The 72,089-nt window shown below is 32.8% G+C and overlaps 1 protein-coding gene and 2 long non-coding RNA genes across 3 annotated transcripts in view; 1 reads left to right on the top strand and 2 right to left on the bottom strand.

The window, feature by feature from the left end:
• Positions 1-15,513: 15,513 nt before the first annotated feature.
• On the bottom strand, positions 15,514-23,863 carry LOC139501716 (uncharacterized). Its single transcript, XR_011658639.1, has 4 exons — positions 23,819-23,863; positions 21,082-21,116; positions 19,991-20,086; positions 15,514-15,872 (listed from the first exon to the last, which is right to left on the bottom strand). It is a non-coding gene; the product is annotated as an uncharacterized lncRNA (long non-coding RNA).
• Positions 23,864-34,594: 10,731 nt separating this feature from the next.
• LOC139500547 (uncharacterized) lies at positions 34,595-44,258 on the bottom strand. Its single transcript, XM_071289297.1, has 4 exons — positions 44,211-44,258; positions 39,967-40,048; positions 38,064-38,251; positions 34,595-35,693 (listed from the first exon to the last, which is right to left on the bottom strand). Exons 1-4 carry the CDS (start codon positions 44,256-44,258, stop codon positions 35,673-35,675), a joined length of 339 nt encoding a protein of 112 aa, XP_071145398.1. The 3' UTR covers positions 34,595-35,672.
• Positions 44,259-62,323: 18,065 nt separating this feature from the next.
• Positions 62,324-72,089, top strand: part of LOC139501709 (uncharacterized) — a 12,906-nt gene continuing 3,140 nt past the window's right edge. Inside the window, exons 1-2 of the long non-coding RNA XR_011658636.1 lie at positions 62,324-62,457; positions 67,352-67,431. This is a non-coding gene — a long non-coding RNA (uncharacterized lncRNA). The remainder of the gene's footprint in view (positions 62,458-67,351; positions 67,432-72,089) is intronic.

Here is a 72,089-nt window from a genome sequence, read left to right as displayed (position 1 = left end):
TATAACGCAGACATAGTCTTAGTCAAGGTAAATATTTACCCACGAATTGTGTAGTGAAGGGCACCATCTATCTTAGGGGACTTAAAATTAAAGGATGGTGTTTGTTGTTATATTGACATGCCATTACCTGCATCCTCATTATAAATGTAAGGAAATGTGTTTCCTTTACGGTTGATAAGACCATCGTAACTAATTTTTTTAAACTAAATGATACATCTTGTCCGTTTATAAATTTTGAAATTATTATGAAACTAAGGTTTCAACTCCCTCAGTCAAAGTTGGCTCTAGATGAATTTGGCTATTTATTTTAGGTATTTTTAACATATAGCTCTTCAACAATTTTCGGTACTTATACATCTTCGGATTTCAAATGTTTGGCTTTGAGCGTTCCTGATGAAGGTAAATCCAGAAAAGCGCTTCGGACGCAATAAATTATTTAACGTGTTGTTTTATATTTTTATGGTATAAAAAAGGGTATTAACAAAAATGTCGAATTTACAAAAAGTCAATAAAAACTATCATATTCAAACGTAAGCCTGTACAACTAAAAACAACTGTCATATTTCCTTTTTGGAACAATCATTTTTCAAGGAAATATATGACTCTATCTGCTTGAGTTTCCACTTGTTGTTTATAGTTTCTCTTTCAGTGGTAACATTGACATAACTTGCAAGCAACACAAACAGAATTGTTAAAGCTGACAATATTTTGTATCCAGCAGCCACAACTACGTAAATAAACATAGCATATAACATAGCTATTAGAAAATTTAAATACAAATACAAATGATTCTAACAAAAACAGTGTAAAAGAGGTGTGAAAGATTCCACAGGGACAGTCAAACTCATTGATCGAAAATTAACTGACAACGCCATGGCTAAAATTGAATAAAACAAGCAAACAAATAATAGTACACGAGACACGTACCCCACCAACAACTTGGTGTGATCTAGGTGCTCCAGAAAGGCACCCGTCGTGTTGCTCATGTTATTACAAATCCGGTAAATAGTCTAATTCGGTAGGTCACATTCATGAAAAGGGTATTTGATTGTAGTAACGACGTAGGGAACACTTCCGATATTATCTGTTAAACTGTTATTCCATAGCGGTTAACCAATTCGTGATGGCGTCCATAAATTATAGAAAAAATAAAAGTGTCGTTATAGTATCAAAAAAATTGAACAAAACACGTTTGATAATATCTTTAGTCCGAAGCGCTTTTCTGGATTTACCTTTATCAGGAACGCTCAAAGCCAAACATTTGAAATTCGAAGATGTATAAGTACCCAAACCGTTGAACTATCAACTTTCCATGTATAGTACAAATCTTGTAAAATATAGATACAAGGTTCAAAAAATCTAAGTAGGACAGTTAAAAACTATCGCGTTCTGGTGGTACCAATTGACCACATGTAGCAAGACCGCCTCAAGCTATTAAGGTGGCTCCTGGGTACAAAAATTTCAGCACAAAATTAAACCTTTATTTTCATTAATCATTACAAGATTTATTTATTAAACTATAAGTTATTACTTTATGGTATAGTACAAAAATCAACCCAAAAAATTGATTCGGTTTGGCCCCAGATGACTTTTTAAATATTTATATCATTAATTACAATACTCATAGAAGAAGACCCTATATCAATACTGAACGAATAACAATGAGATGAAGATCAACGATCAAGAATTGTTGACGTATTTCTAAACTATGTTGAAGTCCTACCTTTAATCACAAAGTGATTAAAAATTCATCTAGAGTTGTCTCTCTTTATCTGTTGTTTTACCGTAATTCACAAATACCAAAATTAACATTATACAGACTTTCTGTATATTATACTCATTTCTGTAGAGGTTCCATCCTCTGTTTTTCATTTATAACTTTTACAACTAATACAAAAACAATCCTTTGAATTAAACATACATTTTATTACACCAACTTGTATTTACATTTTCATGACTAGAATATACATTTTTACTTTGTGGCATTACTTTGGCTACAGAGTATTTTATAATATTTTGTTGAGGCGCCAGGGTGACTACCGATTACCTATACACAATGGCTATCAGCTGACCTATGTTGACATAGTGTCATAAAACCCCGGTAGTTAAACACGGTTACACCACCACCTACCATGGGGAGTGACCGGCGAAAACACTCGTATTACCAATGCTCCAGTTATTAGTGCCCCACCTGTTGGCAGGTGTAGGCCTCCCCTCTATAAGATGAGGTGGAGGAGGTCCCAGAGTTACCCATCTGTAGACCCCACCGTTACCACTAACCACATTTTCCAAACCTGCAAATTGTAGAACTTGTCAGGCCCAGAGCAAGGGCCGAGTGAAATAATCCCCCAATCACTACCAGTCTCCCTGGACCTCCCCATATTCAAATTTGACTCTGCACCTAAGGATAGTAGAAGATAATTAATTTCTTTAAAATGTCTTGTTTTCTTTCAAATTGTTAAAATTGTTAATTATTTAAAACTAGAATTAATTCTGGATGCTTAAATCACAATAGTCCATATGTAAATAACGTGCTCAATGACGGAAATGTCCAAGTCATAGAAAAGCAAGTTTATTCCAAATAATCCTGTATAGGTCCAATACTATGAAGGTCCGGCTTGTATACTGGTAACCATAATATTGTAATCAAATACAGCAAACCAGTGCCTGAAAATATAAAACAAAAACAGCAGCAACTATTCTCATAGGAAGGGCGGGCGGGTTTGGATATTTTAACTTATTTGCGTAACACTTGCTTTCTTGTCGACAGCAAATTAACAAGTGCCCGATACGGGAATTCCAAAATTCTATTCTAGCTGATACGGGAATTCAAAAATTCTGATTCATGCTGCGAGCGCCGCTATGGCCATGCCAAATATGGCATTGAGCTACAGGCTGCAACACCCACGCACCCACACGAATATTTGATTGAATTAAACCAGATTATTGAAAATATAAAATTTTTATAATCTCAATTAAAAAAGCTCAAAATTATATCCCTTTGGTGCAATAATGCCATTTGGGGCATTAAATTTTAAATATCGTTTTTAACTCATCTGTGACCTATTATTTTTATTCTTGTTTTCAAATAAAATGTACATAAACTTAATAATTGTAAAATTTAAGCGATTTCTGTAAGTAGGTTATTTTTTTTTATTTCGATATTACATCTATTTCTCCTATTAGTTCAACACAAAAAAAAAGACATTAATAAAAATGTATGTTTCTTCCAGAGGCAGATTGTGAGCTTAAATGAACGATGACCCCAACTTTTTGTTTCATTTTTCTTTTAAGAATATGATAAAGTTCATTTATAATAAAAATATAGCGAAATCCTATATTAGAAAAAAAAATTGATTTATACCCAGGAGCCCCCTTATGAAGGATTCAATAAATTAAAGTAAAATAACAAAAATTCCAAACCTTTTCATTGGAAACACATGTGATCCTTTACTTTCTAGCGATAGTGTTTCATATCACTCGACTCCGCTGCGAAAAGGAATTATAAAAAGTAAAAACGACAAAAAAACTGAACTCAGAGGAAAGTCCACAATCACATGGCAAAATCAAATGACAAAACACATCAAAAACGAATGGACAAGAACTGTCATATTCCTGACTTGGTACAGGCATCAGTCAGTAAGATCAAAGGAAAATTCGTAAAATAGCGATAACAATAGTCATCAAAGGTATCAGGCATACAACTTGATACCCCAAACGCGAGTGACGCTCAGATCAAAATAGTTAGAAAACTAAACAAGTATTAAGTTGAACAGCATTAGGAACCTAAATTCCAAAAGGTTGTGCCAAATACGGCTTAGGTAATCTATTCCTGGGATACGAATATTAAACTTTCGAATAATTCAAACTTTTGTTCACAGTAAATTTATCAAAATGACCATATAATTGATATGCATGTCAACACCGAAGTGCTGACTACTGTGTTTGTGATACCCTCGGGGACGAAAATCTAATAGCAGTGGCGTTGACCCGGTTGTTATCAAATACAAAAAAAGAAGGTTTGGTGTAATTGTGAATGAGACATGCGACAACTCTTCATATGTGACCAAATGACACAAAAATAACAATTGTAAGTCGCTGTAAGACCTTCAACAATGAACAAAGCACATACCACAAAGTCACCTATATGAGGCCCTAAATGACAAATGTTACACAATTCAAACGAGAAAACTAACGGCCTAGTTTATGTAAAAAAAAAGAATGAACTAGAACAATCATGTTATACAGCAACAAAAAACAACCACTGAATTGAAGATTCCTGACTTGGGACAGAAACATACATACAGAATGCGGTGGGGTTAAACAAGTTAGCAGGATTCCAAGCCTCAACCTCATCTGGGAAATGGTGTAACATTACAACACACACACTGAAACTTTTGACAATGTTTGAATTAAGTAGTGTTATTCTCTGTATTATGGCAAAGTGCGGGGGTGATTATGACCATTGTTTATGGCAAATCAAAATACACCGCTTTGTGGTGTGCCTAACAGGGTTGGAATGTACTTATAAGTTACAGCTGACATATTGTTTTCGGTATCGGATTTGACCTGGAACTTGTTAATTATTGGTAATTTTAGTTATGTGGAAAACAAAAGAGTATGAAAGTGTGTGATTTTTCATCAATACCATAGTTACATTGTCTGCTACATATACTCAGACTTTGTAAAATGTCACCAGGTTGTAGAAAAAGTTGATTTTACAGGGATATGTCAAAGAATGGCTTATCCTTTTTCTAAAAACTTTTACAGAATGTGGAACGCATCTATCCCATCGAACTAGAGATAAAGGATACTACAGATACAGTTAAGTCGGCTTCATATCTTGACTTACATCTAGAAATTGACAATGAGGGTTGGTTGAAAACAAAACTTTACGACAAAAGAGATGATTTCAGCTTTCCAATTGTGAACTTTCAATTTCTAAGTAGCAACATTCCAGCAGCACCTGCATACGGGGTATATATCTCCCAATTGATACGATATTCCCGTGCTTGCATTTACTATCATGATTTTCTTGATAGAGGGTTGCTGCTCCTCACAAGGAAGCTATTAAACCAAGTGTTCCAAATGGTGAAGTTGAAATCATCCCTTCGTAAATTTTACGGACGCCATCACGAGTTGGTTGACCGTTATGGAATAACTGTTTCACAAATAATATCGGATATGTTCTTTACGTCGTAACCACAATCCCCTTCCCTTTCATGAATGTGACCTACCGAATTAGACTTTTTACCTGATTTGTTATCACATAAGCAACACGACGGGTGCCAGGACCTGCTTACCCTTCCGGAGCACCTGAGATCACCCCTAGTTTTTGGTGGGGTTCGTGTTGTTTATTCTTTAGTTTTCTATGTTGTGTCATTTGTACTATTGTGTGTCTGTTTGTCTTTTTCATTTTTAGCCATGGCGTTATCTGTTTGTTTTAGATTTATGAGTTTGACTGTCCCTTTGGTATCTTTCGTCCCTCTTTTACAGGAGTTCCAAGATCCTGTTGATAAGTATCCCGTATCGACTTCACTAGTGGTACTCGATGATCTTGAAGTATAGATTCTTAGTACTGACGTTGTTTATCATCTAACTACCGTGTATTCGGGGTTTTTTTTATGTCTCTATAAATATCACTTTTACTTTTAAGACTGTATTTTTTTTTGTGATATTCAATTGACTAGGCTCTGTATTTATACATCCTTGTGGTATTGTGCTATGGTAAAGTTTTCTATTCTTGTTGTTTTGAATTTGCTGATGTGCTTGTTGTTTTTGTTATTTGAGTTTCTATGTTAAAATGTACATGTAACGCGGTTCTGTAGTTGTGAATCCCGTCGTTCTGTCATTGTGTTATGGTTGATTCTTATTTTATATTTCTTTTCATTTTTTTTAATTTCTAATTTATTTACAATTTTTTTTTCTTATGTGCTTTGTCTGCCTTTTTGAGTGTCTTTTTTACATATTTATTTGCGTTATAGTGGCTGGGATTATAGCACAATGTTGACTGCTGTACCCCAATTTTTAATATTTTTGCTTCGCATCACGCTGAATTAATTACTTATCACATGTGGATTCCAATTAGTTGCACTATGATTAGGTTGAGATACAGCAACTACTATTGGCTTTAATGAGATTAATTATTACAGACTTTTCTTGTTTCAGAATAATAATAATGTAATAATGATAATTACTTATCTAAAGAGGGTTACACAGTTAGCTATAATGCTAATCTTCCCTGAGGCCCTCGTGAAATACATTGACATATAACAAACAATTACAAAATAACAGACACACATACATGAATAATGAAAGAATAAGACATCAAATGCCGTTTATTCATATTTGTTTATTATGCATATATTTCACAAATAAATTCAATATTGAAATATAAATTATAAATACGTATTTCTTTGATCTGTTAATCTGCGTAATGCACGATTTGATTTGCTAAACAATGTTCCTTTACACTTTTTAAAAAAATTACATTATATGTGTTTTATAACTTCTAACAATCTAGGCACCTCCAGAGAGGTACGCATCAAGATCCATGTCTATTTGTAATTTAAAAGATTTGAAAGTGCATGGGTGTATAACGCACACTCTTAAAGGGGGGACGAAAGATACCAGAGGGACAGTCAAACTCATAAATTTAAAATAAATTGAGAACGCCAAGGCTAAAAATTAAAAAGACAAACAGACAAACAATAGTACACATGACACAACATAGAAAACTAAAAATTAAACAACACGAACCCCACCAAAAACTAGGGGTGATCGCAGGTGCTCCAGAAGGGTAAGCAGATCCTGCTCCACATGTGGCACCCGTCGTGTTGCTTATGTGATAACAAATCCGGTAAATAGTCTACTTCGGTAGGTCACATTCATGAAAGGGAAGGGGATTGTAGTTACGACGTAAGGATCATATCTGATATCATTTGTGAAACGGTTATTCCATAACGGTCAACCAACTCGTGATGGCGTCCGTAAAAGTGAATTGCATTTGATACCAATCAATATCTATAAATACAACATTGTCAATACTTAATCAACATCCACATGTATACACAGTATTTTATATCAGGATATAGCGACACAGTCCACAGCTTTGTAGAAGTTTCAAACTTTTTACCTCTTATGTCTGTTTGTTTTCTTTACGTATCGTTGTTAATATACTTGGATTGGTAGTCACTTTTATACAAGTGAGAGTTAAAACAAGCCATAAAACCTAGTTGAATCTACGATTTTCTACATAAAAAAATGCTTGTACCAATTCAGGAATATTACAGTTAATATTAATTTATTTGAAGTGTATGATCTTTTGATTTTGCCATTTGATAAGGGACCTTTCGTATAGTTCGGCGTTCTTTTTTTTGTGATTTCACTTTATAATAGTTGAATTATTTGCTTCGTCGTTTTTTCCTCCTGTCAGGTAACAAATTGGACCTCATAATTTAAGTTATAAGAACTGTAAAAGAGACACGAGGTTATGTTGTCTGTCTGTATTAGGTAGTCCATTGTACAGCAAATCACTCGATTTTGTTATATAACGGTATTTATGACATGGTTCTATAAATGCGTTTTTCTTACATTTATTGTCATATAAATTGGTATTTCACTAGTATGATCCTACATTTGTTTCATTTAAAATACTTAGTTGGTCTTTTAAGATCAAAGTGGATTTTTTTTTAATCTTTCTTCCATGGCAGCTGATTAATGGTAAACGATAATTCTAGATCTGCACCCTTGGCAAATGAGGAAATTGTAAACAGAAACAAGCCCGGAATATACACGCATCAATAAAAAAAGCTTAAAAAAACAAAATATTTCAAGAATATCTTTCTATTTATCTACAATCAATATAGTAAAAGATTGGTTTCGTTTGCACGATGAAAAAATTAAAGATTCAACTCTCTTTTTTTTTTTTTTTTTTAGATTAGTCTGTATTGCTTAAGCACTGAAATTAGAGAACATTCTTGTAGCGTGCACAAAAATCGTTTGCATGTGTTTACACTGCATGCAATTTGTTTAAAACTGAATCCATATATCAAACTCCGTCTATATTATTTGCATATCTGATTTTGAAACTAATATACATGTTAGCTGCTCACTCAAAACGGAAGTGTTGAACCACCAATCAAATGTATCAAGAAACTTATTATTTCGCCAAAACTCGGCCTATTACGTACCTTCATCTAAGGAGAGTAGTGGATTCCCCGAAGATTGCCGATTGGACCCTCGTAGTTCTACCATAATTGACACATCTGGTTATTTGGGAAGCGAGAAGACGCTATCAATGCCATTCTGAGAAACATCTATCTAAAAACGCATTTTTCTTAACCACCTTTATACCCGTTATCTGCAAAAAAATCTACAGAGCCAATTTTGGAACTAGCGAATGGATATTTCATTTTTGTCTCAAATGCCAAAGCTTTTTTGGGGAATTTTTTGTTTTTGATTTTTTTTCGACTCTCGAATTCGTTTCACCTTCAACTGTCATAATCTGAGCACCATGGAAGATTTTTGCATAGATTCAAACTTGAAACGAAGATAAAACAAAGGGGCATTCCAACTAAAAAGCAGAAAATTAAACTGAAAACACTATGGCTAAAACAATTTCAAAATAACGCACAAACAATTTAAATGTATATACATCGTAATCAAGGTTACTTTTCGTGTAGGATGAATATAAAATGTACATCAAAGATACATCTCTTTAATATTCTGTTAACAATGAGCATTTAATATTTCAGTCTGTACGCTCCTAATGCGACATTTCTTCCAGCGATGGTATGAAATTCATACCAAAGGTGTTTTTTTACTTGTCTTATTAGCGATTTAACGTATGCAGGGGCAATGTCCCTTGACAATGTATAACCTGTGACACATTACAAGCACTCTTGCAATTCAGATGCTTGTTAAAAACAGATTATTAATCTGTGAAAGAACCGAATGTATTGAATTTCGGCAGATTTACAAAGTCTAGAGAATCGAATAAACCTCAAAAGGAGCGAGATCAAATTTTTTGACGTATGGTTAATTATTTGTTCTGGTGTTTTAATTCCTTAACTTGTCCGACATGTCTATTGCTTTTATTTTTGTCACTCTATCTCTTGGATAATTGTCTCATTGGAAATTATATCAAATATACTTATTTCATAAGAGAGGGGCGAAAGATACCAGAGGAACAGTCAAACTCATAGATTGAAAATAAACTGACACCACCATGGCTAAAAATAAAAAGACAAACAGACAAATAATAGGAAGGAAGACACAACATAAAAAGCTAAAAACTAAGCAACACGAACCCCACCAATAACTGGGGGAGATCTCAGGTGTTCCGGAAGGGTGAGCATATCCTGCTCCACATGTGGCACCCGTCGTGTTGCTTATGTTATTACAAATCCGGTAAATTTGGTAGTGCAAATCCGTGAAAGGGGAAGGGTATTGATAATCATTTCCTATTGTGCATGCATCTCTCGCCATTCGAAACATAGTATTCTTCAACTTGATAGTTTGCATATCACTTTAATATCTTCAATCAATTTTTCAAACTCTCCGACATAATAAAAAAACATCAATCAGGGCAATACAGAAACAGCTAGTTCATAGTACATTTGTTTTGTCTTTTATCAAATAAATCTTATTCTTATATTTAAATTATAATCGTACCAAGTGGGAGGGTTTGATCAACAAACTAGTGTAACCCCGCCACATTCTGTCAGTATCTGTCTCAAGTCAAGAGCCTGTATATCTGTGGTTGTCGATTGTTCCTGTATATCATATTTGTTTGTCGTTTATTATCTTGTACATGAATCAGGCCGTTAGTTTTCTCGTTTACATTGTTTTATATTTGTCTGTTCGGGTCCCTTTATAGCTGATTATGTGGTATGGGTTTTACTCATTGTTGAAGACCGTATGATGACTATAAGTTGTTAGTTTCTTTTGATCTTGTATGACGAGTTGTCTCATTGATAATGATACCACATCTTCTTTAAACTCGTCTTACATATTTATAAATTCCTTTTAGCCATTATTCTGAATACTTTATCTTAGCTAATTCTGAAAGGAAGAAATCAGACATTCCAGACATTCACACTCTATAATTATCTGCCTTCTAAAGATTGATCAACTCTTATATATTACATAAAACCCGTATCGACGGAAAATAAACAGTAAAACTGCTTCATAATTATAAGTCCCTGCTCAGAAAAAATGACAAATATTTCCGTTTTAAATTGTTATGTAATACCCCAGTCCCACTAGGCCACGATCGCACTACGATCTGCGAAAAAAATGCAAATTTTGATGATCGTAGTACGATCGTGTAGATCGCAGTAAGGTCGTAGCACGGTCGTGGTGAGGTCTTCAAGATCGTGATGAGCGTGGCCAACTTTGAACATGTTCAAAACAATCGTGGTGCGGTCGTGATGAAAACAGGTTGTAGTAGGAGCGTAGTGAGAGCGCACTAAGGTCGTAGAAAGATCGAAAAGGTCGCTGTGCCATCGTAGCGAGAGCGTGATTCTTTTCGGAGAGACTGCGCTACGATCTCACAGCGACGTTAGTACGACCTCACTACGACCATCACGTTCTCAACGCGACCAAACTACGCTTCCACTACGACCATACCACGTTTACACCACGCTTTTCAAGACCACAGTACGATTCTAGCACGCCCTTGCCGTCCTCATCACGCACTTCTTACGACCTCACTACGTTCATACTACGACTTTCATTCTTATTGTCATTTACAGTGGTGGATCCAGAAATTTTCATAAGTGGGGGCCCACTAACTGACCTAAGAGGGGGCCCGCTCCAGTCACACTTCAATGATTCCTTATATAAGCAACCAATTTTTTTTTCACAAAAAGGGGGGTGCACCTGCCCCCCCCCCCCCCCCCCTTAATCCACCTCTGATTTTCACATAAAATATATGAAATCTCTCAAAGTTTTGTTTGTTTGTTTGTAATAAGGACTTCTTGTCCATTTTCCCAACCATGCTGCTCGTTTTTATATAGATTAGACCGTTGGGTTTCCCGTTTGAATGGTTTTACACTAGTTATTTTGGGGCCCTTTATAGTTTGCTGTTCGATGTGAGCCAATGTTCCTTGTTGAAGGCCGTACCTTGACCTAGAATGGTTTATTTTTATAAATTGTTACTTGGACGGAGAGTTGTCTCATTGACTCATACCACATCTTCCTATATATCTACTAAAAATGACACATGTGTGTCATCTCTGCTATCGTTTACTAAAATATCGTCATTTGAGCTTGATGAACCAGCAATAGGTTGTAATTTAGGTTGCTTTGATCGGTCCGTCATCTCTGCTGGATCAGGATTCGTTACTATCAGAACTCCCTTTGTCCTTACATCAACCCCTACCACCACGCCCACGTGTTCTAGTAGATTTTGTTGGCATGACTGTATTGTTTCAGAGAAATCGACGTATTAATCAGAAACAGAAGGAATGGAACTGTTTTGATATGGAACACGATGTTGACGTTTTTGCTGAGAACGTAGTAAGATCGCAGTATAAACGTAGTATAATCTTGGTAAGAACGTGCTATAAGCGCAGTAGAAACGTGGTAAGATCGTGTTGCAATCGGATAACTCGTGGTATGGTCGTACTGAGAACGTGATGAGCGTAGAAAGATCTTGATAAGCGTAGTGAGGTCGCAGAATAAGCGCGGTGATAACGTGGTATAATAGTAGCGGGATCGTTGTAGAAGCGTACTGAGGACGTAGTAGCATCGTGAAAGCAATGGAAATTTACATTTTCATGCCGCTCATACTGCGACCTTACCACGATCTGAATTTATTTTAGATCGCGGTGATCGTGGTGCGATCGTCGTCTAGTGGGACTGGGGCTTAATGCGGGGTTCACACATTGCCGATTATTACTCCCGTTTGAGATCAGACAGCGATACGACACGAAAAGTGAAAAAGTCGGACTAGTATCCTCAATTATCTAGAATGTCCTATTATTGTCTGAACGCAGTCGTTTTAGTTCGTAACAGATTCCTACTGGTCGGGAAGGGTCCGAATAGTTCGGCAAAGCACCCCGACAGTTAGGTGCGTCCCGTAACATTCGGGGAAACTCAGCCGATTTTGTCTAGTCGTATTACAATCGTGCCTATGTCGTGACAGATTCTGCTGTATCGGATCGAATTCCTAACAATGTTCTGTGTATTCGGGACGGTGTCCTGTGGAACGGGAATGATCTGGAGAAATTTGTTCCAACGGATAACTTCCGTCAGCGTCGGTTCACTGTCTTGTCACTATCTGATCTCTGTCGGATTACATTCGGTAGAATCGGGACGCAGTCGTGACAGACTCGGTCGAATTTTACCTGGCGAAAGATAAAAATCGGATTAGAAGCGGATTTAGAACGGGATTATCGGGATAGATTCGCTTGGAAACGGTTGAATATCGACGCTTCCTGAACAATATCTGATTGTTGTCGTGATTAAATTTTTAAAGTTTGAATTTACATCCACGATTCATAGGATCTTGATCAGACTTTTGATAAATTTTAATCGGGAATGGTCCTGTCAAGGACGGCAGTAAAAATCGTGAATGTGTGACCCCAGCTTAAATAAGAACATGATTTTGACCTTTTAATATGTTATTTTAAGCTACAAAATATGATAAAAATGTGTTTTATGCATATTGATACGTCTTACGTTAGTAGAGGCATATTGCAATTGAAACCGGTAGTGAATGTACTGTATTAGCATATGTGCTAAGACGGAGTTTTCTTTTTTGTACTTAATCAAAATGCTAGTCATAAAACCAGGTGTAGCCCATCATATTCTTCGGAAAATGCCTGAACCAAGTCAGGAATATTGCATCTTTTATTTTGCTTGTTAAATTGATTGAAAGTGTTTGATTTTGTAATTGTCGTTATATTTAGAATTGTTGTTTTACTTCTATTGCTAGCTTTGTGATAGTTATGATATAATAAATTAAAAGTTTAATAGATAAACATCGTTTATAATAAAGATTTAGCATATAATCATTTTCAGATTTTACATTGAATTGATGTCAAGAGTTCTGTTATGATACTATGGACATTTACCACAGGGACTTTTTTTAAATAACGCTTATGTAACATTACATCAATGTCTTTTTTTATTTTATTTCAAAATTTAAGTTTGAACATGTTAAACACATGCACATTTTCGTTATTTTTTAGACGGTATTGTTACAACTGACCCTTCCAACTTGGAAAATTCTTCCCATTTTACATCCGTTTTTATAGTGACTTTAGTATTTTAATCAATGTTATTATCTTTAGTTTAATTATCAAATCAGGGATATCGTCATACAAAATGTCTTACATCTTTATGTGATTATTTAACAGATCGCTTGGATGTGTTTCTGTACCTGTTAAGATATCTTATCACAAACAAATAAATATCATATCCTTTTTTTTATTGTTTTGTTGTGTTTAGAACTCGTGAACTAGAAAACATTCATATAAACTTAGTAGTCCTTTTAGTACGATTATATATTTAATGTCCTAAAAAATATAATTTCAGAACTGTCTATATTTATTTTTTCAACTGTTAGAAACAATGTAATTAAATTTGTTCTTAAAGGATTAAAGTATATAGAATACTTTATTCCAATAAGAACAGAATATAACAGGATATAAGGAATGCACATCAATAGGCTTCTGTAAGTTGAAGTCATATGAAACCTCAAATTAAAAAAAAATGTTTTTTTATAACAAAATGGATAGTTGTCAATAACAACCTTATACTTTTTTCTGAGGAAAATTCTTTGATTTTTCCACATTTAGAAGAAGTATACTTAATTGATTGCTTCCAGGACGCAATTTGCCGACATACTTTTCGTATTCGAAGTTACCTTAGCGTGACCCTCCTCGTGAAAATCCGTTTATCACAATACGCATGGATCTGTCACTGAAATAAACTATTATCTGATTGTACATGTTATACAATTGCTCAATATCCATGCTTGTTTGTTGATTGTTTACTATAAGGTGACAATCAGTAAACAACGGCTTCAAAACACGACAATTAATGAGCTGCCGTATTTTCACTTCATACACAGGCAAATTTAATTCACATCAATTTCACGTGAATTTAAATTCATGTGAATCTCACGTTAAATTCACATCAGTTTCACTTCAAACGAGCTTATACGTGAAACTCACGTAAAATCAGTTTTTGTGAGTTTCACGTGAATCTCATGTGAAACTCATGTGAATTTCACATGAAAATCACGTAATTTATTATATATTGATATAAGGTTACACAGCAAAAATTGCATACCCGTTTTTCATGCGTAAAACAGGCGTTTTACGTATGTTATAAAACGTACGTAAAACGCATATTGAGGACCACGCATGTAAAACGCCCGTTTGAAACGTATGAATTACGTATGTTAAACGCACGTAATACGTGTGTGAACGTTAAACGTGCGTTAAAATTGTACGTATAACGCCCGTTTTACGTGTAAACGCACGTTAAACGCCTGTTAATTTCTAACAAATCATGCGTTTTACGTATGTTTTTTTATGTCCTCAACACCCGTTTTACGTGTTTTTTTATGTCCTCAACACCCGTTTTACATATGTTTTTTTGTCCTCCAACACCTGTTTTACGTATGTTTTTTCTTTCTCTGCAACAACTATTTATACATGTTTTTGTAGTCTTCAAAACCTGTTTTACATGGTTTTTTTTTTCCACAGCACCCATAATATGTATGTTCTTGGTTTTTTTTTGCATCTACACCAGTTTAATGAAAGTTTTTTTTTGTATGGGGTAACGCATCATCTGTTTAACATTTTTTGTTGTCCACAACATCCAAAAAATTTCCAAACACATTATATATATGATTTTTTGGAGTTTTTTTTCTGGTTGGTATAAATGGATAAACCATAGATATTTGTCTTTTCTTACGTAAACACTAACAATTTGATTCTTTTACATATCTTCATGTATGTATATATAAAATCAATGAGTATATCCTTGTAGTATTTAGTTGGAAATCAAAATGACAACATTTAAATATGATAGTGTTGTCTGTCCTTTTCAACCTTTGCCTCCCTTCCATAACTGTTTTTGGCAAGGCATACATTTACTGTGCGCTATCTTACAATTAGAATTGAAGCACAATATTTTATGACAGCCTATACAAATGATCTACATCCATGAAAAAACCCTCATAAGAAAGATTATCATTTACCATTTAGAATGGACTATTTGCCTTAAACATGTTAAAGATGTCTTTTGGTCTTTATGCTGGTTTAATTGATGTATACGCAATATCTCCTTTTTTATATTGAAAAGAATTGGTTATACTCAAGCCAATGTGAAGAAGAAAAGGTACATGTATTAAGGATTAGACATCATCTTTTTCTGTTGGTCAATGAATTTTTTTTTCACTACAATTGTGACTTGAATTGATTGTTGGTTCGTTGGTTCTGATAGAATTTGCAAAAAGACCTCAAAATATGATGGTCATATAAACACTACAAATTTGGTTATTTCAATTCTATTTATTTAACAACTGCATTTATTTTGGGACCCGATATTCACAATCATACAAAATGTGTGTACCATAGTTCTTATTTCATTAGCATTATGTGGTATTTAAATGTACTTGTGGTTGACATATATACACTCCAAGTTTACTCTGCCTTGCTCTTGGTCTCACAAAACTGTTTAACTAGTACTGTTAGTATTATTTAAACTGTTCTCCTGTTTACAATATTGTAATTTTTGCACATGAATTCCTTCATTTACTTGAACTTCTCCTTGTAAGATTCCAAGGTCATGATGATATAATCCTGTTGTTCATAATCAACAATCCATCCTTCGAAAGATTTCTTCAGCAGCTGTAATGTAAAAACAAAAGAAAATGTAGTTTGGTGGACCGTGGGAAATCATTTTTTTTTAATGGAATAGCAAAGTATACTTAAACATAATTTTTATTCAAATCCCAGCATGAATATATGTAGATGTTTGTCAGGAATGGAGATATGTCCTTTTTATAAACACAAGTCTGCTTTACTTATCTCAAAACTAAAATGTCTGATATACATGTATCAGTGAATTACTGTAACGCAATACACCAAATTAGCCTATTGCTAATATCATATCTGAGTAACTGACCATTGGTCATTCTTAAAGGCTGTACAGTCTCTTGTGGTGAGTTGTCTCAGTGGCAATCGTACCACATATAATCTAATTTTTATACAAGTTAGAAAACTGTACATTGACTTATCAGTATGTATCATAACTAGAGACTGTGTCGCTCACCTTTGTCTATGTGCATATCATAAATGAAGGACACAGATGGATTCATGACAAAATTGTGTTTTGGTGATGGTGATGTGTTTGTAGATCTACCTATACTGAACATTCTTGCTGCTTACAATTATATCTATCTATAAATTAATGAACTTGACTCAGTAGTTAAAAAAATATTGTGAAAATTAAAAAAAAATGACTATGAAGGGCAATAACTCCTTAAGGGGTCAATTGACCATTTTATTCCTTAACTATGTGTAGGTCTTACTCTACTGTACATTATTGCTGTTTACAGCTTATCTCGATCTATAATAATATTCACGATAATAACCAAAATCTGCAAAATTTCTTAAAATTACCAATTCAGGGGCAGCAACCCAACAACCGGTTGTTCTACTCATCTGAACATTTCAGGGCAGGTAGATCTTTAATTATGCTCTAAATGCTTTGGTTTCAGAGATATAAGTCAAAATCTACATTTTACCCCTATGTTCTATTTTTTAGCCATGGTGGCCATCTTGGTTGGTTGGCTGGGTCACCAGACACATTTTTGAAACTAGATACCCCAATGATGAGTGTGGCCAAGTTTGCTTTAATTTTGCCCAGTAGTTTCAGAGGTTAAGATTTTTGTAAAAGTTATCAACGACGGATGCAAAGTGATGAGAAAAGCTCACTTGGCCAAGGCCAGGTGAGCTAAAAATGAGGTTTAGGTCAAATGAACACTGCAGACACCACCTACACTATGCAATCATTCCTAGCTACATATATAGTTGATAGATTGATTATAGTATCTGGGAAAAAGACATTACCATGAAAACTAACACTAACCAATGAACAAAGAATGAGGTCAAGGTCAGATGACACAGGTACACCTTACAATATTCCATACAATACATATATTTGACCCAATTGTATATAGTACAAATGTAGTAGTATCTGAAAAATAGACCATACCTAAAAAAATTAACATTGTCCTATGAACCATGATAAAGGATGAGGGGCAGATAAAACCTAACAGACAGACATATTCATCCTACAAACATAGTATAAACCATATATTATATACAGATGATCTATTGCTAATGCAGTATTTGAGAAACCAACCAAACCACACATAAAATTAATATTGACAAATTAAATGAACCATAAATATGAGACATGATAGCAGCCAGCACGAAGACAATAGATAAGGAAAAACTGTACAGTTGATAAAAACTAGAGAACCTGTGTCTCGCTCACCTTGGTATATGTACTTATCAAACAAAGGACACTCTACAAAGTTAACGGCTGAAGACAGACCAAGATTCAGATTAATACTGCCGGACAGATATGCAAATCATCTGACACACCAAATATATTTTAATTTATGGAAGTTCCCTACTCAGTTTCAAAATATCAAGCTTTTCTTAATACTAGTACATAGAATGCATATCGATAGGTGATTAATAAAGGAACTAAAAAACAAAAAAAATATATAGGCCAATGTGCTTGTTTTCCAGATATTAGCCATTTAAATTTTGGCAGGAAAATGTTCTCTCTTTCATTTTTTATAGCTTTATCAATGTCAATTTAAGTTCTAAACCAGATGCTCCGCATATATTTTTTTTCACATCCCCCTTTCCCTTTTTCCAAAACTGATCTCAATTCAAATTGCTAATGGAGTTTGCAACAATAACTACTCATTTAAATACATCATAAAATATTAAAATGTAACAAAAGGTGCTTGTTATCACTGAACAATGCTGAATGGTAAAAATTGTTTTAATTTATCAGTTGGTAGTAAAAGTGAATATACATTGTATATTGTATAAAACAATGATTTAAGAAGTTGATTCAACTACTATTCTGGACAAAGAAAGATAATAATCAATAATCAATTGAAAATTTCTATATTTCTTGCTATTGCGCAATACTGTGCAATTGAAAATATTTGCTATTGCACAATACTGTGCAATTGAAGATTTCTTGCTATTGCGCAATACTTTGCAATTGAAAATTTCTTGCTATTGCACAATACTGTGCAATTAAAGATTTCTTGCTATTGCTGAATACTGTGTAATTGAAAATTTCTTGCTATTGCACAATACTTAATGTAATAATTTTGGATCCTGATTTGAACCAACTTGAAAACTGGGCCCATAATCAAAAAATCTAAGTACATGTTTAGATTCAGCATATCAAAAAAGCCCAAGAATTCAATTTTTGTTAAAATCAAACTTAGTTTAATTTTGGACCCTTTGGACTTTAATGTAGACCAATTTGAAAACGGGACTAAGCATTAAAAATCTACATACACAGTTAGATTTGGCATATCAAAGAACTCCAATTATTCAATTTTTTATGAAATCAAACAAAGTTTAATTTTGGACCCCGATTCGGAACAACTTGAAAACTGGGTCAATAATCAAAAATCTAAGTACATTTTAAGATTCAGCATATCAAAGAACCCCAGGGATTCAATTTTTGTTAAATCAAACTTAGTTTAATTTTGGACCCTTTGGACCTTAATGTAGACCAATTTGAAAAAGGGACCAAAAATTAAGAATCTACATACACAGTTAGATTCGACAACATCAAAGAACCCCAATTGTTCAATTTTTGATGAAATCAAACAAGTTTAATTTTGGACCCCGATTTGGACCAACTTGAAAACTAGGCCAATAATAAAAAATCTAAGTACATTTTTAGATTCAGCATATCAAAGAACCCCAAGAATTCAATTTTTGTTAAATCAAACTAAGTTTAATTTTGGACCCTTTGGACCTTAATGTAGACCAATTTGAAAACGGGACCAAAAATTAAGAATCTACATACACAGTTAGATTCGGCATATCAAAGAACCCCAATTGTTCAATTTTTGATGAAATCAAACAAAGTTCAATTTTGGACCCTTTGGGCCCTTATTCCTAAACTGTTGGGACCCAACCTTCCTTAAGTGGTCATAAACCTTGTGTTTAAATTTCATAGATTTCTATTTACTTATACTAAAGTTATGGTGCGAAAACCAAGAATAATGCTTACTTGGGCCCCTTTTTGGCCGCTAATTCCTAAACTGTTCAGACCTCAACTCCCAAAATCAATCCTAACCTTCCTTTTGTGGTCATAAACCTTGTGTCAAAATTTCATAGATTTTTATTTACTTAAACTAAAGTTATAGTGCGAAAACCAAGAACATGCTTATTTTGGCCCTTTTTGGCCCCTAATTCCTAAAATGTTGGGACCAAAACTCCCAAAATCAATCCCAACCTTCCTTTTGTGGTCATAAACCTTGTGTTAAAATTTCATAGATTTCTATTCACTTTTACTAAAGTTAGAGTGCGAAAACTAAAAGTATTCGGACGACATCAACATCATACCATATACGACCAAATTTTTTTTAATTTTTGCAGTCGTATAAAAACTATTAAAAATATAACAAAGATTTTATAAGACTTCCAGACATGACAGATGGCATATAGTTTTACATCTAAAAGATTTATAGAAAGAAAAATGGGGGTCAATTGGGGGAATTTTTTAAAGACGATAAATGAATAAAACCTGAGGATTCTGATAATCTGACAAAAATCACAAAACATGACAAGCAAACATCATTAAAGTAATATATATATAGTAAATGATAAATTTTGTAGACATGTTTGGAAATTGTCTTTGAATAACTCAATGTATCCTATATATATACAATGTATGCATCATTTATATTTACCTAAAACATAATTTTCTTTTCTTTTAAAAGCTTGTTAGATCTATACTATAGTATATACAGGATCTGATCATACACCAAAGAACATATTTGATAAACCTAAGAAAGAAAAAATAATAATAGTTTTATATAAATTAGTATATAAAAAAAGTTTAGATTTTTTTTTACCCTCCCTTAAATAGATGATTATGAAGTTTATGTTTAACTGTTACAGTCTTTAAATAGTATATACATGTATATGTGTGGCTATGGCGCGGAATCAGGGTCAACAATACTTATTTACGTGATTGTGAATCTGCTATTAAACATGTCGCCTCTTGTTTTTGGTGGTTTACTGTTGTTCAGTCTTTTATAATTAGTTTTCTAAATAGTGGTGTGTGGACTTATGGTTGTTTTTTTGTTTTGTAAGACATAAGTTTCACTTCCTCTTGTAAGTTTTGAATGTCTCTTTTAATTTTTCTGTATCATCATGACCATTCTTTTTAAGATTAACAACTCATGGAAGGAGTTGGCAAGACAATTTTTGTGCTGTTAAGCTATAGTATTGGTTGACTTTGCGATCAAATTTGAAGTTAAACAAGTTTTTCAGTATATAGTTTAACGACCAACTATCGCTAGTTTTCCCCAAATTGCTGATATGATGCATGATTTTAAGGTAATTTTCATTCCAGCTATTTGACCTTATGACCTATTTGTTGATCTTGTCTTTTTGAACATAAACATCGGGGCATTTTATAGATGACTATGGGGTATAGGCTTTGCTCATTGTTGAAGGCTGTACGTTGACCTATAGTTGTTTATGTCTGTGTCATTTTGGTCTCTTGTGGACAGTTGTCTCATTGGCAATCATACCACATCTTCTTTTTTATATTGTTGACGTGCCAACACAAGGCCATGGCAAGTATAGGCTGACCAATTATATATCTTGTTTGTTTACCCCTTCTTCTGATGCAGGCAAAATGACACATTTTTCAATCACCAAGTGGAAATGTCATTATGAGAATTTACAATGTACATGTACATGTACATCATACATGACAAATTGATAGCTACAGCTTATAATTGTTTGCTACAAAACAGTATCTAATACTTACCCATTTATATTCAGTTGTTGGAATAGTGATTGGCACTGAAAAATTAAAAAAATATACTTAATTTTCATGCATACATGTACAAATAATTTGCATAATCTGCAAATATTTTTACAAAATTTACTTGACCATCAGGTGGATAGTTGCCAATGTCATGTGTGTGTGACATTGGCATTCATATTGCATGCTGCATCTGCTAATTTTGAAATTAGCATGGTATCTTTTTTTAGATTTATATCAATTTGACAGTTCTAAAAAAGGTTTAAACTTCAAAATGTTATTGCTTTTGGCATTGGAATTTTGTTAACATACATGTATACAAATGCAGGATTCATTTTGTGATTATAAGCATAAGTTTTACACAATGAGACATACTTAAGATAGAGAACAGAAACTAGATTCAGCCATTTTTTCTAATAATGGGGCATATCTCTTTGACTCCACGAAATTTCAACCTCAATCTGTGCTTTGTGGTAATAAGCATTGTGTACAATGTATATATGTAGTACTGTAGCACTTTCATAACATTTAGTCGAGACAAACTTATGTTGGATTACGAAACAATATAACGAGACTGCATATGATCAATCAGGTATCCAATATCCATGGCATAGTCCAAGTAGTTACATAGCATATATATATATATAAATAAGATGTGGTATGTAATCTTTAGATATAGGAAGATGTGGTATGAGTGCCAATGAGAAAACTCTCCATCCAATTTACAATTTATGAAAAATAAAGTAAACCATTATAGGTAAAGGTAAATGTACGTCCTTCAACATGTAGCCTTGGCTCACACCAAACTGTTAACAGCAAGCTATAAAGGGCCCCAAAAATTACTAGTGTTAAACCATGCAAACAGGGAAACCAATGGTTTAATCTATATAAAAACGAGAATTGAGAAACATATATGAATTAAGAACCTTAGTGAGCGGGCCCACATACCCTACATGTACGTCCCCACATTGTCATTGGAGAAATTAAATAAGAAAAGAAAATAGAATGAGAAAAAAAAATTGAATCATAATTTCCTGTCAATATGCACATCTACATTATGAGTATGTTCTTATTATCTAAAAAGTTTCATGAAATTCTGTTGTATGGTTTCAGAGAAGTTGCGATGATGAACTGTTGCAGTAGTATATTACAGCAAACTAGTTCAAAGGGGCGTAACTCCTGGAAAAAAAATTAAATTGTAATTTCATGTCGGTATGCCCATCTACGTTGTATGTCCTTATTATCTACAAAGTTTAATGAAATTCAGTTGTGTGGTTTCAGAGGAGTTGCGATGACAAACTGTTGCAGTAGTACATTAAAGCAAAAAAGTTCAAAGGGGCGCAACTTCTTGAGAAAAAAAAATGAATCGTAATTTCCTGTTGATATGCACATCTACATATAATGTCCTTATTATCTAAAAAGGTTTCGTGAAATTATGTTGTTTGGTTCAAGAGGAGTTGCTATGACAAGAAACAGGACTGACGGGTCAAAAACATTATATATGCAATATTGCGTGGGGTATAACTACATAAACAGAGGACAACCACTGCAGGGCAGATCCAGCCATTTTAAAAGGGGGGGGGGGGGTTCCAAATATATGTCTCATTTCAATTGCATTAATCGACCAAAAAAAGGGGGGTTCCAACCCCAAGAACCCTCCCCTTGGATCCACTACTGTGCTGACACATCAGATTCTATTCATATATGGTACCGTACATGTACATTGTATTATCAAAATATCATGACAATATTCATGATTTTATATTCTTAAATTATAATTTTTAGTAAACATGTAATGAGGGGGGTCGAATGAGTCATGATCCTGAAATCCATGGCTTAAAAACACGAAAAAGGTCCTGCCCCCTTCTGTAAACATGTATTATGTAAATCTTTTATAGTTTTAGTGTCTATTAACTATGTCTAGTGCTACAACTCAGTCAACTATGTCATTGTACATTGTAACTAATTCATACATTTTATCTTGAATAAAGTCAAAGACAATTAATCTTGGGGGTGGGGAGTGGGGAAGCACAGAGGCGGATTTAGGGGGGGGGGGGCCAGGCCCCCCTTTTTGGGAAAAAATTTTGTTGCTTATATAGGGAATCACTGAAGCGTGACTGGAGCGGGCCCCCACTTATGAAAATTTCTGGATCCGCCACTGAGGCAGTCTTCACGCTGAGTGGCAGCCCAGGCTAGTAAAATTGCTCTCACTCGGGCCTGTTAAAATCATATCTACACTACGGGCCAACAGAATCTAACTAAAAAAATTCAAAAATTGAGCTCCTGGCCTGTAGATTACTGGGGAAAGGCTAATTTAATTAGTATGGGAAGCTACTTAATGCTGATGGGGTTCTGTTACCCAACCCTTTATTTTCATATATATTAATTTAAATAAATCAAACCTTTTTTTTTTATATAGTCATTACCTTTGAAGTAAAATGGTTGCTAGATCCCTACTATTTTTCATATAATATCTGATTCAGTTTATAAAACCTTTATGCCATTTAAATATATTTGTTTAGTTTTTAAAAACAGTAGGGCAAAATTGTCATGCAATAAGCCAAGGACGAACGGACTTGACATCGTTGTCAACGGTCTTGCTATGAATGTTTGTTTGTTTGTATATAAATATATGGCAACGCTGATTAGCAACGTTTCAACATTGCATTCAACATACTTAATATATGTAGTGTGTTTGTTTAAGCGATCTGAGTGATCTACCCATTTATTAATTATTTACCAAAATAAGTTATCTGAATCTGCCTCTTGTTTCGTTGACTGTTTCTTCTTCTTCTTCTTTAAGTTTTCCAGTTTTCCATCTGAATAAAGATGATTAATAACTGGTGCATACGTGGCCTATTTATTAAAATTAAGTTATATTTACAAACAGTGCAAAGAACAGATGTAGTGATTAAAACTATGTACATGAGATGAAGTTTTTTAAATAATAGTGGAGAGAACAGCATATGTTAGCTGATCTCTGAAAGAGTCGACTGTCTGTGTATTTACTACTGTGGTTGGTAAAAGATTCCATTGAGTTATTGTGTATGGGAAGAATGAAAATCTGTACGAGTCTTTTGATGTATAAATATGTCTGAAGGTGTGAGAATGATGTTTTCTGGTTCTTGAGTCTGATGGAATGAGAATTGTGCTAGATGGTATAGCAACAAGTTGATGTGTGATCTTGTACATCATAACCAGTCGTGCACGCAGTCTGCGTTGTGTCAAAATAGGCCAGTTTAGTGTGTTCAGCATGTTTGATACACTACTAGTATTATGATACCTGTTGCAGGCATACCGAGCAGCTCGCCTTTGGACCATCTCTATCTTTGAAATAGATTCTGAAGTGTGGGGGTCCCAAACTGAGCAAGAGTATTCGAGTTTGGGACGGACAAGTGCTTGGTATGCCTGGCTCTTGATGTTTTGGTTTGATGTTTTCAGATTTCTTCGAAGGAAGCCGAGAGTTTTGTTGGCCTTTGATATATTGTCATCTATGTGTTTGTCCCATTTAAGGTTTGATTGTAATGTGATGCCTAAGTACTTAGCAGATGTAACAGATTCTAGTATATGATTGTGGAGAGTGTAATTATGTTTTAAAGGTTGACGTTTAGTTGTTACAGAGAGAACATTACACTTGTCTGGGTGGAAGGCCATCAGCCAGTCCTCTTCCCATTTTGCAGCTGCGTCAAGGTCAGCTTGCAGTTTTAGGCAGTCACTCTGGGATTTAACTGGCATGTATAAGATACTGTCATCAGCAAATAGTCTTAGTTTGCTATGTGTAAGGTAGTCTGGAAGGTCGTTGATATACGCCAAGAATAAGACAGGACCTAAGACAGTACCTTGAGGAACCCCAGAGGTGACTGGGACTGTGCTTTATGATCTTCCATCTAGAACAACTGTCTGGGTACGGTCAGAGAGAAATGCAGAGATCCAATTTAAAGTGTTTCCATTAATGCCAAAATAGTGTAATTTGTATAGTAAGTGACGATGCGGAACTTTATCAAAGGCTTTCGCAAAGTCCATTATTACAAGGTCTGTTTGTGTATTTGAATTGTTTGTGGATTGAAGTTCTTGAATGAAGGAGAGAAGTTGTGTCTCACAAGAACGAGAGTGCCGAAAGCCATGTTGAAGGTCGTACAAGATGTTTGACAAGTCGTCCCCATTTTTGAAGCTGTAAAGCGACCTTCTTCTCGGAAAATAATCCGCCTCTGCTTGGTTTGCATATCTTATTCCATTTGTTTTAATTCAAATGTCCGTCTCTCCAAGTCAATATTTCTCATAAACAATCGCACCCAGCGTCCTTGTCGTCTGCGTCATAACATCTAAAAAAAGGAAAACCGAATCCGGACTAAATATCCCGATTACGTTACCGGTTCCCGCTGACGCATTTTCAATGTTGAGTATATTATTAGTTCTGTCGTTATTAATGATCATTAATACTGCCTTTTCAAAATAAGAATGACTGGCCTCGGAAATTTGCAAACTGATAAAAAAAATATATCGTTGAGAATAACGGCATGACACGGGTTAGGTTCTTCTCATATATATGTTATGATGGTATGATACTAAATCACCGGACACAATTACGAACGATTTTTGAACTGTAATTAATATTTTTTATTTAGACTACTTTTCTTGAATTGAACGGGACACCGGGATCGGGTGTTTTTAAGCTCGTGATTTCGGGATTGACCCTTTCGGGATCCGGGAATCGTTTTTTTTTTCGGATTTCGGGACATCGGGATTTATTTTATTTAAATTCGGGACCTCGGGAATTCGTTTTTTAAGTCCGGGATTTCAGGATCAGGATCAGGACCCCTCCTATCCCCCCTCTCATCGACATCAGACTCGGACTTCTCTTAAAATTGAACTGAATAAATACAATTTCTTGGTATTGTTATGCGTTTACTTTTCTACATTGGCTAGAGGTATAGGGGGAGCTAGGGTTGATATCTCATAAACATGTTTAACCCCGACATCCCGAAATAAAAAAAAAAGATTCCCGGACCCCGAAAGGATCAATCACAGGGGTTTAACTGATAAGTCGACTGGTTTGCACGAAATTTCCATGCCGTTCAAAGTCAGTTGATTGGGTTGTGCAGATTAATTAAAAATACAAGTTTATGTCTCTGGCATACAGGTCATTCTTTCTTAAATATTTGTATACATGTAGCTATAGATACTGAAAGTCAGTGCATGTTATATTAAAATGGGTATATTTTTAGGCAAAAATGTTGTCACACCCTTCTGTGTTTTTTTTTGCACTGCTCAAGATGCATTCTTATTGACTTTATATAGTTTTGAATTCACATATACATGCACCAAGATACATAAATTTCAACAAGCCCTCACGATCCCAGATTCTGAAATGAAGATTAATGCTTAGCAAAACAATATGATTGGCGTTCGTTATAGTTTTTCCATCCGATGTTATGATTTTAACAATCAATATGCTCTTAATGTTCAATTACCATGATACTTGTCAAAAGCATCATGATACTTATGGAGCTACCATTTGATATTTAGGGGGGGAGGGGGGGGAGTGAAGACGAAAAATTTCTTTCTTTTAAAATTTCCATATTGTCAAATTATAAGATCAAGAAGCATATATCTAGAATAAGGGAGGATTAAAGTTGAAAATAAGGGGTACAGGAACAAGCAAGCATGTGTAGCAGCAACAACAAAAATTATCAATCCTGAAAAAAAAATCCTCCTTTTCTACAGTGGCGTTTTAAATGGCCCGGCGTATACACACATCTCCTGATGAAAATAAAAATAATAATCTTATAAGCTTGAATAAAAAGAGTGGTGTATGCTCCCAAATGTCACTCACCATTTGGGGTACATGGGGCTCATAACAACGAGCCCCTAAAACCAAAATGATTATAAAGTTGAGATTTATTTTGCTATTTGACTGTCAAAGCCATAGCCTTATATTAAGACCAAAATTTCTGGCTACATGGAGACATCTAAGTCTACTATCAATATTAACAGGATATTTTGTATGACAGGAACAGAAGCGGTGACATTGTAGAAGAACAAAGTATTAACGGTATTTATGTTAAAAATGGTTTTTATTTTCAAATCAAAGGGGGCATATATATGACCTCTATGTCACCGTATTAAGAACTATTTAAAATATCACCCTCATTCGTTTTTAATTGAGACAAAATGAATAAAGATAAAAATAAAGAATAGCAATCAGTGTCTATATATATATATGTTTAAATTACTGGATGGTCATGAAAGTGAACTGGACTGAAAGGCAAAACAATGTTTCATGTGACCTCCAGTCCTCTTATTTTTGACTGATTAAGCAGAGGCGGATCCATGTAACCAATTTTTTTCAGGCCCAGTCATGGATAAAAGGGGGTGGGTTCTAAGTTACCATATGTCCCATTCAAATTCATTGATCATCAAAAAGGTGATTCCAACCCCCTTCCCCCTGGATCCGCCCGGGCACTATTTAATTGCAAATACTTTGATAATTTCTGTACATTTATTTATTTATTTATTTATTTATTGCATAGCTTTTATATAGCGCATATCCAGAGGCGTAGCTAGAAAGAAACAATGTGTAAGCAACCCACGTCGAGTGGAGCGAGGCGAAAATTTTTTGGGGCCCTTTTACGCAGAAAAATGTTTTTTTTTTTTGGTTTTCGGTTATAGGACAGTTGAAAGAGGAGCTACATGTAGATAGGACTTATAAACAATTTATGAATGTAAAACTATTAATAAAGCTTCTGAATAGAGTAAGTCATGGTTAATTGAAAACATGAACTACACATTTTTCTTATACAGAATTTACTAAAAATTGTCCAAAATCTGCTCTTCGGGTCTAGGCAAAAACGAACTTCTCTATTACTTTGTCAATATTTACACTGCAACGCCGATGAATATGCAGTAATGCTAGAAATGATAACCAGTAGCTGTGCATTGTTAATCGTACAACAGACGTAGTACACTGATAGATTTCCATTGTAGCACTTACGAGATGTTATAAACCTGCAACGTACGTATTCGCCATCGAGCGACCTCCCAATTGAATTCGTCAAATTACATACCAGGTCAGTTTCGTATGTCTCAGAAAATGTTGAAATTTGTTAGTTTGTTATATTTCCTACAACACGAAGCAGCTGATAATACCAGACGCGACTACACTCTCCAGTTCCATTATCATATGGTCTATAAACGCAAATTATAATGAGACTTTCCAATACTGTTTTGGCGTGTTTGCAGGGTGATTGGCTCTGTAGTCTGTCGAACACATCGCCGTGTTATATTTTTAACGATATCGAATGGTTCTGATAAATGTAATGCCGATTGGTACATCTCATTCCAAACAGATAAACCGTACTCTGTAAAATGTGCTCCGAAATTACATGTCTTAGACTGAGTATAACAAATTCAAATCTTGTAAAAGCATGAAAAGATACAAGTTACTGTCCGATTTTGTCATGATATTCAATAAAACTTCTATTTTGAAACCAAATGCCGTTATTTAATGACATTTCATAAATTAAAAAAGTGACAACATATGTGTTTCCTTTAAACATTTAATTTATAAATGTTTATTTTGCAATTTTATTTTGCATGCCAAATCGATGTGCACGCAACTGCGTGTTGGCGTATAGGGAGCTACGCGCCTGCGAGTATCTAATAAACATAATACTCTAAGCGCTTAACATATAAAATTGAAGGAAAATATATATCACAATGCATTTGCCAACTGTCTTCACTCTTTTTATGAAAGTGAGACAATTGCCATACTAAAAGTTTCATTAGAAATATGAATAAAAGGAAATACAAAGTATCATAATGTGGTTAATACGTAAATGAGACCGAAGCCCCCTCCCCCCACAATAATAAAAGAAATTACTGCAAATATTCTGGGACTATAGTCCCAGAAATTTTAGACCTTTCAGAAGACCAGCCAACGTAAACAATGAATCATTCCCCCCCCCCCCCCCCCCAATCCCCGGTAAATATATTTACTAACTGTGATTATAAACAGAATAAATCAACATATGACCATGGAAATATCACACCCAAGTGTCCTTCTGATCCCTGCTGGTATTTCTATTCTCATTTTACTGTAAAATGAGAATAGATTTGAAAAACCAAAGGCGGATTAGGGGGAAGTGCTTACTGAACAACAAAGATATATTCTCAAACGTATTTTATTGAATAAGACCTTTAGCGTAGACTTCAAAATTTCATAATAACTTATAAATATCTGATTCATTTATTCACACAGCCCGGTCACACAGTCAGTCAGGTTTTAACAGCATCTGTGATTTATTATAAATAGATATCTTTTTCAAATATGGTTTCAATGGTAATTAATTTGGCGATAATTTGTGAATGTCCTTTAATTTTTGGTTACTTATTCCTTTTCGAATTATTTTTTACAGTCACAGAAAATATTGTGTTCGTCTAATACCTTTCTCTGCATGTAAAAAATGTATAGGTAGAGGCTATGTTTCGCTCCCCTGTACCAATTTATCCCTTTGAAAGAAAACAGAATTCAAGTTGGGATGCTCTCTATCATGCTTCCTACATAAAACAGTGAACATTATTTTGTTCTGATTAGTGAGTGTATAAATATATTGTTAAAATGGTAATTAAGCCAGTTGCTTAATCATAAGGTCAGGATTGAGTAAGGCTAAGACACTGTAAGAGGGTGAAAACTGTTGTAGTACCTGACTTATCAGAGACATATATTTTTTAAAAGATACACAGTGGCGGATGCAGGAATTTTCGAAAGGGGGGGTGCTAGCCCAGGGCAAAGGGGGGGGGGGGTGCAGGGGGGGTGCAAACATATGTCCCGATTCAAATGCATTGATCGGCCAAAATAAAGGGGGGGTGCGGACCCCCGGAACCCCCCCTCTGGATCCGCCACTGGATACATATATTGTATTATACAGCTATGTGTTGTGTGTTACAGTCTGTTGAAGTCATGATAGTACATATATTTTTAGTGTTTTGGCCATTCTTTCTTCATTGCAATATTCTAATTGCTCAATACTTTAAAATGGAGGGGGGGGGGTGTGGACAAGGGAAATAAATCAAATTTATCTAAATATGAGTATACTTTGTAATCAGTTATAGAAACTATTATTTTAAATTAACTCCCATTGCCTCAGCAGTTACATCTAACCTTAAGTGGAAATGATTCCTTTCAAACAAAAAGATATGATAAGATGATATTTTCATTCTTGTATCAAAGACATACATTGTAAATACATGAATGTTTCACCTTTTCACATTGATTTTTTTTATTCATTTAAAAATAAGGAGATGTGGTATGATTGCCAATAAGATTACTTCTGAGTTCAACAGAAAATTTGCACATGCATTTTTAAAATTCTAGATTCACATGCATGACTACATTTAATGTGTAAATTTTAAGTTTAATAATACCAGAGACATATATACATACAATATAGCTTATTAAAGGAGGAAAATGTGCTTTATCATTTTATCAGCTTAAAGAGGCTTAGCATGAACAGATAATTTTAACCAGTATGCAAATATTCATGTTTTCATATTTATATGCTGTAACAGTTCTAATTTTTTTGTCAGCTTATACACTATTTATAAATATACTCTCTAGAAAATAAAAAGCGATGGAAAATAAATTGTGAAAAACATGTTCAATTTGATGTAAAATTCTCTTGAAGTTATAAAATGAGTTTTTTAATATGAGAAAAAAAAGGCTGCGTAACACAAAAATATATAATGAAAACGCACGTAAAGCACACGTAAAACATATGTAAAACATATGTTTTACGTGCGTTTTTAAAACATACGTTTTACGTACGTGATGTATTACGCCTGTTTCAAAACGGGCGTAAAACACCCGTTTTGGTACAGGCGTTTAACGCATGTTGGCTAAAACATGCGTTTTCCATACGTAAAACGTACGTTTTACAGACGTTTTTTAAAACGTACGTAAAACATGCGTTGCACTTTTTGCTGTGACGTTAAGCACGTTATTGCGTCAATGCCGTGAAATACGACAGAGCAATTTGATAAAAAGCTCTTCTATGAAATCTAAATAGTTCAGCTTTATGAAATTTATATCCATTGATTAGGCAGGTATTACTGTTTCCAAAAATATAAAAAAATATTCTTTAACTTTTTATAATAGTTTCAAATAATGATACAAATATTGCCAAAACGTCAAAAATATGCGTGTCAGACGTAACAAATTATTCGCAAAATAACATTTGCGGGAATTTTTGTGGTCTAAAAAAGAGTTTAAAATCTGCGAAAATTCGCATGAATGATAAACGTCATATATAATTCATGAAGTCATTGCTGTTTTTTGTGTTGATGGAACGGTCAAAGCTGATTTTTTCAAAAATTAATAATCCTCGCCATGGTCAGGTTTTGGAAAATGGTAAGTTATCAAAAGTTACCGCTGTTTAAAATATCAGAAGATATAAAATTTTGTTTTCATAAATTATTCCTACAAAAGTGCTTAGATTAACCAATTAAAATCCGGAATTTTACAGCACTCGCACCACAAATAAAAACGCATTGGCTTCGGGAAAATGTCTTGCAAGATTGTCCAATGTCGAATTTCGACGCTTTTTACCAAAACACTGTCAGTTTCAACGTCATTATATTAAATATTAAATTTGTAGCATACAAAATAGTGCTTTTGCGTAATTGTGCCTTCACCCCACATAACGATAACATACTTTTTGATAAGCTGTGAAGTCGAAATGACTTCGTTTTTTAACAAATCAAATGTCTTGCAAGTTTGTCCACTGAACAATTTTCTTACGTTTTGAACGTTTTCGATTCGGGACGCTAATACATATATGTGTTTTCAAATTATTTCTAAAAGTTTGTTCTTTGTTTTGGTGTTAAACACCGCTATACGTATAAGCGACATTTGTTGTATGCTATTGACCTGTCTTCATAGGTAGGAGAAGCCGGACATCAGGCGAGCTTTATTTAAAATATTTGCAATAACTGTCGATTAGGATCGGAGTCGAACAAATATCGCCACGAGCGTATCTTAAAATCGCCACAGGCTTTTTATCACTTTATATGAACTCATTATGCCAATCACCCTCCTTGACCATCGAAATTGAAAGCAGTTCGTAATATCATATGATGTATGAACGATATTTCATTGTTTTTAAATAACAATTCGATTTCATGTTTTCAGATCAGAGGACAAAACAAAATAACAAAATTACAAATTTTGAAAATAGATAGAATCATAGAAACCACGATAAGAAATGTAATATATAATAGTAGTTATAATCAAATAGAAAATGAATAATTATCTTAAATGAAAAGAAAGAAAAATACGGTAATTTGCAATCAATAGGTAAAATATTTCAGATGACTGGGGTTGATCATTTAACCAAGATTCTAAAGTTGAGAAAGGGCTATATTAGGGAGCTACCATTTGATTTTTATGGGGGGGCTAGGATGAAATTTGAAAAAAATAGGCAGGACAGGAGTTTTGAGTAAAAAAAAAGGCAGGATGAGCAACTTGGTAAAAAAAAAGGCAGGATGACAATTTGTGTAAAAAAAGTCAGGATAAACTAGTAAAAAAAAAGGTAGGACCGAATAGAGTAAAAAATAAAAAGGCAGGACTCAGGGGTTAAATTTTTTTGTTACAGCTAATTAGCCCAGGACTTATTGGCAGCAGGATCTTACTAGCCCTGTTGGAAGAACTGCTAGTTCATCAAAACTGACCTGCTAGCCCTAGTATGACTTAAAAATTAAGAGTTTGCTGCATAATACAAAGTAGGTGCCCTTTATTTTGAAGGAGACATTATACACTGTATTTAATATTTTTTGTTGATCTGTTATTATTCTTATGGTGCTTAAACTAAGTTGTTCCCACATTCAAAGCAGACTTTTTATTGGCGTGCTTGGGGCAACTAACGGCAATATTCACAGAGCATTGTCTGTTTTTTTCATCAGCAACAGCCAACCTTGCCAGGGTAATCATTGTGTCCCAGTTCTGCCAACTTTACAGGAAGTGAATGCGTGATTTGTTGGCCAAATTTTTAAGATCAAAGAGAAAAAACAATAGATCAAAGGAAAATGCCACCAAATAAGCATGAACATGTGTGAGTCTCACGCTAAAGACTTGACTGCCCTGCTGTCCTGGACACTATTATTTTTTTCCGCGGTTTTTCCCTGTCGTATTTAGCATTTTGGGGGGATGAATTTTTAGCCTCGTTACTCCATTCATCTACCGTTTTTCGTTCTGAAACTGACAAAGTTACTGGAGTTCCCGTACTAAAATATTAAGAAATATTTTGTTGCATAGTTTCGTGCTCAAGAGCTGTGCAACAAGACATGTCAATACCAATCAATACATCATACACCCAAATAACGTTAATTGAAAATCTCGGCACGATAAGCAATGTACAATACCTCAATCAATGGTATGAGAAATCGATATTTAAAGTACGAGAATCAACACATAATACCAGGCCACCCAGACATGCCAGAGTTATTTGTTCTATGTTTAAAATATGTACAACAGGACCTGTACAAACCAGTTCAAATTCTTGGAATCCCGGATGACTTAATTGAATCGAAATGGCTAACATAAAATAGTGATGAAGGGATTTTGCACTTTCTATTTTGGAAACGTCAAGAATTTTTTGTTACTAGTCCGTCGGGCATATCGGATTACACATTTTAATTGCCCGAGGCGTAAATGATCTAGTCCCGGGCGTCGGGCTAGTGGATTTTTTAACCCCTGAGGACAGAGATTACAACTAAAAAAAAAGCAGGACAAAATTTTTCATCCTAGCCCCCCCATAAAAATCAAATGGTAGCTCCCTTACTAGAGGATAATAGATCAACCGTTTATTTTCAAACTTGTAAAGCGTAGAACTGCGATTTGCTATTCATCTGCAATACGGTTTATTTGTGCTGAAATTGAAGGGGTCAGTAAAATGGTTGTACCTGAGGAGTTACACCTCGATATTATAAAAAGCTTGTAAACATATCAGATGAATATAATTATTTTTCACGCAATCATTCTCTTTCTTGATTTAATTACTCCGTTGTAAACAATAAACTTTTTCATTAAAATCTTTTAACTTATTATCACACACACCCCTCCCCCTCTCCCCCAAAAAACACCAAAAAAAAACCAACAACATTAAAAAAAAAAAAAAAAAAGATAAAAGCACAAAACATAAAAACTATGTTATTTAAGCAACATGAATTGCTTCCTCCCTTCCCTCTTTTCTTAAATTTAAAAGGGTGACCAACGCATTATATAATATACTTTTACTAATAGGCACTATTTTCTCAACCAAATACCTATTTTGTATTGTTTATTTTTGCTTGCGTAACTACCAGTAGGACATATTTCATACATATTCAAAACTTTGAAGTATCCATATCGATCAAAAATGATTACAAACAAAACGAACAAAGTATACTCGATTATCGACGTAAAACGTCAAATTTTGACGTTACCAATTGGGACGCAATATCGTGCGTAACGTCTGTGTACAAAACGTCTCAGGTACGAAACAACCTTGTAAGTTACGAATCGACTAGTTACGAAACGATCAGGTTACGAAACGACCTGCACCCGTGAAATTCACATGAATTTTTAAAATAGAGTAATTCAAATAACATCTAAATTTTAAAATTTAATAAAAATCAAGAAAAATATCAAATTTTATTTTTGTAAATTTCACGTGAAATTCATGTGAAAATTTTCACATCAGTTCATGTGAATCTCAATTTCTGTGAAATTTACATGAAAATTTTCACGTGAGTTTCATGTATAAGCTCGATTGAGGTGAATCTCACGTGAAATTTTTCATGTGAATTTCATTTGAGATTCATATGAAAATCATTTGAGCATTTTTTGCCTGTGTAACAGACAGAGAGAAAACCCAATGAGAATTATACGATATACATTATTTTTCACCAGTCACTCGTTTTATATGACTTTAAAGCATATGTACTTATTGTGTAGATGTTTAATAATTTTATAAATGCATGACCGAACAAACCAAAACTAGTAAAATAACAAACGAACAAATCCTTTACCTGTCAATGACGGTGCCCAAAATCTATTTCAATAAAGTAAGATTTGATTTAGTTAATCCCACTCTTATGGTGTTAGTTAACATGAATATCTAAATTAATATATTATGAAAATTTATGTATTTAAGGAATGACTGTAATATTTTTTCTGTCTATGAAGAAATAACATAAAAAATTTGGTTCACACTGAATAACGCGCGTAGCGGGTTATTTAACAGTGTGCACACACATTTTTTATGTTATTTCGAATAGACAGAAAAAATATTACAGTCAGTTCTTTTAATTTAATTCTAAATTCCATTTTAAACCGTAGAAAACCATGAAAAAATGTTGATTACGTCACAGTCACATGGCTAAATTTTGTCTATGGGCACATAACAAATAACGTCAGCCAATCAGAAGACATGTTACATCCAAAATTAATTATACATTATATAAACATGAGAAACAGATATATTTTGAAATCTAGTAATGACTATTCCATGGCAAAAAAAAACACCATTGTTATCACATCCTTTCGAAATCATCGTTTTCTGTCAAACCCATCGAAAAAACCTCTGAAATTCAACAAAATAATATATAAGTATTCAATCAATATCTAAAGTTCATTGTTTATTGTACATTATTGAATATTTATTTTAAAGATTTTGTATAGTTGTTAACAAAAAGGAATATATTTCAAATAGTTGTATGCAAGATATATTATAACATATAGTGCAATTGACTTAATTGTTTTATCTAACAGGAGCCGTTTGTTTTGTGTGATTTTTTTAGTTATTCGAAAGTGAGGTTGGAGATACTTAAGAGATGCTCAAACACATTATAGACAAAAATCAACTTATTTGGATAGTTTGCTTATATGTTATACTGTTACACATAGTTATCAAAGGTACAAGTCGTATAATTTAATACGCCAGATGCTCGTGTCATCTATATAAGACCCATCAGTGACGCTCAGATCAAAACAGTAAGAAAACCTGTACAAAGTCGAAGAGGGATGATGACCATAATTTCCAAAATTTTATGCTATATACGGCTAAGTTCATCTATGCCTGGGCTTACAGTAAATTTATAAAAAATACCATGAAATTGATATTCATGTCAACGCAGAAGTGCTGACTACTGGTCTGACTACTACATCACTGTCCCAGGTTAGTGTAGGAGTTTGCGCCTTCAAACAAGTTTAACCCCTCACCATTTTGTGTGTATCTGTCGAACGTCATGTACGAGCATGTAAGTCTGTGGTTGTCGTTTGTTGCTGTGCAACATATTTGTTTTTTCATTAATCATTTATTACCTAGACTAGGTCCTTAGTTTTTTTTCGTTTGAATTGTTTTAGACTTGTATTTTGGGGCTTTTAATAGCTGACTATGACTTATGGGCTTCGCTAATTTTTGAATGCCATAAGATGACGTATTCCTGTTTATTTCGGTGTCATGTTTTCTCTGTTGGAGAGTTGGTTCATTGTTAATCATAAAACAACTTTTTTTTTAAATAAGTGCAGTACAGTAACAACGGTACAAAAATTAGTTTGTTCGCTCAAATAATACTTTATTGTTTTCTAACACTGATGAAAGAGTACGTCTTTTGGGAAAAATAATAAAAGAATACACAACATAACATATCTTATGCTAAATGGTCTTTTGATTGTTTTGAGATTTGACTATTAATTTTGAGACGTTTTTTATTCTTCGTCATTTAGGAAACGTGAAGCGAATCAGTATTTACGCGTGATTCTGTTGTGTGAAAAAATAATTTGTTTGGTACATGGTATTTATTTCCTGCTAAACAGTAATAAATGTCTATTCTTATTACGAATCGAGGTGGCGACAGTCTGACATGCAATTTATGCAATTCTGTCTTTTCGGTTAAGAATGTGGACTGTCGTAAATTGATTTCAGGTGTTCGTTGTTATTCTGTTGTTGACGTGAAGAAATGTACTAATTTATCATTTATTTATATATTTCTGAATGTTCTTGTGTTTATGTGTACTGTATTCCTGTCACGTAATGTTGTCATTTTAGCGGTATTTTTTACATTGCCATATCAGCGGGAGGTTTGGCTTTCCCTAACACTAGGTAAATCAATATTGGTCTTAAAATGTACTTTACTAAGTCAGGAATATTGCAGTTGTTATCAAATAACCCGTTTTGATGTATAATGGCGTTTGTTTTTGTAGCAGTTCAGTGTTTCTGTTGTTCCGCTGTTTTCTTCTTATAGTTGATGTGTCTCCCTTTGTTGTGCTTTGTGACCTGGATTTGTTTCAGATAAATCTATTGGTACTAATGCACAGCGGTAAACTACTGTTGCCTTAATTCATTGTAATTAATCATCAAATAGTTATCAAAGGTACCGGGATTATAATTTAGTACGCCAGACGCGCGTTTCGTCTACATACGACTCATCAGTGTACTCATATCAGAATATTTATAAAGCCAAACAAGTACAAAGTTGAAGAGCATTGAGGATCCAAAATTCCAAACAATTGTGCCAAATACGGCTCAGGATGCCTGGGATAAGAAAATCCTTAGTTTTTCGATAAATTCCAAGTTTTGTAAACAGGAAATTTATAAAAATGACCACATTATTGATATTCATGTCAAAACTGAAGTATTGACTACTGGGCTGGTGGTACCCTCGGGGACGGAACGTCCACCAGCAGTGGCGTCGACCCAGTGGTGTAAATAGTTATCAAAGGTACCAGGATTATAATTTAGTACGCCAGACGTGCGTTTCGTCTACATAAGACTCATCAGTGACGCTCATATCAAAATATTTATTAAGCCAAACAAGTACAAAGTTAAAGAGCATTGAGGATCCGATAATTTCAAAGTTTTGTAAAAAGTAAACATACACGCCATCCAATATTGATCTATTTTATGTGTTATCTGCATGATTTGTTGTTTAAAATTAGACGGATAAATTACCTGCTCACATAAAACGGTAACGAAGTGAGTGTCTTCCAAAGCATCAAGACCCTTTTTATCCCTCCATATCTGAACACATGTACCACCCGCTGGTTCATTCGGAATCCAAAGGCTGCTATCAATCTGTTGTCCAGAAACATTCCAAATGAAAACACCACCTTGTAGACTACCACTTACATACACATTACCTGTAAATACATTTGTATCACATGAAGAAAAATACATGTTTAAAGAATCACATGAAGAAAAATACATTATTAAATAATCACACGAAGAAAAATACATGTTTAAAGAATCACATGAAGAAAAATACATTATTAAATAATCACACGAAGAAAAATACATGTTTAAAGAATCACATGAAGAAAAATACATTATTAAATAATCACACGAAGAAAAATACATGTTTAAAGAATTACATGAAGAAAAATACATTATTAAATAATCACACGAAGAAAAATACATGTTTAAAGAATCACATGAAGAAAAATACATTATTAAATAATCACATGAAGAAAAATACATGTTTAAAGAATCACATGAAGAAAAATACATTATTAAATAATCACACGAAGAAAAATACATGTTTAAAGAATCACATGAAGAAAAATACATTATTAAATAATCACACGAAGAAAAATATTTTTTTAAAGAATCACATGAAGAAAAATACATTATTAAATAATTACACGAAGAAAAATACATGTTTAAAGAATCACATGAAGAAAAATACATTATTAAATAATCACACGAAGAAAAATACATGTTTAAAGAATCACATGAAGAAAAATATTTTTTTAAAGAATCACATAAAGAAAAGAGATTTCCTGAAAGACTTTTGTTAAACATGAGGATAAATAGTGCTTGATATTTTGTGCAGACATTTGCTCAATATTATAAAACTCTTTTGAAATCAAACTGTCATTGAGCATATTTTTATATTAAAACCTCCAAAATATACATAATTCTGCCAATATTGCTTTGAAGAATTTGATATCACTATTTATTAAGTGCTGAGTCTGTATGTATTTGTATAATACAACTAAAAGATTTGCATAAACTTATTAATAATGCGGAGCTTATTTTGTATGCCAGTCGTGGTTTTTGTCTACATAAGACTAATCAGTTGCTCTCTAATAAAAAAAGGCTAGACGAAATATGAAGATGAAGAGCATTAAAAACGAAAAATTCAAAACGTTGTGCGAAATGTGACTTTGGCAATCCATACCTGGGGTAAAAATATTAAGTGTTTCGAATATTTAAACATGTTATGTTCTTCTCATATATGTTATGATGGTATACTACTAAACCTCTAACGGGACGGATTGTGCCTGATATGCATATGATGAAATCATAATCTTTCAATCAGTTTAATTGAAGTCTGGAGCTGGCATGTCAGTTAACTGCTTGTAGTCTGTTGTTATTTATGTATTATTGTCATTTTGTTTATTTTCTTTGGTTACATCTTCTGACATCAGACTCGAACTTCTCTTGAACTGAATTTTAATGCTCGTATTATTATGCGTTTATTTTTCTACATTGGCTAGAGGTATAGCGGGAGGGTTGATATCTCATAAACATGTTTAACCCCGCCGCATTTTTGCGCCCGTCCCATATCAGGAGCCTCTGACCTTTGTTAGTCTTGTATTATTTTTAATTTAAGTTTCTTGTGTACAATTTGGAGTTTAGTACGGCATTCATTATCACTGAACTAGTATATATTTGTTTAGGGACCAGCTGAAGGACGCCTCCGGGTGCGGGAATTTCTCGCTACATTGAAGACCTGTTAGTGACCTTCTGCTCAATTTTATAAACAATGAATTTACAGGAAAATGAACATGTCTATGATAACTCTAGTCAAATCAATAGCAATCCTCTTGACTGAGGTTATCAATACATTTACTTGTGATTACTGTAAGAGCATTAGTCATTTCTTCGTTGCTGTAAAACTCAGCTGGGTTTCCTCCAATGGACAGGCATGTATTCTAAGTGAGAAAATAATCTTGTAAGAAAATAATCAATAGATTGTGAAAATGTATTTGTTCTGTTGTCCTGTCGTGTTATGTTGTCCTTTTGTTGTTATATTTAATATTGCCATAACAGCGCGAGGCTTGTCTAGTCACAAAATCAGGTCCAACCCACAATTTTGTTCTCAAATTGTCCTGTAGCAAGACAGGAAAATGGCAGTTGTTATCTTATAGTTCGTTTCTATGTGTCTTACATTGTCGATTTTTTGTTGCACTCTAGTGTTTCTGTTGTTTCGTTGTTTTCTTTTTATATTTGATTTGTTCCCTCGGTTTTAGTTTGTAACCCGGATTTAATTTCTCTTTCGAATAGAATTACCCTTCTGTTGCCTTTATTTAATGAAGATGTAAATACATAGTCTTCGATAAAATACGTAACATACGAATAAAAGGTATAAGACAAAAATCATTTGTACTGGTCGTTATGAGATGGAGCACAAACATAAATGATCCCAAAGAATAACAAAATATTCTCTTGATAAACCACAAATGAAATTCTATAAAGTAACATAGCAAACCACAAAAAAATACAAAAAATGCTCGATCATATTACAATTTTTGTTCATTTCGTTTATTTGACGGCGTGTTGCTTTAACTTTTTTTCTGTGATCAATATATTGATTCATTTGAGATTTGCCAGTATCCTTATAAACACTGTTAACTTAAAAACCTTCAAAGGGGCTGTCGTCACTCTTACGATGGCGAGCCTTTTCTATTATTTTCAATATATCATTTTCGAAACGCACTCAACCTTAATCATATTTGGGAGGCAAAAGATAATAGAGAAGGAATCAAACTCATAAGGCGAAAATAAACTGACAACGCCATGGCTCAAAGAAAAAAAGACAAACAAACAAACAATAGTTTTACCTTTGCATCTTGACAGTATTTCTTTTGTGTGGTTTGTAGATAGCATATTTCATTTTTTGGTGACCAACCAGCTTTACATTGAACTAAAATATGATTTGAAATTGTCAATGTATATCAATTTACAGTAAATTCTACGGTATCTATGAATAAATTATGGCCAATTTTTCTCGGAATTTTTTTGAATAATGGGCCAATATATATTATATTTATATATGTTTCCTAGAAAATAGAGCATCACAGTTTCAAGTGTGTACCTTGTTGCTGTTAGTGTTACAGTATTATGGTTTACTCATAAAATGGCCCGCTGTGGTTCATATAGATCCCTCAGTATTCAAATATGTATATAGTGTTGGCTTCAAATTATTGGTTTGATGATTCCAGGTGGAAGTAAATAGAACAAAAGTCTGTCTAGTAGATTTATTAAATGTAAGTTTCATTTAAAACTGGAAATATACTGTTGATGGCGAAACGCTGTTGCCGAGGGTATAATCTGCTCAGTTTACCATGCAGCGATATTGACATTAGGTATCATATACCGTTTGGAAATAATTTATCCAAATGATAATGAATTACGAAGAATATAACGTTCGAACTCCATCAGGCAAAGTTTACCTCAGTTGGATTAAGCTGTTCGTTTGAGATCCCCTTTTATAAGAGCCCACGTATTGAAGAACATATAAATCCCAGGCTTCAAACTATCGGACTTCCAATGACATATTCATCAAAGTGGTGCGGCTGCATGAATACAATATTTCACTTTATTCAAAACATGTTTAGATTCCCTCTGAATTAAGTTTATTATGGATTTGAGATACACGGTTATTTATTTTGATGAATAGTCGTTTCAATTCAATGTATCAAATGAACCATATAATATTATGATTACTTCAAATTAATTAGACACAATAAATTCAAGTCAAGATTTCGTGCGTAAGAATTGCTTGTCTTGATTCACCTTCATCAAGAATATTTGATTATCGAAGATGTATTAACAATTTACACCACTGGCTCGATGCCACTGCTGATGGACGTTTCGTCCCCGAAGGTATTACCAGCCCAATAGTCACCACTTCAGTGTTGACATGAATATCAATAATGTGGTCATTTTTATAAATTTCCTGTTTACAAAACTTTGAATTTTTCGAAAAACTTAGGATTTTCTTATCCCAGGCATAGATTATCTTAGCTGTATTTGGCTAAACTTTTGGGAATTATGGATCCTCAATGCTCTTCAACTTTTTACTTGTTTGGCTTTATAAATATTTTGATATGAGCTTCACTGATGAGTCTTATGTAGACGAAACACGCGTCTAGCGTTCTAAATTAAAATCCTGGTACCTTTGATAACTGTCTTAACATGCAAAGAGCTTAATCAGCAAAAATAACCTAAAATAACCACATTCATGTGAGGTAAAATTTGGTATAGGGAATTGGAACCATAGGTCAGTTCTAGGTAATTGAAGCTGTCACATGAGTAAACATGTAGATATCTTCACTTCCAATACATGTTGAGTGAACGAGTGAAAAGTTTGATCTTGTTATATACTAAAAAAAATACTTGAAAATTTAAAATCTAATACGTTGTTCCCGTTAGTTTTACGGAAATCATGATACGTTCTTACGGAAAATAAATTATTTCTTAATTGCCTTTTAGAAAAAGTTCGGATTGTGTCAATTTCACCTGCTTGGTTAAGCATGATAATTGAATCATATTCTATTAAATATGATGTCACCATAATATAATCATATAAATGAAAGATGGATGCGAGTGTAACATCGAATGGTATGATTCTTCGGATTTTACTGATGTAACCGTTCATTTCAAAACACACCAATTAAGATGTTTCTTTTCTAAACTACTTGGCAAGAAAATTAATTTTTCTTTATATTTTAAAATCTCATGATGATTTTTAATTCCTTTCACTAAAGAGTTGTTTAATTTCTTTATTTATATTCATGACGTTATTATTATTTAAAGGATCCCGTTATTCGATATATGGACCATCTGAGCGGGATTAGTTCTAGGGATTATATACGCTGTTATTGCAATATATTGTCTGTACCCTTGAGGTTTAATTTGCAGCCGTAAATAAACAAGATAATTATGTTTTGGAAATAAAATTACAAAGTTGTTGTTTTCAATTATATATAGATGTAAGCATACATTAAAGTAGTAGAAAGTAGTCCATTTTTTAAACAGCAAATTCTTGGTGTCTCAGCTGTTGGACAAAAAACTGAGTGTAAGCTGTGATAATTCGTCTTCGTGCTTCTGTACTTATATAACAATGTATAAGCAGTCATTCCCGATTTGATAAACGAACCATTGAAAACAGGATTATTTCGTTACACATTAATCACTGGTAACTTATTGTGATAACGGTCAGATTAAAGACATTATAATTTCTTTATTTACAATGGCTTGGAAATCTAAAGGAAGGCGGTAAAATCTTCTTATTCAAGATTGATTTAAAAATGACGATACATTTAAATGAAAAAAAAATAATTATAAAAGAATCATACAACCGATCTTGATTCCGGATATCCGAGGATTAGTAAATATATAATGTTACAGATAAATATTGACCTAGCTATGATATATAGTATAAAGTAACATAACAAATACCGAACTCCAATGAAAATTCAAAACGGAAATACTTTTAGCAAAAGGGCAAAATACAAAGCTCAAAGACATCAAACGAATGCAAAACAACTGGCATTTTGCTGACTTTGTACAGGTTTTTCGTTATGTTGAAAATATTGTAAAATCTGGATTTATAGCTAGATAAATCTATCACTCGTATAAGCGTCGCTTATAATTCCATGATATTGACAAAACGTGTGAATTCACATTGGTCTAATATGGGGAAATTGTGTCATTGGCAATCATATCATATTTTCTAATTTTCATAAAAACCATAAAGGTTAAAAAAAAATGGACCTATCACACGTAATTTAGACGAAAAACTAAGTAGACATGGACCCAAAAAAATGTACAAGTACATTAAAAAGAAAATATTCCGTACTGCAAAGACTTCTTATGAAAATCTAAAGGTTATAACATGATTGGTTTATAAATCCGAAAGATGTAATATGGATGTTTTTGAATCTAAAGTTTGTAATACGATTGGTTTATAAATCTTCAGGATGTCATATGATAAGTTTGGTAGACCTACATTTTGTTACTCTCAATTCGAAGAGTCAAAAAAGAGTTTTTTTATTATTATCTCATCTTTTATAAGAAATTTCAACTTACGCTTTTTAAACATTCTCTTATTGTGTATGCCGATCTCAGTACACCCATTATTACTCCTGTAAAATATACACGTGTTCCCTGTCTTTTCATACATATCGCAACCATGCATATTATTGCACATTGTACTTCCATATGCTGCTGTGCTACAGTTATTGGTCAGAATAGGTTCCCGGATAAACGAAATCAAATCCGGTTGTACACATTTCGAATAATACTGTCCATTGACAAGTTTTTCTGCGACATTCATTAGTAGAAAGAAATAATAAGCCTCTACGTGCATTTTCATGTCGATTTCTAATATCTAAAAAAAAATATTGAAAAATAAGATTAATTATTCTTCACTGAAATTCTATAACTTAATATTTAAGAATAACGAGATGTTTTGAGATGCGTTTTATTATGTTTTTTGTTTGTAATATCTAATTCGTTTCTTGTATATGTTGTTGTCCCCGCAAATAAAACCCCAAACAACATCGTTTTTGTGTGTAAAAATTATTACTTTAACTGCTTGATAAACGAATTAGGTATTGACAATTCACTTGGAAACTCAACATATACCCTCACGACACTTACCAAAGTGGAAATCCTGGATAATCATAGGTCTGTTCTATGTTCCTTTGGAATTTCAACCAAAGATGAAGAACTGGATCTTCCATCACTGTATTGGATACCTAAACTACATAAGTGTCCTTACAAACAACGGTATATTGCTGGGACTTCCAAGTGCTCCACGAAACCTCTTTCTAAATTATTAACATCTATATTATCAGCAATCAAAGACAGGCTTCAAAGTTATTGTGAAACTGCCTATTCTAGATGTGACGTGAATCAGATGTGGATATTTAAAAATTCCAAAGATCTTTTAGAGTACATACAATCTAACTCTCTTTCATCTTGTAACAGTATTAAAACATTTGACTTTTCTACTCTTTACACAAGTATTCCACATTCCAAACTAAAAGACAAATTAAAAGAGTTTGTATTGCTTTGCTTCATAAAAAAGAATGTCCAACGTAAATACAAAAATCTTGTCTTAGGGAGGGATAAAACCTACTTTGTAAAGGATCACTCTGATTCAAACAAACAATTCTCTGAAACTGATATCATCAAAATGCTCGATTTCTTGATTGACAACATATTTGTTACGTTCGGAGAACGTGTTTTTCAACAGACTGTCGGCATTCCAATGGGAACAAACTGTGCCCACTACTTTCCAGCTTGTTTCTTTATTATTATGTGGCTGACTTCATGCAGGAATTTCTTAGGAAGAAATATGAGAAGTAAGCAATATCCTTTAACTCTACTTTCAGCTATATAGATGATGTTCTTTCACTAAATAATTAAAAAAAATTGGTGACTATGTGGAACGCATCTATCCCATCGAACTAGAGATAAAGGATACTACAGATACAGTTAAGTCGGTCTCATATCTTGACTTACATCTAGAAATTGACAATGAGGGTCGGTTAAAAACAAAACTTTACGACAAAAGAAATGATTTCAGCTTTCCAATTGTGAACTTTCCATTTCTAAGTAGCAACATTCCAGCAGCACCTGCATACGGGGTATATATCTCCCAATTGATACGATATTCCCGTACTTATATTTCCTATCATGATTTTCTTGATAGAGGGTTGCTGCTCACAAGGAAGCTACTAAACTAAGAGTTCCAAATGGTGAAGTTGAAATCGTCCCTTTTTAAATTTTACGGACGCCATCTGGAGTTGGTTGACCGTTAAGGAATAACTGTTTCACAAATGATATCGGATATGTTCCTTACATCGTAACTACAATCCCCTTCCCTTTCATGAATGTGACCTACCGAATTAGACTATTTACCGGATTTGTTATCACATATGCAACACGACGGGTGCCACATATGGAGCAGGATCTGCTTACCTTCCGGAGCACCTGAGATCACCCCTAGTTTTTGGTGGGGTTTGTGTTGTTTATTCTTTAGTTTTCTATGTTGGGTCATGTGTACTATTGTTTGTTTGTCTTTTTCATTTTAGCCATGGCTTTGTCAGTTTATTTTAGATTTATGAGTTTGACTGTCCCTTTGGTATCTTTCGTCCCTCTTTTGTATTCATCGAAAGCACGTTTCCTGAATTTGCTACATTTAATATCGGATACAATTAAAAAGTCACAGTACTATATAGTGTTGAAGACGTTCATCATCATCAGCATCATCATCCAAATGTTTTTGAGCTGAATCTATTTAAGAGGCGAAAGAAATGTGTGTTTTGGTCACTCACAGTACATTAAAGGCCCATATAAATATATGACACAAAATATTTTGAAAAATATGTTTATAGAATATTCAGTATTAATTACAGTTCAAATTTAGTTAAAAACTCATTTAACAACATTCGTATAAGTGTTGAAGAAAAAAGTTAATCACTATTAAGAATATTGTATAAAATAAATATATGCAGTTTGAATGGTTTTACACTAGTAATTTGGGGGGCCCTTTATAGCTTGTTCCGTGTTGAAGGCCGTTCATTGACCTATAATGGTTTACTTTTTTAATTGTTATTTGGTTGGATAGTTGTCTCATTGGCACTCACATCACATCTTCCTATATCATGTATATCTATCTAGTGACTGGATCTACTTAATTAATTTTACTAACTATGCAAAATTCATTAGAATGGTGTTATCTATATATATTGGAAATTAAAATTAAAGATTATTGTGTCATTTGCGTCTTATCTTTATCGAAAATGTTATGCAAGACATTAAAACGATGTTAAAGAATTTCATATAAAATAGATGCATTCCTTGAGTTGCAATCAATACACATAATAAGGGCAACAGTAGTATACCCCTATTCACAATTCATCAATCGATTGAGAAAAACAATCCGGGTTACAAACTAAAACTGACGGAAACACTTCAAATATACATGATATAAAAGGAGAACTACGACACAACAGAAACACAACATTAAAATGTAACACACACAGAAACGAACTATAATATAACAATGGCCATTTTCCAGATTTGGCACAGGACATTTTACGAAAACAAATGGTGGATTGAACCTGAAATTATGTCCATATAATTGCACTTAGGAAGCACCTGATACTGAGTCGAGGATGATACCGGGCAATGGGCTAAACGCGAGAAGGAAGACGTGGTTATTTTTTCCGAATGGATTATGTTGTTGATATAAATCAGAATGAAAAATCTAATGGGTATATGAATACACATGCTACATCAATATTTTATTCCCAAATGTTGAAAAACATTTGTATGACCTCTATGACAAATATGTTGTTATGCCTAAGAATAAAGCCCAAAAAAAACAGTATTTTTGTGTGTAAATCACATTAAATAAACTGATTATTATAAATAATGTATTGACAACTCACTTGGATCCTGGACATATACTCCCACGACGCATGCCAAGCAGAACATTCTTAATAATCACAAGTTTGTTCAACTTTCCTTTGTAATGTTAATCAACGATGAAAAAGTAGACCTATACTTACTCTATTAGATGCATAAAATACATAAGTGTTCTTGCATACAATATATGTTGCTAGGTTATCCGTGTTCACTACGAATCCTCTTTCAAAATGAATAAAATAATTGTTAACAACAATTAAAGCCGGGCATCAAAGTTATAGTGATACTTCCTTTTCCAGAAGCTGTGTGAATCAGATGAAAATACTAAACAATTCTAAAGATATTTTATGATACACACAATCTACGACTTGTTTATCTTGAAATATCAGTAAAACATTTGTCTTTCCTACCCTATACATAATTCTAAAGCAATTCGTTTGTAACGATGATTTTTATTGGACGTTGACAAATATTTTTATGGGGTAAATTCTACGTTCTACCAGTCCGTAACTAAGAAAGTCACCATTTTGAATTCCGATTTTATTTTGTATGTAATTTCTCACAAAATAGATATGAAAGTAACATGTGAGCCTTAAAATATTCTTTATGTCAACGTTGAAACCATTCTGAAGCGTACGAAAGGTATACATACGTCTAGTGTTTATGTTGGACATTGTGAAAATACATATGACGGCACATTGTTTAGTTTCTAATTAAAACAATACAACAGTTTCGCGGTGGTACATATTTTAAAATGCTGCATTAGAATTGAGATAACTGTATCGTATTTTAAGCTTGGCCTTCGTAAAACTTAATTTACTGTCACAAATATCCATTTACAAAGCTCCGCTACTCGTCGCAAGTAAAACTGAATGCCCGACAGTAAAATCTACGTTTTACGAAGGCCAAGCTTAAAATACGCTACAATTATCTCCTAAGTAATTTCCTATTCACTATTTTCTAAATAAGGAAATGCTTTATACAATTGATTTGTTTGAGCTTTTTATTTTGCTATTAGATAAAAGACTTTCCGTTCTGAATTTTCATTTGAGTTCGATGTTTTTGTAATTTTACTTTATATGGCACAAAAAAGTGAATATTTATTTTGTAATGAATCTGTAATTTCTATATTTGATAATTGATGTACAAACTGGACTGAAACAATCGATCCAAATAAGAAAAATTACACAGGGCAGTCATGATCATTCTGAAAAAAGCATATGATAACCCCTCAATAACTTTATTAAAATAATGAGAATGATTAACCTTTTAAACAAAAATCAAATATCACAAAGGATTATTAATGTACAAGTGTGTATGTAGTAGTGCATCTCCGTTTTGAATTTCGAAAAAGAACTTCTTTTATTCACATTTTTTTTCATATATATTTGCAAGAAAATATTTGCATCTATAAATTCAAACACTATATTCAAAAGATTTTTGTAAAATAAGTTGAGTATCATAATATATGCCTTATACATACTATACATACCGTATCGTTGGTAAAAGCTTGGTTCCACATTATATATATATATAGTATATTTTTTGATTAACAAGTATCTGTTAAATATTCAGAAGTGTTATATTTCACAAAAACGTGCGGCAGTGCACAAAATAATAACATGAATATGTAGAAACATTTTGTAAATATGCATTCATGTTCTCTATGATATATTTAGATATTACATACCGTCTTCAAGAAATTCCTTATATATATAAATATTAAACCGTTCGTACCAACCGTCAAGGTATGAAACGGACTGAACTGCAACTGTACTATATTTATCGCATTATCTAAATTTACAAATTCGATTGATGCAAGAATGAACTATGTATTGACAGAACATCATGTTTCTAGTGAAACGTGAAATCAAAAAATAATAATGATTGCACTAGTGACGTTCGACGCGTGTGAAAATATGTATAAACAAAAGGCTCCTAAAGCCTGAATCTGTCACATAACAAACCTTCGAAAATTAGAGAATAACCACCATTTAAGGAAAATTTATAATACTCAGAGTCATCCAATGACCTGGTCATATATGCATTTGCATTCCAAAGACTAAATAAACATAGTAGTGCTGTAGTTGTTTTTTTTCAAGTATTATAGAGAGTACGGAGTATAATTATTTAATGTAATGTATCTTTAACATTACTGTATAATTGATATTATGTAATATATACATTTTATTATTTGTAAAGGTTATTACTTGTACAAAAACTTTGTAAGAGTAATTACTTGTATGATGCCGTCATACAAGTAATTGTACCAGTCATTACATTACAATTTTTGTTGAGAAAAAGATAATAACTGGTACAACACAATATCTTTGAGTTATATTTGTTTCTTCTTTTTGCCTCAACTGTTTTATTCAAAACCTCCTTTCTTTGGGTTTGTAAGTCTGGATTTGTTTGGTCAATTATTTATTTGTTTGTTTATTTTTTCTTATCTTTCAGCATATGTTTTTATAAATATATATTGTGTTTGGTGTTTTCTTAATTTTTTTCCACTATGGTCATGTATTAGTAATATTTTTTGAATGTTAGAAGATTACAAATAAACAAGGGATACAAAGTAACATCATAAGCTAACATGACTTCTTAACCAAATTGAGCTAATCAGCGTATTGCCATATACATGACATCTGGACTCACACAATACGATGCTCAATCTTTTTCAATTACATTTGCCTGTCTTACAGCCACCCGACAGCTGCAGTAAACATGTCCTCGGTCACCCCTTAAAGAAAGCAATTGTACTGCTTTCATGACATTAACCTCAGTGCACTCTGATTTTTTTTAGATTTGATTTCGAATCATTAAACCAATCATGATTACATATTTTTTTCCTATTTTGTATTTTTTTTTTTTGCAATATTCAGCACAACTCCTTTGATAATTCTACAGTCCATAAATAAACTCATAATATATACCAGGATTGAAATTTTATATTTACGCCAGACGCACGTTTCGTCTACAAAAGACTCATCAGTGACGTTCGAATAAAAAAATGTTAAAAGGCCAAATAAAGTACGAAGTTGAAGAGCATTGAGGACCAAAAATTCCTAAAAGTTTTGCCAAATATGTAGCTAAGGTAATATATTCCTGAGGTAGAAAAGCCTTCGTATTTCAAAAATTCAAAACAAAAATAGTTAATTTATAATTATGAACAAATCAATGGTAACTCAACTCAACTCAGAAGTTGGACCCCGGTCTACTCTTTGCACTGCTATTATAACATTGTCTCAAATTTTAATCATCTTTGGGAATTTGCTGTTCTAATCAAAGGGTAAAGTTCATCAACTGTACAATAATGAATAATTCGTTATCTTTGCGAATGAGTTTTTCAATTTTTGATACATTCAAAACACTAGACTGCCGTAAAACATATCTTAGAAGTGCTGCATTTTTGTAACTTAATTTGACTTCTTTACATTACAAATATTATCTCAAGTATCTTGCTTGTGAATACCGAATAATAAGAAGAGTTTTGTCAGGTTAATTATGTCATCATGGTATTTTTTCTACACTGTTTTCCATCTTTACAATTTTGTTTTACCTTTTTGAAGTTTTGCTCATATATTTGTTATACAAAAAGTACAAACATGTGGAAAGTTCATTCCTCAAGGATTTAGTCATAAATTATTTGTTCACAGGAAAACGATTGGTTGAGAACATCAAATAGGCCAAGGTAGAATAATGATTTGTACAAGGTATTATCTTTTTCTCAGAAAAAATTGTACTAGTAATTACTTGTACAATTATATTTGTACAAGTAATAACTTGTATGATGGCTTCATAAGTAGTTACTTGTATAACATATTTAAACAAGTAATAACCTGTACAAAATGATAACATGTACACGACATATATATATGTAGAACATATAAAAAATAGTGCTTGTTATTTCATTGTTTACTTACATGAACCATGCAAATTGCAGAAATGAAACTTTGGTGAATGAGGATTAATAAAGACCATTTGCATTAAAAAAAAATCCGATTAATCTGCTCCATAGTATACTTACTTATAATTTTCGAAAGAAAAAAAAAATTATATACGTTTGTGATTCACTACAAGACTTTAGACATTGGTTTAAAATCGACATGTAGAAAGGTAATACATGTGCAATTCATGATGTTTCTGGTTTTCAAGAAGTCAAAATTTAAATAAAAGTATTGAGAATGCTGTATAAAAAATATGGTTGAATAGATAGGATTTAAGTTATTTATTATGGTTTTTTTGTTGGTTTTTTTTTGTTATTTAGTTTAATATGATCATGTTGATGTTGTTTTCAAAATTATAATCAATTTGCTGTTTAATAAAATCATGATGCCAATGTTGCGCATCATTAGTGGCATTGACATTAACATGCTATAATTCAATTTAGGATGTAACGCGTCTTCTGATTGGCTGACGTTGTTTTGTTTATCACCTCATAGACATAATTTTGTTATGAGACCGTGACGTCATCAACATTTTGTAATGGTTTATTCCGGTTTAAATGGAATTTAATTATAAGACATGACTAATATTTTTCTGTCTATTCGAAATAACATAACAAATGTGGTTCACACTTTAATTTAACACGCTACGCGGGTTATTCAGTGTGCACCACATCTGTTATGTTATTTCGAATAGACAGAAAAAATATTACAGTCATTCCTTAATCCAACCGCAAGATTAATTCAATTTTTAACCATATGTGTAAAGGAAGGACGAAAGATAGCAAAGGGACAGTCAAACTCATCTATCGAAAATTAAATGACAACGCCATGGCTAAAAAGGAAACAGACGAATAATAGTACACAAGACACAACATAGAAAACTAAAGACCAAGTAACACACACCCCACCCAAAACTGGGATGTTACGGTATAATTCTGTTGAATGTTTAGGACATAATCTATATTTGAAAAAAATACAAGAAAAATAAAAAAATATATATACCTGACGACAATAAATTTATGTTAGTGTAACCCGTTTATGTTAATATATGAAGCATAAACAACGTTATATACGTGTTGTTCGTCGACATGAGACTAATCAATAGCGCTCGAATCAAATAGTATTATAACAAATATATTCAAACTTGTACTTAGTGTCCTATTGAGTATTTGTTAGACGGAACGGAATACTTATAAAATTATTTGCAAAGCAATCATGTTAAATGTATCATTTTCCGTTTTATTCATTTGTACTTCTAAACAAGAGATGTGCGTACCTAACACATAATTCAATATTTAAAAAAACATTTCTGCTGGTAAATTCAACGACTTATTGATATATTGTTCATCCACAAATTATATATTTCCTGACATCAATATTTCAAATGATGCTTATATAAAACATTTATAAATTTCTTAAAACCGTTTTACTAATTGCTGACGTATTAATTTCTCATTTAGAAATATTTATAATTAACAAAAAATATATTTAAAGCGCCAGAGAAATAACACTCGTATAACTTATTAATTTGTCTTCAATATATCATTTTGTGCATGAGAACATGCGTATATTATTGATAAAATATGATAATAAAATATACTTGCGCTTTCACAGATAATGTGACTTGAATACGGTTTAACTATGAAATCAAAATCGACAAGGGGTCTATAACTTTGAAACTAAACACGGCAACAGTATGCACTACCACAGAACTTAGATACACTTAAATAAAAATTGTATTAGGAGAGGAAATTCAGCTTAGAATATGAAAATCATAAGACGAACTTATTTAAATCTTTGATCAGTTGTAGTGGGTCATTAGGCAAAACATCTACTAAATACTTGGAAGAGGGGTATCTTGTTTGTTTTGTTTTTTATATTTTTCCAAAATTTCTGTATTTCTTTTACGCAAGTATGGCTGTAATACAAGTAAGAATGTACTATAAGCACTTCATTTGACACGGCAAAACAGGATTCGTCAAAAATATTAAATTGTACTTACTATAATTTTGTACTATGCATGAAGAAGATAAACACTGTGTTGTTACTTAATATATTATATTGCGCATTTTGATTTTTTTGTTAAATACATGTTCTATTGAACTAACAATTTGAAATACAAATGTTAGAACATACTTACCATGTATAATAACATCCTTGATTTTTACTGATTGGTCTCAATAAAAGAGGGACGAAAGATACCAAAGGGACAGTCAAACTCATAAATCTAAAACAAACTGACAACGTTATGGCTAAAAATAAAAAGGACAAACAAACAACAGCACACACGACACAACATAGAAAACTAAAGAATAAACAACACGAACCCAACCAAATAACTAGGAGTGATCACAGGTGCTCTGGAAGGGTAAGCAGATCCTGCTCCACATGTGGCACCCGTCGTCTTGTCACATTAACATATAACCGGATTTATAAACAACTTTTATATACGTGGGATGATGAGCTATAAAACCAGATTTAACCCATCCTTTTCATCCGAAAATGTCTGTTGCAAGTCGATATTTAGCAGGATTGTCACTTGTTCCATTATTTGATAGCGTTTGATTTTAGCAGTTGTTATTGACTTCAACAATTTTGAATTTGCATTGTAGTTCAGGTATGTTCGACTTTTATAAACATATCAACAAGCGAAAACCACTCAGTCACATGCTCCTGCTTGTGACAGACACCTACATACAGAATGTGGCGGGGTTTGACATGCTAGCGGGATCCCAATCCTCCCCCTTACCTCGGACGGTGGTGTAACAGTACTAAATAAAAACCAACTATACAAATTAATTGAAAAAGGTTAAACTCATCAGATGGATATAAAAGAAATACATCTTACAAAAATATAGATTTGACGTAGCTTGGTACTTGTATATCCAAACAATAAAAAAACACTAGGTACTGATCTGAAAGTACTCGCAGTTACTGACAGCTAGTTAAAAACCACTTACAACTAATAAATCAAATTTAACTAAGACTAAATTATCAATCGGTACACATCCAACATCCAATGGATTAAGTGTAAAGACGTCACTAATTTGACACCTTATCGAACTATTCTGTCTTGTTAGTGCAGTTTTGATAGTAGCTCAATCTATTACAAATGAATTCATACAAATAAATATATAGATTTAGAACGTTGTATCGGCCGATGCTTAGTTGACTAATGTTATTTCTTCCATCGTTAACGCTAAAAGCGAAGGGCGAAATATACCAGAGGGACGTTCAAACTCTTCAAACTGAGACGCAATGGCTAAAAAAATAAAATAGTACACACAACACAACATAAAAACCTAAAGACTTAGCAACACAAACCCCTACAAAAACTTGCGATGATCTCATGTGCTCTGGAATGGTAAGCAGATCCTGCTCCTTAGGTGGCTTGTATCTACGTATGCCATTCTTTTTATGAAACAAACGATACCAACTCTTTAAATATGTCTTTCAGTTTAGAATGGGGAATACTTGTTTAAAGTGTAAAAACGTCAAATGTTTTAATACGTTTGCAAGATTAAAGAGTCTTAGATTGAATGTACTCTAAAAGAGCTTTGACATTTTTATATCCACATCTGATTCACGTCGCCTATAGAATAGGTAGTTTCACAATAACTTTGAAGCCCGGCTTTGATTGCTGATAAAATTGATGTGAATAATTTAGAAAGAGGTTTCGTGGAGCACTTGGAAGAATCTAGCAATATCCGTTGCTTGTAGGGACACTTATGTAGTTAATGCATCTAATACAGTGATGGAAGATCCAGTTCTTTATCTTTGGTTGAAATTCCAAAGGAAATATGATTATCAAGGATTCTCTCTTTAGTAAGTTTCATGGGTGTATATTTTGTTTGCAAGTGAATTGTCAATACCTAATGTATTTATCAAGGAGTTTATGTTATGTGAGCTACACACAAATACGATGTTGTATAGGGCGTTATCTGCGGGGACAAAAACATATTTTTCATGATAGTAGGAAAAGTGTTTGGCAACATTTGGGTCTTTAAAGATTGACGTAGCATGGTTATTTGATAGACCCATATAGTTTCTTAATTCTGATTTGCATCAACAACCTCACAGGCATAATCCATTCGGAAAGATAATCTACGTCTTCTTTTTCGCGTTTAACCCAATGCCTGGCTTAATTTCCCACTGAACCCATCAGTATTTGGAGGTTGTGTATCAAATTGATGGATTTAGGCTAAAGATATTTCGGACCTTTAGATAACACATTTCGCAAGGAAGTCTTATTATCAATGTTGAGATATTGAGATCCGGCAACACGTGTTTGTTATTAAATAATTTAGTAAATTGTGCGAATGTGATGAATACCTTAAGTCGTTTGTATAAATGGCAGCAGTTCATTAATAGAGACATTATGGAGAAGAGTTTGTGATGTATAATTACTATGACCATGACTGCGTCTACGTCGAGGAGTAGTTCAGTTGAAAATATTTATCACAATCACCGAGCTAAAGGAAGGACTAGATAAAATACCTAAACAATCAATTATATCGTTGCAACCATATGGTGTCGCAGTTCCCAATGGTCGAAATAGTAGTCTTTTTTTCTACGGAGACTAACTAGTTTGAAAGATGAGGATTGTTAGTCCTGTGGTATATTATTTCGATGTTGAGAACTTGCCTAGAAATGATTGAATGATCAGGCTGGTTAAATTGCTGGTAAATAATGTCGCATGCAGTGTGATTGATGTCGGATCTATAGACGCACATTTGTTTGTTAAGCCTGCCTTTCTTTTCACCGAAGTATACCAATCCGCAAGGGTTGCACTCTAGCCCGAAAACGACATTTATAGATTTAAAATTCAGGTCATCGTAACTTCTGGTAAAATAGGATATTTTTGGTTAAGTTACCAGTGAATTGAGCATCTGTTATGAAAATTCCACAGGTTTTGCAGCCTATATAAACGTTTATATATTTTGTATAATAATCTAAGAAGACAGGAGACCTTAATTTCTTCAGGAAACACCTAAATAATTATGTCAGGATATTGGAGTCCTTGGTTTCTTGATTCAGAAATCACAGTAAATATTGTGTCTGGATATGAGGTAACCCCTTGTGTTCTTAATTCGGTGTACTGGAGAAACGTATATACTTTAATTTTGAAAATAATTGATCTTTCATTACTCTTTTGAAAGAATTATATATTTTTCCCTCTAATGATTATTGTTTGGTTAAGAGCATTTTTTGTTGCCGGATACTTTTATCAGCTGCCAAATTTTCATCAAACCACTAACGACTTTGTCACCATGATGTGTCGTCTAGTTGAAGACTGTTGAAAAGGTCATTTTAGTACAGAAAGGCTGCAAGGAGAATCATCGTTGTAAATTGTATAAAAATACATAATATCAAACATTTCAATTATGCAAACAGGAAAATGTACCTTGATAAAAATTAAACTTTGTTTCCAACATGTTTATCTTTATAGGTCATGTAGTTTACACGTTCAACACTGATAACATTATGATTTTTAAATTCAATTTAATATTTACAAAAAGATGGTCTTTTAAACATAGTATTAGCTTCTCGCAAAGGTCTGTATATTGCATTATTGTGTATAGGTAAAAATGAATAGAAATTTATGTAATAATGTTTAAATGGCAGCGAAAAACTGCTGTGAATCTTATTTGAGCTCAGGAATTAACACTAGTAACCCGAATTTAACTTGATCGGACAAAAACGTGTTAACGCTATTTAAATGAGATTGATCGTTATTTGATAAAGATTGACAAAAATTAAAAATTATATTTAATTCATTTCAATTCATATCAATTCATTTTAACGCCAGTCAAATAGATTTCTCTGCAGTCGATCAATTGAAATCAATTTAGTGGTTAGTTGCGTCAAACTAATAGGCCACGCCCCTGTTAAGCTATTTCAAACATGCATTAATTCGTTTTAAACATGGATGAGACCCGGGCTTTTTACAGGTAAATCACTCAAGCAAAACGACCTCGATGTATCTATCGTAAGTAACGTGTGATCCTTTGCAACTATATAGTAACGAAACTTTATGTATTCCTGTATATTAACCGTTTCTCTTTTTTTTCTGTTTACTATATTGTACTCGTAAATCAAATTTAGACACGGAAAACTACACAGAAATTATTTATTGTGTACATAATTTAAATTGATGTGTCTTATATTTCCGGGAAGCAACATATTGTCATTCTCTTGCTGTATATTGATATTTGGAAAAGCTTGTAATGAAAAACAAGATATTGTTGAATAATAAAATTGACGAAGATAATGTTGACGTTGAATATGATAAACAGAAAGGCATGCTCAAAATTCTAAATGAAGTAGCAGCCCACTGAACTTTTAAAACTGTGTTAAATTGTCACTTGCCAAATCGGGCGTTAATTGTGGAAGAGAAACAAATATCAAACAAAAATATTGTTCTTACGATTCTGTAAAAAGATTATTGTGCTATCATGCACCCTGACGTACTTGTAATAAATGAACATGTATTCTGTATATATGAGATAAATTTTAGTCTGCGATAAAGATGGGTAAGTTGATTTAAGTTTAACGACCTTGACAGGCTATTTGTCGGCATACTCTTACGTTTTTTAATGTTTTAAAAGAAAACATACCTGTACGTTTTGGGCATTTAATATAAGTCTACTTACCAAATTGAAATGAACATAAACATTGTTAAAAAAAACCAAAAAATGGAAAAGAAACATTCTGCATTGTTGCTTTCATATAATTTTATTTCCTATATATTTGAGCGAAAATGTCTAAGTTAAAACTGATTGTAGTATAGATAAAATATTCCATCTAGGTGCTCTCGTTACATATTAAAATGAATTTCATTGGTCGGAACGTTTGCAAAACTTTCAATCCAGGTGTTCTCATCGAGGTCCGCGTTCATGTTTCAAATCAATACACAATATGAAGTCCAGTTCGGCAAAAAGAAATCAAAGTAAAACTCTACGATGTCCGATTAAACAAACAGAATTTAGAAAAATAACACTTTTACGATTCTTCCAATCACGACAAAAATATCTATCTTTTTCTCCGATGAAAATCATTACTATTTATATTAGAACAAGTCAAAAGTTGCCGGAGCTTGATTTATGATGCATACGAAACTTTAATAAATAATTATCCGGTTTGTATTTTTCAAAATAACTATTATATCCGATAAAAATCGAAAAATAAATTATCGGTAAAAAATACCAATTTTTCTATGAGACAAAAATTATCCTTATTGGAGTCAAATTTGTAATAAAGGACAAACCATATCCTCATGTTTTTTTATGCAGCACTAGTAAGCATAGTTCGTCTGTTCTCGCTTCAAACCAAGCCATCATAAATACACCAGAGATTACTAAAATGAAAGTCTTCTCGCTCATTGAGATTTTTTTGTAGGTATTAAGCTTCAATTCGACCATTGCATTTTTCAGAATTACGAAAAATATGTTATAATCCTTGACCTTCCCAAAGCTTATACTTCGTTCAGTCGATTGTATGAAAGATTTTTTTTTAAGAAACCGGTCTTTTACTGCAAAAAAAAGAAGATAAAATCGATTTTTGTTTGAAGTAACGAATGTCATTCTTAAAAAAAAGAAAGTTTTCGTGTTTTAGGTCGTCCTGATGCAAACGTAAAAGTTGAAATAAAAATTACACTCCGAGATTACACTAAAGACATTTCGCTAGCACACATGGGAATAGATTTATTAATCGTTCATTTGCAAGTCAAAAATAATAATTATGCAAAACTAATGTTAAAACTTTCCAATTTAAAATTGAGAAAAATCCGACAGGAAACCAAAGTACAAAGGTACGGCATTTATTTAAAAACAATCTCCATCCAACTTCAAAATGTGAGGTAAATCGATTAGCTTACGCTAGCCAAGCAACCAACAGACAAAATAAATCTTAACTCCCCGATGAAGACTATCTATAGACACGGAATAAAAAATAAGGAAATAATAGCATGTTAGATTGGTTAAAAACACATTTATGCAAACATGAGTCAGCTGTTTCTTTACTGAACTGGTCAGTGGTAATACAAAACCAGGGTTTCAAAAAGATGAAGAAAAAGAAAAAGACATTTAAACATGTAAAAATTTATTTAAAAGCAAATCAGATATAGTGTTTAACTGAAATTGAAAAAAAAGAATCATAATAGTCTATAATATGTAAAAATTTATATAAAAAAGCTAACAGCAAAATGAAAGGAAAATATGTGTTGCTTAAGAACATTGACCTGGGCCGTAACAGCCTCATGTTTGAAATTTTAAAACAAAGTTGAAACAAAGGCTTGTCTTCATATCAAATTGTTTTCACGGCGAATGTCTTGCAAGAAGCAAACTCCCATTACTCCGGTGTCGCCCTTGCATAATTTTGCGTGATCCATGCATGTTTCTGATTTACTTGTCTTTTGTGCATTTACTTTCCTACTAAATGGCTATAGTATAAGTATTAATTTTCATTTGTAAATGTCTGGTTTCGCAATGATGCATGTCCACCAATATCCAGACATTGTGCGAAAAAATATAGTTTAGAAGATATGATTCTATGCTGAATACAGAAAACATATAGTCGTTTCTTCATGAAGAATTGAACTCTAACCTTACAGAATACCAAACTGGCTCTCCTTTTTGAGTATTTTCATCTGGTGTCTTACATTTAAGGGTTTAACTTGTATTAAGTCGTGTCAACTTGCTGTCAAGACAGACGCATTTATAGAAAATAAAGGAATATGGAGTAAAAGTCCACGGGACCTTATCGAACACAAAGTCAGAGCTTAACAAAAATACAAATTATCAATGGTCAGCGTTTTATTCCTGTTCATCTTTATAGTCGCTAGAGAGTCTTCAACAATGAAAGAATCACTTGTTTACCAGAAGAACAAAACGACAATAGCAAGAAAGGATCTGAGAGTACTTAAGTTTCTGACAGCTAGTTCACACTGTTACGTTTGAAGTCTTCCTGTCCGTCATCCCGCAATCGTTATTTTTAAAGACCATAAGTGAATGAGTAATTGGATTTTCTGTCTCAGGACCTGCGCATATATAAAATACTTGCCACTGAACATTGAACCAAGTAAAATCAATACACATCGTTTCATATATAAAAATCAATCTACAGATGATAAAGCATTTCTTTGCTGGTTAGACTCCCTTTTTTTGGGAGTTAAACACTGTGCGGGACAAATTTCTTCTCATGGGAAGATATATTTTCCCATGGGAATATTATATTTTTGTAAAAGTGCTATGAAATATCGATATGGATTGACAATCACTAGTAACCAATGACTGGAAAAATTTAACAGGCATTTCAATAAATTAAAAGTATTTCTATCATACTTTTACACTCAATAGTCTTTTTTTTTATCGTTGAATGATTGATAGAAATTCTACCGTTCAGCGGCTGATTTTACAATTTGAATCTTTCACCTTTGTTTTCGGTCAATATCATCGTGCATTTCATGTAATAGTGTTCGCTGAACTGTCAATTATCAGAAACATTCCTTTTGAATTTCAGAATTTAATTTAAGAATTAAAATTATAATTCTGTTTTAATCTATAAACATGGGGAATGACGAATCGTGTTTTAGATTGTTTTCTAATTATAACCTTATAATTTCGTGAATTTACATCATAATCATTATGAATGTACTTATTCTTTTTCGTCTACGTAACTCGATATGCATGTTTTTCGCCACTAGAAAGATGTGCACTTACATTTTTTGTTCAAATCTTCTAATCATGCTTATGCAATGTTGTAACTCGTCTACACAAAAATCTTTTATTTCAATTCATTTTTGGCAAACACTTTTTGAAGTCTTTTCTAGATCTTTTATAACCTCTCGGGTAATTATCATAGAAAATCCAGAGTTTTGCATTTACAGGGACGCGTACGGATGATCTTTGTGATATATTCACTTGTACTTTACCCGTAGGCTGTCTTCGTGTACTGTAATTTATGGTTTAAAGGAATACGAATACTTTATTTCTCATAAAACTTTAATTGCTAGTTATCAATAACATACATAAACATAACTATAAGGTAAAATTATTACATGCATGTGTAAACGATACAATTAAATAAACTTGGAGGACTGACTTTCACATTTATAACTTTTACATAGTTTTTCTAATATTACAATATTTGATGAGGTTAACTGTTGAACAGCTTTAAAGATATAAGGGTTTGACTAACAGTAGTTCCTTAAACATTTCCTTCTTTTTCTATAGTTTAAATGTTTTACAATTCATAATGTAATGGTACTCGTCATCAATGTTGTTTGAGTCACAGAGCAGTCATTCCCAAAAAATGGGTACAATTACAAAATTTTAGTGTCGCCGGCAAATAACCACAAAATGCAAGCTTAACATATGTCACAGATAATCTTTTTCGTGTTCTAAGTGATTAATATGTATACTAAAATAAAATTATATTCTTTTGTGATGTATATCGTAAATATATTTGTGTGATTTGCTATTCAATATACGGAAATCACACGAATTCCGAATGTCGCCAAGAAAAACTCTTTTTTTTTTTTTTTTTAAACGATAAATCTTTTATTGCACATTTCTTTGCTGTTTAACAAATTACTCGACTCACAGCATTCAGCCGGGTATCCCTGTGAATTAGTTACTGTTTAACCAGGGAGATTATACAGTAAATTTATATTTATATGTATATATATATATATTAATTATGATTAGTTTTCATAAATACAATACATTGATTTTAACAATTTGTCTAAGTTCTTAGTTATGTGGAGGTCATCATAATGTAACGTAAATACGGAAGTTGTACTATTCATTATCCGATGTTGGTTATAATTTAATCATTGACCCTTAACCTTGATCGGCATAATCTCGTGAAAATTGAGATGATCGAATGATTGAAGGATAACACGTGGAATGATTTCATGAACAAAGGATCTAAATTGAGTATTTCTAAAGGTGAGTTTTGTTATATTCCCATTGACTTATGATAAATTGATCAAGAAGGATTTTTTTTCCCCTAAAATATTAGATATTTTCCAGTAATTAGACAGTAGACAGTACGGGGTCAAAAATCATGTCCTACAGGTAAACATTGACCTTCTTCTTCTCTGGATCTTTACACCCTTTATAGGGTAACCATACGAAATTGTATGTCGAACAGTTCCACCACCAAAAAAATAATTGAAGAATAAATTAACAATCGTAACACAACAACATTATATACACTATATACATTTTTTTAAGTCTTTATGTGTTTTTATAAAGGAGGTTTACAGGTTTTATTTTGACTTTTACATAGGAAGTTTACAGTTTAAGTCTTTTAACATACAATTAAAGGAAAAATTATGATTTTTACTTTTTAGCAGTTATTTTTCATATATTTTTTTTTATTTTTGGTTTACTGATCAATATTTAATATAATATTTACAGATTAGGTCACATATTCACTTTTTAGATAATTCATTTTTTAGATAATTTACATTTTTAGATAATTTACAGAATGAAAAAAGACAAGATTTTGGTCTTTGATCTTTAGGAATTCGCCTTTATATCTTTAAAGATAATTTGACCTTAATTTATTCACTGTGTATTATGAGAACAATTAGAAAGATGATGTTTTTACAACTATTTACAGTTAATTTACAGAATATTTATGAACTTAAACTCTTAAGATTTAATGACAATGATTATACTGTTAATAATAGTATTAAGTAGACTAAATTTTCAAAATGTTTTGTTTAAATTTTTACATTGCTGTCCTCCCATCCTTGCCCCCACTCTTAGGCAGCCTTTTTCTTTGCTTGGTCTTTCATCACCAGTTGATATCGTGCGTTGTGTATGAGAAACACTAGTCTTCTTGATTGGAATTCTATTTGAGATATCAGGTCAGATGTGATTCTGTATATCTTTTGTATTTTTGTAATGTCCATTAATACTTGAATTGTCATTTCACATGTGAGATCTTCTACTCGCACATTCCCGTTTGTGGTTAGTAGGTTCTTAATTGTTTGTAATATTGGATCTCGCAGGTAATTCCACGCTTCACATTCTATAAGCAAATGTTCTAATGTCTCTTCTTTACAGTCACAGGCTATACAATGATCTTCAGTTCCTTCTTTGTATATCTTATATCTTAGAGGTTGTAGAATATATGTTCCAGTTAATAGTTTGATCTTGGTAGGTACTCTCTTGCTGTCTCTTGGAGATTGGTGCTTGATTCGCAATATTGGATGTATTTTTCCTGGCATGAATATATCACTGTTAAGGTATCGAAGGCCGGTATAGAGCTTAGCTAGAGATGTTGTTCGTTCAATCCAGTAGGCATTGATACCTTTTTTTGCTTTATTTAACAGTTCATCCTTTTTCATCTGAATATCTAGCCACTCACTTGCATTTCCTAGGTCGTATTTTAGCATGATTGTTTTTACTTGAATAAACCAGCTGTTACTATTCATTGACTTGATGCACAATTGCCTCCTTGCTAGTTGTTTTTCTAAACTTTCGTTGGGTTGGGTACATACATTTATGAATAGGGTCATGACCTTTAAGTGTATTTGCGCTTCTACTGGTAGTATTCCCGTCAAGATGTTAATTGCCGGATCTGGTGTATTAGTTGGTAGTGACATCAGTTGTTTGAGCATTTTCTTTTGAAATTTTTCCAATTTCTCTAGATCCAGAGATTGTGGTGTTAGTAGATCCATTCCATATAATAACACCGGCAAGATGTAGATTTTAAACAGGTGTATTATAGTTTCCATATCCAGTCCATTTTCACCATGGAAGCCACTGCCAAGTAGCGCATAAGCACTTCTTCTTGATTTTTTTTATATTCTCCTCAATATTTGCTATGATATGACCATGCGTCACATTTAAACATCTTAAAATAATACATTTGTTTACATTTGAGTTTTTCTACATAATATATATAGTAATACAGAAGAATGATCATGCGCAATAATACATTATGGTTATTATATTTTTTTATAAACATCATTCAAAAATCTACTTGTTGTTTTATCAAGAAGTTTCATATTTTCATAATGTTGTTTAAATTCTGTTTTAAATATTCTATAGACATCAACATTGTTTTGTTTATACTCTGATGCATATGTAGATTTATGAATAGAGAATAATATTACAGTGAGAAATAGATTAATGTCATAATAATTTTTATCATATATTTTGTAGCCTAGTATTAGATTTTTGAAGGTGATTATGTGTGTTCCCATTTTTATTTTATCAAGGAGTATTTTGACCTTTTTCCAAAAGTTTTTAAAGTATTTGCATGAAATGAAAAAATGTTCATAGTTTTCTAATTGGTTGCAAATATGGCACTGGTCATCATTTTTCAGATGCCAGGTGTACAATAGTTGTTTACAAGGAAGTATATAATGAATTAACTTCCATCTGAATATTTTTAGTTTGTTTACTTGTAAACTATTGAATATAAAGTTCAGCATTTTGTACAAATGGCTTGATGAATCTAATTTTAATTGTGTTTTCCATTTTAGAAAGCCAATTGGTGTTTTTTCCAGTATATAACATGAGCTAATACTTTTATAAATTTCTTTTGATGGAAGGTTTTCAATTCTGATCAATTTTGTATTATTTTGTGTTTTTAAGTATAGCCTTTTATCTGTTTTAACTTGAGTATTGCGCGAGTTATCTGATTTCATTATCATTTGCCATTTTTTTGGTATTGCAGCTCTTATTCTAGATAGTTCTGATATCCAGTTGGATTTGAGGGTCAATTTATCTAATATTGCCATTTGTGATATATTTCCTGCTTCATCTATTATATCATTAATAAATAGTATTCCATTGGTTATCCAATGTGAGAATATTAAACATTTGTTTTGAAATTTTATATGTTTATTGCCCCATATGTATTGTTGTCTTGTATTAATAAAATTTGTACTGTTGGTTTTTATTTCAGAGGTATTTTTCATCTTAAACCAACTTTTGACTATTTCTAAATAGAAAAGAGGGATTGTTTTACTGAGTTTTGGGATTGCTTTTATGCTACCTGGATTCATGTTAAATAAAGAAAAGTTTTCTCCAAATTTATTGAAAAAGAAAAGGGGGATGACTTTCCAGTTTGCAAATTGTGTTGATGTTAAACGTTTGACCCAGGATAATTGTATAGCTGATAAAAAATCATCAATGTTGATCATTTTAAGGCCTCCTTCCAAGTAATCTTTACATAGGGTGATTCTTTTAACTTTTTCTTTTTTATTACCCCAGATGAAGTTGTAAATCATTTTTTTAAATTCATTTAAAAATTCTTTGGAAATGGTTGTTACTGATGCCAAGAAAGTTAAATTTGGTAAGATGAGAGATTTAATTACTGTTATTCTATCTATCATTGTGAGATTTCTTCTGTTCCAGCTATTGATTGTATCTTGAGACTTTCTTAGAATTTTTTCAGTATTTAATTTGTCACATTCATTTTTATTAAGTCCAAAGTATACACCTAGGCTTTTAATAGGTTCTTTATTCCAGTTAATGTTTTCATATTTATCTTTACAGCTTTTAAGTCTGCCTAGCCATATTCCTTCTGTTTTTGATCGGTTGAGTTTAAGACCTGAGAGCGTTCCAAATATTTCAATAATATTCAGAGCATAGCTAATTTCTTGCTTGCATTTTAAAAAAAGAGTTGTGTCATCGGCTAATTGTGAGATTTTCAGACTATGTGTTTTGGAATCTAATTTTATTTGAAATCCCTTAATACCAGTATCTTGTCTTATTTTGCATGCAAGAATTTCTACTGCTATTGTGAAAATTAGAGAGCTGCACGGACAGCCTTGACGTATTCCGCGAGATACATTGTAAGTTTCTGAAATCCACCCATTATTTAGCATGCAGCCTTTAATATTCTTATATAATGTTTTAACCCATTTAATAAAAGAGTTTGGTAGACCAAATTTTATAAGGGCTTCATACATAAAGTCCCATTCTAGCGAATCAAAAGCTTTTGAAAAATCAATAAAGAGTAATGCACCATCTATGTTAAAAGTTTCAGCATAGTCTATAATGTCTTGGATTTGGCGTATATTAAAACCAATATATCTATTTTTGATATACCCATTTTGATCTCCATGAATTATTTTCAGCAGTATTGGTTTTAAGCGCTGGGCTATTGTATATGCAATGAGTTTAGTGTCTACATTTAATAGCGTAATTGGTCTATAATTATCCAGTGACAAAGGGTCTTTTTTTTTGTAAATTAAAGAGATGATACCTATCTTTTGTATAGTTGTTAGTTCTCCGTCATCATAGCATTTATTAAAAACTTCAACTGTAAATTCTTTTAAATTACTCCAAAAAGTGCGATAAAATTCTACGCTTAACCCATCTATTCCTGGAGATTTATTTAATTTCATGTTGAATATTGCTTTAGTGCATTCTTCTATAGTTAAGGGCCCCCCCAAGGAATCACTTTCTTTTTCTGATAGTTTGTGATCAATGTTGGTTTCATTTATATGATTTTTTATATCATTTAAGTTTGGAGAAGTGCTTTTATATAAGTTTTCATAGTATGATCTTTCTATATTTAGGATTTCTGCAGAATCTGTTACTATTTTCCCTTGATTATTTTTTAGCGCTGTAATGCTCTTTTTTGTTTGTCTTGATTTTTCAAGGCCAAGGAAATATTTAGTATTTTTCTCTCCTTCTTCTAGCCATTGTACTCTAGATCTTATTTGTGCTCCTTTAACTTTATTTAAATAGAGGTGTTCAAGTTCATTTTCAATGTTTTTAATTTCTTTTTTTATAATTTGGCTTGCATTTGTTTTCTCATTTAGTTTTCTTAATTTTATTTCTAAATTTTTTATATCATTTTTATTTTCAGATGATCTTTGTTTGCAGTAAGTAAGAGTTGCGGTTCTTACCTCTGATTTAAACATATCCCAGAGTGTTTTTAAATTTTTGGTAAGTATTTGTACTTTATAATTTTTGATTAAATCATTTATGAGGTCAATATATTTTTGCTCTTTAAGTATACTATTGTTAATTTTAAAGAAACCCCTGCCTCTTTCTTCTGAATTTTGTCTAACTTGTAAAGAAATGGCTTGGTGATCAGTGTATGAGATCATTGCAGGTCTAATATCTGCTTTTATAACATGCGGTCTTATATCAGGACTAATCAAGAAGAAGTCAATTCTGCTCGCTATGTTTGTTTCATTTTTCCTTCTCCATGTGAATTGACTAGTATTTGGATTAAGTTCTCTCCATATATCTGTTAAATTATTTTTCTTTATTAGTTTTTTTAAGCTATTTACTGGTTTGTAGTTTCTTGGGATGATATTAGTTTTTCTATCATTAATTGAGAGAGTTTCGTTCATATCACCTCCTAATATAAGGATACCCAAACGATTGTTTTCAATTATATTTTGAACCTTTTTGAAAAATTTGTTTCTATTTTTGTGTAGATTTGGAGCATAAACATTTATTAGAGTAAAAATATTGTCATTTATTTCTATGTTTATCAAAATTATTCTACCTTCATTATCTTTTATTTCGTTTATTGTTTTACATTTTAAATTGTTTTTGACAAAGATTGAAACACCTCTTGATTGTGTGTTACCATAACTATGAAACATTTTGCCATCAAACTCTTTATTTATTGTTTGTTCAATATTTTCTATAAAATGTGACTCTTGAATGAAAAGAATGTTACATTTTTGATTTTTTGTCCATAGTTGTAATCTTTCTCTTTTGTTTTTTTGGCCTAAACCTTGACAGTTTAGTGATATTATATGAAGATTTTCACCCATTGTTTAATTTAGAGTTTATATGTATAGTTGATATCAAAACTACATTTGCAAGGAGACATCTTTGTTTCACATCATATTCACAAAGTACTTTCATTAAATGTTTGGTTTTAAAGTTACACAGTATACTATAAAAACATTGGTACATGTACATGATTATTTGTGATTTAAATATATACGGTACTGGTAAACAAAATATTCCAGAGATGAGCCAAAGAAGTATTCTGTAAAGGAAAATGAATCATACATAATATGTGGTAAGCAGCACTCTCAAATTTACCATGGCCTAGACTTTTTGATTTGTGTGTAAATGTTTCGATATAAACGGTGACCAGTATTCATGATTGTTGTCATACTCAAGTAAATACCTATTGGTCAGTCAACGATAACAACGTAAACAGAATATACAGAATACACTTATACACAGATATAAAAACAAATTATCCTTATGGTGCGTGTGCAATAAATGTCAAAAACTATCTCAAGCCAAAAACGCAGAAGACACTCGACGGAACCATCGCCGGGTAAAAGCCAAAGCTTCAGCGTAAAACCTTCCAGCAAAAAACTTATCACTGATAACGAATTTAAAACTGTAACTATGCCTAAACAAGGCCAACCTCCTGTATCTAACCCATCAACACAAAGTAACAAGTCAATTTTTACAGACAACGATGTTAATAGACTAGCACAAGCGGTTAAAGCCATAATGTTCGAAGACCTACGCAATGAACTAAAATCCGACTTACAGGTGTATTGCAATAGCTTAACCGTTCCTCTCTTTACTGAGATTGAAAAACTTAAAACGGAAAACATTGAACTGAAAAAATCCATAAACGAGGTAGGCAAACTGAGTTTAAAAGTGGACGACTTAGAACAGCACAGCCGGAAGAGTTGTATTAGAATAAGCGGGGTTCCTTATACCCAGAGTGAAGATACGACAAAAATTCTATGCGATATAGCATCTAAACTTGAAGTTGATTTACAAAGTAACGACATAAGCGTATCCCATCGTTTACCAACAAAAGAAGGCCACAAGCAAATCATTGCCCGCTTTACGCATACCAAGAAACGTGCTGAATTTTTGAAGGCAACAAAAAATATCCGAAATATCCCAGATTTACATGGTGTCGGAATAAGTCAGGACTTGACCAAGGCACGTAGTAGAGTTGCTTTCTTAGCTCGTGAAGCAGTGAGAAAGGGTAAACTAAAATCTTCCTCAGTATGGGACGGAAAAATATTCTTAACAGCCATTAACGATGATAAACGCATTGTATCTACCGAATCGGAACTGAATGACTTCATAAACGGTAAACCAGATCCAAGACGAAGTGATATAGAAAACAATGTTGCTGATATGCCTATCGCGCGTTCCCCTGGTACTCCTCATTTTCAACCAAACAACATGATGTTTCCTCCACAAATGATGCAATACCAAAGCGGGGCCCAAGCGATGTATCCACACATGTATGGAATAATGTCTTGATGTACTTTAACCAATTAAACCATTATGCATTTTGTACTGTGTTATCTAATATAAGTTGACCACAGGAAGGTATTGACTTCATCTACATTTATTAACTTGTGTACTTACAAAACTTCATGTATATCATTTAATTTAGTGACTTAAAGGTAATTTTTGCACATGATGGAAATGTATTCTTCTGTAATTTAATGCATACCCTGTCTAATGGAAAGTTAACTTTTAAAGATAGCAAAAAAAATCAACATTAAAAAATATATAGATTCACATAATTAAAAGTCTATTCTACTTAGGCTCTGTTCGACAAAAGAATTTTTTTTCTCGCTTTCTATTGTTCACGGTAGGAAAGTATCAAATCGAAGGATTTAATTCTGCCCGTATCAATTCAATCTGTTATCTAATTATAGTATTTTATTGATTCGTTGTTTACACTTTGTTTGACTACTACTTACATTTTTGTTTATATCTTATTTTACCGTTCATCAATCTGGTCACCTGACCTAATAAAAAATCCCACGGTTCAATAATTTAAGTTGTACTGACAATTTAAGTACAAATCTCTCTCTGGAGTTGTGTATTCGAACTCGCCAACATTAAGTGTGTAAATATGTTTGTTTTTGTTTGTAGTTATTTTGTTATAGTTAATGGAAATGTAAATAGCACTGGTGACAATTGTATAAATATATTAAGGCTGGAAATGTTGAATGTAGAAGAAATGACCACTGTGACTCGCTGTTACGCTTCTTGGGATACCAAAGTTACTTGATGGGTATTTCCAGCGTACTCTACAAAGTCAGAGTGGGACTCTTCTACAATCGAGCCACAAAAGTAAAAGAAAATAAGTTGTTAAACTTGGATGATATTGTTTTTGCAAATTTATTTATGCAGTATAGTTTGGGTGCCATACCTGTAATATTATTGTTAATCATATGTAAATCTGAATTTAAAACCAAAATTAATCTAAAAGAAAACCCATCATTTAATAATGAAATATTTTGTCAAAAGGAAGCCAAATACAGTCGGGCTTGGATACTAAATGTTTTACCAAAGTGTTGTATCATATATTGTGTAATAATGAAAATTGTATTATGTATTATGCTATTTATATTGTTATTAGTTTTGCTTTTGTCTGGGGACATAGAAAAAAATCCTGGTCCATCATCGCTATATTCTTCAGATAAATCTACAGTATCATCCGTATCCGACCTCTCATTTGATGAATTCAAGCATTGTCTCTCCAAATTTATATCATTTGTACATCTAAATGTTCAGAGTTTAGAGCCTAAACTAGATTTAATAAATGTCGAACTTCAGCACTTGGATATACTCTGCTTTACGGAAACTTGGTTAAAGCCAGATGTACTCGAAAATGATGTTCTGTTAGACAATTTTGTAAAGCCGTTCCGGCACGACAGAGTAGATCGTATGGGTGGTGGGGTGGCTGTTTATGTGAAAAGTTGTCTTTCTGCAAAACGGAGATGTGACTTAGAAGTAAACGGGGTAGAAAGTGTTTGGCTAGAACTAAAGTTAAAACAGAATCGACCCTTTTTGCTCGGTACTTTCTATAGGCCTCCCAACTCACCACAGCATTTGTTGAATCTTATAGAGCACTCTTTTGATCTCGCTTCAGATACCGGCATTGAGACCATCGTAATTGTAGGCGATTTTAATGACGACCAAATGAATCCGAGGCAATCTAAGATGAAGGAAATTTTCACAAGATATGGCATGACCCAATTTGTAGAGGAACCTACAAATTTTTGTGAAAATTCAGCATCTATTATTGATTTGGTATTAAGTAACAAATTAAACGTAGTAGATTTGGTCCACGTAGGCCAACCGTTTCTTCCCGCTAATATCCGATTTCACTCTCCTGTTTACGGTATACTAAAATTTCAAAAATCGTCAAATACGTGTTTCAAACGCAAAATATGGTTGTACGACAGAGGCGACTACGACCTTTTCCGTAGGATGCTTTCAGATGTTAACTGGAACGATTTTATTGAATCTAGCAATAACGTCGATGTGCTCGTCGAGAGATTTTCCGAATTATTAATAGATTTTGCTTCGAAAGCTATTCCAAATAAAAATATCACTGTTAGGAAAACCGATCCTCCGTGGATGAATAATTACATACGCAGGACTATTAGAAAAAGGAACCGTATTTATAAGAAGGCGAAAAAGGCAAATAGTCCCGAAAACTGGCTACAATTTCGCAGGAGTCGTAACAAAACTGTGAACGTAATACGGAATGAGAAGACAAAATTCTATGACAAACTGATCGGAAAGCTTAGAACGACCATGTCTTCAACCAAAATTTGGTGGAATTTAGCCTA

The sequence above is a fragment of the Mytilus edulis genome, chromosome 13, assembly GCF_963676685.1.
Source record: "Mytilus edulis chromosome 13, xbMytEdul2.2, whole genome shotgun sequence".
Classification (NCBI taxonomy): Eukaryota; Metazoa; Mollusca; class Bivalvia; order Mytilida; family Mytilidae; genus Mytilus; species Mytilus edulis.
Note: the sequence above shows the minus strand (reverse complement) of the source record. Positions and strands in the feature narration are given on the sequence as shown.

Excerpts from the sequence above, each read along its gene's own strand:
- LOC139500547 (XM_071289297.1), bottom strand. The coding sequence starts at position 44,258 with ATGGGTGTACTGAGATCGGCATACACAATAAGAGAATGTTTAAAAAGC. Across the intron at positions 40,049-44,210 it reads TAAGAGAATGTTTAAAAAGC|AATACATGCCTGTCCATTGG; the intron begins GTAAGTTGAAAT and ends TTTCTCACTTAG. Across the intron at positions 38,252-39,966 it reads TGCTCTTACAGTAATCACAA|GTAATGTGTATGTAAGTGGT; the intron begins GTAAATGTATTG and ends ATGTATTTACAG.